Source organism: Gambusia affinis, linkage group LG04 (genome assembly GCF_019740435.1).
Source record: "Gambusia affinis linkage group LG04, SWU_Gaff_1.0, whole genome shotgun sequence".
In the NCBI taxonomy this organism is placed as follows: Eukaryota; Metazoa; Chordata; class Actinopteri; order Cyprinodontiformes; family Poeciliidae; genus Gambusia; species Gambusia affinis.
The window spans coordinates 19,434,440-19,504,408 of NC_057871.1; the positions used below are offsets into that span (position 1 = coordinate 19,434,440).

Here is a 69,969-nt window from a genome sequence, read left to right on the forward strand (position 1 = left end):
ACTCAGCCGCAGGCGCTGTCGGCTCCACTGCGCCTGATTGCACCTACACACTCCTTTGCTACTTTCATGGGGGTTTTTTTCGCCTCTCATTCTGCTGCTGCTTTGTTCTCCGTGCTCTTATCTGTCAATGTGAATCATAGCCGTGTTCAAAGAAAGTGACAGAATTGCTTGTATGAGGTGCTTGCACTCTGCTTCTCTGAATTTTTGCCCATAGCTGTATGTAATTATGCTCATGTGAACAAAGTTAAAAATGGTTTACAGCTGCAGCACCGATTAGGATCTCAGAGCAGAAGTCACGTTTATTCAAATGTTTCATTATCGGATCATTAAAGGATAAAGAATAAATAAATCATAACTGATAACGCGATGAGACATTCCTCAAAATGATCATGACTTTTATGACCTTTAGAGATGAGGTCACGCTGAAACTGGAACTGACCAGTGACTTCAGTCCATTTCCTTTAATCGACTTCTGTTTTTCTGTTTCCCCCGGTGCTTATCTTCCCTGACAGGAGAATCATCACATCTGACCGAGGTTTCAATGGGAGGAGTCTGGAACCAGCTGACCACTGTATGACTGCTGCCCTAACCTTTGACTCCCGCAGGGAGGGGAAGGATGCCGAAAGCGCCGGCCAAAGTTGCATCAGACATATACTTTCAGGAAAAAAAGAAAAAAAAAGAAAGAAAAAAACGTTGCCTCGCAAAAATATTTACGCTGCTTGAGCTTTTCAACTTTTTGCCACATTACAACCACAAACTTTAGTGTATTTTATTAAGATATTCTGTGGCATACCAACAGTCCATGTATGCGGAGCAGAAAGGAGAAGTGACTTTTGCAGGTGTTGTTTATCTGAATTAAGACCCGATGACTCCGTGCTTTACATCTTCTGCAGACAATGAAGTTACACGTCTTCTATCTACGGTATGTTTCCACCAGTTTCTACATCTACAGGCAGATTTTTGCCAATTGTTCTTTTCAAAATGGCTCGGGCTCAAAGCCACACTCCCAGAGCAGCCACAAATTCTCAATTGGATTTAGGTCTCTACTTTGACTAGGCCGTCCTAACGCTTATACGGTGCTCAAATTCGGGCCCAAGGAAGGACAAATATCTTGCGGTAAACATTTGAAGTTTTGGATCTACAACCCTGTTCCTAAAATCAGATTTGTTTAATTGATTATTTGATTGTAGTGGGTAAAATATTAAGAATCAAATAGATTTTTTTTCTGACCTGCTAGTGCTTTGAAAGATGTTGTCTGCATAAAGAAATATGTTAGAAATTTTGACACGTGGCAAAAAGTTTGGACACCCCTGATGTGAGCACCCCTCAAGTGTTCACTATTGGTTTATCCCCTGATTGGTTTATCCCACATCATTTATTACATGATATGTTGAAGTGTGAGGTTGGAATAGGACCAAAAGTGGAAAAAGTTAGAGTTACAGTATGAGGTTGAATATTGTTACTGAATCCAGGATATTAGATGAATCAATAGTTATTGTGTCACCCTACTGTAAAGAGGGAGTGTAAAAAATGTAAGGGCTGCATGACACCTAATAATGACAAGGTAGCCTTAAGATGGACTCTGGAGCGTCACAAATCCAATTTTACACATAAAAATTAAAGAGCTATTACTCAGCCTGTGACAAAATGACATGTGAAGCTCTGGAGGTGTTGAACGAAATCTGATACAAGCCCAATGCCACAGCGATGTCATCACGTTACCTAACAACGTTTATCTGGAATTTTAGAATTGCTTCGTAAGAAACGTAGAGGATCGGGTATTTCTTTCATTTTCTCCCATATAAGAAAATAAAAGATTCACATTTTCAGCTTCTGTTGTTCAGCATTGTGACTCATGCCGGCTCTGAGAATTTCTATGAATCTGCATTTGATGGCTGTACATACAGATAACAACGAATCCTTTTACACCTGTGATTGTGAGAAAGGGTTAAATACTTTGTCAAACATAAAGATTTAAAAAATTAAAGTGCAAAGGTTGGAAAACGTTTATGTTTATTTCTTGACCAAGCTTATGCATATCAGTTTCTGAGACATGAGCCTGAAAAAGACTTGCAGCAGCAAATGTAATAAAATGAAATGACCAAGAGGTGTTGAATATATTTGCTCTATAGATTTGGATGGTTTTTCTTTGTTATACGTCTTTTTCCTTCTACTTTGCAAATTTTCGCTACTGCTTGTAACTTTATTACATCAAATCCAAGCAAAAATAAACTGACGTTTGAAGCTGGGAATGTAAAAGAGTTAATGAATTATGTCTGCTTTTGCAAGGCACTGTTTGCCGTGTAGTTGTGCTTTGTTATCAGATACCTTAAAAATATAGCTTAAGGTTACAGAACTTCTCTGAAAAACCGGCGGTGTTACTTAAGGGAATTTTGCAATGATTGTCACACAACAAGACACTTCCGACATAAATAAACAAAGCAGAGATGAGAACAGGTTCATTTTGAGAGTGTAGTTATGTCATATGTGGGTCCAAAACCTAAGTTATTACCATCTGTCTGAAACGGCAATATGAGCTCCTTCAAGTTTTGAGAATAAAGTTGGAGCAAGAAATGCAGTCAAATCTATACAGCCTGGAAAATTTGACATGAACGCTGGAAAAATTGGAAAGTTAAAGGAGTGTGGGTGTGTAGCCCTCTGGGCACTGAATCAGAGGTCATTACCATACAGGCAAGACAAAATGTCTTTCTATCAAACAGGTGTTCAGTTCAGGGAACATGTCTTCCGTCACAAATACCTAAGCAGATGTGTCATGAGTTCACTAATCCAGGAATGCCTCAAGCTACAATAAAGAAAAACATAAATTTATAAGACACAACCAGATTTCCTCTTTGTTTTTATTTTATTTTATTAAAAACAAGGTAGCCAAAACTCAACAAAACAGGGGCTTTTTAAATAACCCTAACCCTACTCTGTCATGTACCAAGTCGTTGCCAGATACTTTTGGGCATGTTTGACAGTTACCCATCTTCTCCTTGCCCTCTGGCTGGAAGAGAGCAGAATTACATTCTCCTACTCCTCCCACAGCGATGTCAGGAGCTGGAAGCGGGCCAGGATGGGATTGACTTCCTGCTCCAGGCAGGGAGGAACTGGTGCTCAGGATACCCAAATATGGAGCGGTCCGTATCAGTTTGGATCGCATGACTCAGCGCCAGACTATATATCCATGGGCTAGAGGAAAACTGGTTGCTTGAGAACAGCTGATCACTTAATGATACATCAGGCTCCATCGCTGACTTTTATTTTTTTTATTTTAAATTTTTGATACTTTCGAAATCACTTTTCTTTAAAAGAAAATACATAAATGTGGATTTAACTTAAGAGTCGTCTGTTTACCTGCACCGAGTTTCCCCTTGTCTTGTTTATGGCCTTTGATTACTGGCAACAACGTCAATGTCAATCTCTCGACGGTAGGCGGGACCTCTAACGCAGCAGCCAATCAGCGGGCTCCTCTGGAGACGCGCTTTAAAAGCAGAGGAGCGCCTCGGCCGCTGCCAGTAATAAGGAAACTGAGGACAAGTTAGGACTTACAGAGAGAAGAAGAGGAATGAAAACATCTGAATAAATCTCTGGACTCCGCTTTGAATCCATCTAAAGGTACAAACCGACGACTTGGTACAGTACAGTTCCCATGTTTTGGAAGTTTTGCTGTTTTTCGTAGCATTAGTAAATACAGCGGGACTTTGCGCTGGAGATTGGCACATTTGGGACACAGCAGCATCGTTTGCAGCGCACTCTTGTATTTGACTGTCGTTTTTAAAAAAAGAAAAAACACACAATATGTCCACAATAATGGAACAGCCTTTTTATGACGACTCGTTTCTCTCTGCTTATGGCCATCCAGGCGCTGCCCTGCCAGACTACAAGCTGCTAAAGCAGAATATGAACTTGAACTTCTCCGATTCATATCGGAACTCGAGCTTCAAGACACAGCACCTGCGCGCAGACAGTGATTTCTACCCGGCGGGCACCGCGGACGTGGGCTCGCTGAAGCTCGCTTCGCCTGAACTCGAGCGGCTCATCATCCAGAGCAGCAACGGGGTCATCACTACGCCGACCCCCGCACAGTACCTCTACAACCGCGGCATCACAGAGGACCAGGAGGTGTTCGCAGAAGGCTTCGTCAAAGCCCTGGACGATCTGCACAAGATGAACCAGATGGCGCCTCCAAACGTCTCCATCGGCACTGGTGGGCTCGCGTGTCCGGCTCCGGGCGCCGTGTTCGCCCACTCTATGCAGACGGAACCGCTGGAGTACACGACCCTAAGCAGCTGCACCACGAATCCCAGCCTGACCTCCACGGCCAGCTACCCGTCCACAACCATCAGCTACCTGCCGCACCACCAGTACCACCAGCATCCCCAGGCTGTGGCGCACGGGTCGCACCACTTCCAGCACTCTCTGGCGGGAGCTGGCGTCCACTCGCAGCGCTTCGGGGGCTTGAAAGAGGAGCCCCAGACGGTCCCCGACATGCAGAGCAGCGACAACAGCTCCCCGCCTATGTCCCCCATCGACCTGGAGAACCAGGAGCGGATCAAGGCGGAGCGCAAGCGGCTGAGGAACCGACTGGCAGCTTCCAAGTGTCGGAGGCGCAAACTGGAGCGCATCGCCCGGTTGGAGGACAAGGTGAAGGTGTTGAAAACGGACAACGCCGGACTGTCGAACACGGCCTCCCTGCTGCGGGAGCAGGTGGCCCAGCTCAAACAGAAAGTCATGACTCATGTGAGCAGTGGCTGCCAGCTCATGTTAGCGCCGAAAGTGAAGTCTTACTGAAGAAATTATGCACTTTTTAATGAACACTGGACAAAAACTGCACTGAAAAACAAAAGACTTTATACGCTGAGTGGATGAGAACTGAAACGTATGTGGCTTTAAAAAGGCCAGAAAAGAAATCCTACAATCAGCCTACAAGAAACACTTAGGGGCATTTTTGAACGCGTTTTTAAAAGTGTCGTCTTGGCTTTCCCTGTTTACATTTTTTTTTGTTCGCCCTTTGTGACGCTTTTTAAGTGTATAAGTTATTTGTATTTCTGTTTTTTTTTGTTGTTTTTTTTTTTACCTGTACGATAATATTTAAGTAAAAGAAAGCATGTAATTAAAATACCATGCTGCTTATAAATGTCTGTTCTTTGAAAAACACGGTCGTATTTCTCGTAAATATAACCACATTGTTGTCACCGATCAAAAGTTTACGCCAGAAGTTGCCAAAACGTCCCAGCGTAGGACTTTTTCCCTCCTCCCCTCCTTATTGACGTACGTGCGTAAACCCATATATGGCAAATGTTGCGTGCGGACGTCATATCGCGACAAGGTTTCCGGGAACTCCCTCCTACATTGCCAGTCAGAGGCTGCGCTCTCCCCTTCACACCACAGCGAGAGAGAGGTTTGTCAATGAGTTTATTCTAGTGAAGGGAGTTTCCCCCCATTCTGCTTTTGGTTTCCCAAAACAAGCCTTGTGATCAACAGCTCAGGAAAGAGAAAAAAGTTCCATGAAAACATGTCGTAATGACGTTCAAGTTAAAAAGTAGTCGGAAAGAAAAGCTGGCGGAAAGACTTGGTATGAAAAACGTCAAATTTGAAGGATATTAATGCCTTTAAAGTGGGCCCCAGCATAGTTATTTAGGAACATGAAAAATTCATGCAACAGATAAACACCCAACAAAAGAATCTAGAATTTTTTTCACTTAATTATTGTAAAATTTTACAACTTAATTAGTTAAGACATGAGTAAAATAAATGAATGAAATGACAACAATCTTTACAAGAGCAACAATATCTTCACACCTTCTCCAATGATTAGACTCAACAGATTTAAAAAAAACCCTAAAGTACTAATGGTGCACGACTGAAATGGTTAAATGTTTACAGCTTTTCCTTTTAAATAAAATCCGGCATGAATATTTTACACATTTTTTTTGGAATGTCAAATTTTCAGTCATTTACAGAAGTGATTATACAAGGAGATGTTTACTAATTTGGAGTACTTTTAGACTTTAATATTATGGTTTCAGTCAAAATGACTAACATTTAGAGTAACATTTCTACTGAATTTTAAATTAAATATAGACTTTCCTAACAGGAACTGGAGCCATTTGGCAACAGCTGATTGTTGTGCTGAGTCAACCACCACAATAACTCCAATATTAACCAAGACTTGGCAGCTTTGTGACGTACTGTGATCTTCTGCCAGGCAAAGCTGTTCAACTGCCTCAGGTCCAAGAACAGAAGAAAAAGAAAAGAAAAGAAAACCCCTCATAGATTAGAGTCTCAAAGTCGGATTTAGAGTTTTGCTGCCACCTAGAGGTCATTAATGAATTGAGATTCAAAAAAATGATTTGCACAGAGCAGACAACTGTTTTCCCACAGTTTTAATAGAGATGGTAGCAAATGATAAGGAAAAATATCACTTTTTTGAAAAAAAAAACGAAAAAAAAACAAAAGGGAGCAAAACTAAACTAGAGTTTCAGTGCGTGAGACTAAGAGGTTATCCCATCAACTGTAGCCTAAAGGATGATATTTGGAGAGGAAGTTGACAAGTTTGTTCTAATGGGTGAGATCTGTTGTAGTATTTCACAGGGAAACCTCCAATCCAAAAAAAAAAAAAAAAAAACAAGTGCTGTACTGATGAACAGTCTGCTGGACAGAAGAGCTTGGGATTTACTGCTTGGAGAAGAAGGCTTTGCTCTTCTCCACGTCAGGGATGATTGTGTCGCTCCCAGGCTTCCAGCCGGCGGGACAAACTGTGCAGAGATAGAAAAGGGATAAAGTTTACTTCAAGTGTCAGAGGTGGTTGATAAACTATGTTATCAAAAGGACAAAGTACACGTGTGTGAATGTCCAAGAGGATAAACCAATAAAGATGTGAAGGCAGATAGCTACTTCAGTTTCATTACGTTCTTTTTGATAAATATGTGCAGTACATGTTCAGACGCAGTAGATGTTTGTAAAACTTCAGTGTATTATTTGTTCGCTGCTCTTTACAGTTTCAGAGGAGAATGTGAAAATGATTGGGTAGCAAGTATTTAACTGTTGTGTAAAATAACTCCAACAAACCCCTGCATGTATCGCAAAGTGGGTCACAACTTTTGCATCATTATAAAAACATAAATTACATCAGCGAAAACATTTAAACTGGGCAGAATCAGTACTTAAAAAAAAAAAATGCTTCTTCAATAAACTAGTTCCCCTTTCTTGAATTTTGTCTTACTTTTCGTACATTACCAAAATAAACACATGCTCCAATTTGCACCTTAAAAAGCCAAGCCATTTTTAAATTTGTATTTTTTAAGATAATTGGCATTATTTTAAATAATAATAAAATTTAAATTTGGCTTTACAACTACCAAGATCCCCACCATGCTGTTGGGTAAAGAGCTGCGATCTTGCTGGCTGAATGAAAGATGCTACCATCCTCCCCTCACTCAAATTAAATACAACTTCATGCTATAAGAAAACATTTCCAGTCAGAAAACTGAAGAATTGCCACCATTCACTCCCATGAACGCAGCTCCTCTCTGAACAGCAGGTCTGCATCCTCGTTGTTACCTGAGCTCATGGCTTAATCAGCTGACCAGCCAAATCTGCTTGTTGCCCAATATAAGGAAAAGATGCAACTATGATACTGTTGCTGAATTATATATTTAGGATTATATTTAGAACCCAAATTTTTCTGACCATTTCTCGTCATCGTCACGGTTGTTTCCCCAATCATCATCTTAGAAAATACCAGCAACTAGAAATCTATATATAGTGTGGATCATATTAGTAGGAGCAATATCTCAAACATTGATATTGCAATGTCACACTATTCCACCAGTGTTACTGTTTAAAGGACAGCAAAAATAGTCAAAAAATATGGACACAGTTATAATATAATTTCAGATCCAAGATTACCCAAAGCTCATATTTAACCCACTTAATGACTTTGGTTAAATATAGCCTGGTCTGCTTCTATGTAACCCAAGTTCAACAGCTTTTCTCAGAACATATTCAGTAGACTGACCACAAGTTTCCTGTGTTTAAAACCACATTGTGGTAAATAAGAACTTGAAGCTGGGCATGGTCAAGGCAACAAGATTAATTTCATGTTAGTTTTAAACTCAAATGCAACAGGCAGGTTTGAGGAACAGAATTAATTTGAGGTTTTACTGCTCTGCCTCATGGGCTTTGTGGTTTGGTTGCTTTGCAACATGAAGACACTGCACCAGATTATTGCACAGAATATGTGATTCCAGTAGTAAAGCACGAATTTACAGATCTAAAGTTAATTTGACAATCTTGCATGGGAGATCTTCATGCATCTCTCCACATAGACACCTTTTGAGAAAGAAAATAGTGGTTTTCAAAGCGCAGCATTTAGCTTGTGTGTATAATAATTTGAATGAGGAAACTGGATCAACTTACCCTCTCCATGTTTGTCAGTGTGCTGGAAGGCTTGCACCAGACGCAGGGTCTCATCCACAGAGCGACCCACAGGCAAGTCGTTGATGGTGATCTGCCTCAAGGTTCCCTTACCGTCAATCACAAATAAACCCCTGAGAGAACGAAATGACACCCCGGGATCAGCAAAAATATATTAAACGTCATGTTCCATCTTTTAGACAAATGTTCTTTTTTTTTTTAACCACCTAAGAGAAGAAAAAATATATACATCTAAAACTTTAATCTAAGGGGTCGAACTGACCTGTACGCAATGCCTTCATCCTCCTTCAACACGCCGTAGTCTCTGGAAATGGATTTTGTGAGGTCTGCAACAAGGGGGATCTTCATGGCACCCAGCCCTCCTTCTTTCCTTGGTGTGTTGATCCTGAAGAGGTGCAGAAAAAAACAAAAAAAACCCAACATTTATACATATATATATAATGCGCATATTCTGAAGAAAATGATCCCTGGCAACACTTAATGACTGTCACATTAAGTTTTGTTTCAGAAAGCACAAAGTAGCCGTTTGATATAGCAGCAACAAGTCAGGAGGCAACATTTCTATAAGTTGACTTTAGGCGAAAAAGCAACTCAGCAGCTGATGTAAGAAACACAAGAGTTGAAATAGTTTCAATTATTTTTGTGGAGGAGGGAGGCATTATTAATATAAACAGAAGATAAGGCAAGTTGTGCAACACCTCCTTTCCTTCTAGAAGGAGTGAGACGAATTGAAGGCCGTTATTAAGACACTTATCAGCAGCTGCAGAAAGGCAGCAGGACAGCAGATAGAGTAGGGTGGGTTCTTCTTAGGCCAGAGTTCCCTTCATATGGAACAGATATTACATAAACTTTAATACCTGGACAGCCTGGTGAAACTCTCTCTTTAATTTAATTTGTGACTGAAAACAACAAGAAGCTTGGATTCCTGACACTCCAATTTGATTTTAGAAGTTTTTAAACATCGTCTTTTGTTGAGTTGGGGAACAAAATAGCTATGTACAAGTAATTTACATCCAAGAACCTCTTACCATGCCAAGTGGGTGAAATGAGAGTCAATGGAGCAGCCGATGACTTCACAGTTAATACTGCGGAAGTCCCCTGCTCTGTCGCTGAAGGCAATAATCTCAGTTGGGCACACAAAGGTAAAGTCCAAAGGGTAGAAGAAGATGACCACGTACTTCCCTGGGGGACACAGAAAAATGTTTAAACTCTGGTTCTCATTAGATACATACAGTGCACACGCTGTTATTTTTTCCTCCAGGGATAAAACGGGTCTGGGGGGGGGAAAAGAAGAAGAAAAAAAAGACACCTTTGTAGTCAGACAGCTTGATTTCCTTGAACTGGCCATCGACCACAGCTGTGGCCTTGAACTCTGGCGCAGGCTTTCCAATCTGAGCGTTTCCAGAAGACATGATTGTGAATAACTGAGGGAGACAAATACTTAAAGCATTAAAAACACCAGAATGAACATCTAAACTGAGAAGGAAACTAGACAGTTGGGTAATATATGGTTGGGGAAAAAAAAACACATGCATGTAACACATGGCATTTGAAATGTAACTCTTTTTGGTTTAAAAGCAACGTATTAACATTAGTCCCCTTTCAAACACCTGCTGGAGGTCACATGCAAGTCACGGTCTGCCAGTAGGGAACAATGGCCTTTTATGCTTATGTAACCATGATTAGCACAAGCTAAGACGGGGGATACCTAATGCAGGATAAATTATTTTGAGGTGCAGCTGAAACAATAAGCCATTTGGCTGCAGCGTTAACGTAACATTTAACACGTTTCAAATTATTTAATAATTATCCGCTAATATAGGGATTATGCAAAATGCGCACTTCCAACATTTTTTTCTTATTTGGTAAACTGGAGAATGCAGGCGTTAAATGCAAAGGAATTGCTGTTGCTTTCATTTAGAAATATACTAAAATCCCTTTCTGCGTCACTTTGGTGTTTTAGTAAAACATCAATGCAGTGGATTTCACCTTTTTATTTGATGTTGCAGAAAACCTCGCATTTAAATTAGTTTCAACAATGAAGTCGATACACGAGCACAGACCCGACCAGTGTGAGCAGGAAGCTGCGCTTCAGGAACAAAGAAAGAGCCAGAAACTCTTGGAGGAGGAGGAGGGAGCAGTAAACCCGGACAGCCTGCTTGAATGCTTGTGGCTTAGCTTATTCTTAGCTCCGTCTACTGCGCTCATACTCCTGCGCTCCTCTTTCCTTAGAGGACAAACATTTTTCCTGAAACTATGCAGACACTCCTAAAATAACATTCAACTAAAGATGCAAACTTTATATTCCGCGCTCACCTTAGTTTCGCAGAGCTGTGGAAAACTTGGCTACGGAGATCTACGGCTTGCTGAAGGCAAGAGGACCCAAGGAGAGAGATTCTGCGCAAAAAGTACTCCAGGACAGCTGTGACCTCCGGAAGTACAGATGTAGCGCTTTAAATATAAAAGCATGGAGTTTGAGACCCAGGTTACACTTCTTTTTGACTTTTGACGTTTCCACGACTCGAAGATAATTTAACTTCGAAATAATAAGTTGTGGCGACATGTTTAGGAAACACTTTTTATCTTTTGCAAATATAAGTGAAGTTGAAATCCAAAAGTGTCGATGAAAAAGAGAAAAATGATCTCCCTAAATTAAGTCTAACAATAAATAAATGTAAAAATATGTTTAATAATAAACAAAAGGGCTAATGATAATTTTGCTCTGGCTGGGAAGTAAATGGGATTTTTGTCTGGTACCCACTAGGCTGGAAAAATGTAATAGTTTTTTCAGCTTTTTAGGTTATTATATTTAAAAAGGTAAAATGTACATCAAATGTACAACAAGTAAGTAAATGTGCCCAAAAACAAATAAATAGATAGATAGATAGATAGATAGATAGATAGATAGATAGATAGATAGATAGATAGATAGATAGATAGATAGATAGATAGATAGATAGATAGATAGATAGATAGATAGATGGATGGATGGATGGATGGATGGATGGATGGATGGATGGATGGATGGATGGATGGATGGATAGATAGATAGATAGATAGATAGATAGATAGATAGATAGATAGATAGATAGATAGATAGATAGATAGATAGATAGATAGATAGATAGATAGATAGATAGATAGCGACGTTTATTTTGAAAAGAACAGTTCCAGCGGCTTACCATGCTACTTCCGGTTAGCTCATAGAGTGATGTGCAGAGCGGTTTCTTGAATGTCCAAGGTAATTTTGTTGCTGCTGATGGTTTAATTTATTGGCTGAAATTACAGATGTGTATAATTTGTAGTTCATTCGTGCTTCACTTGAATGAGGAGCTGCGCTAATAACATGCGGGTAATCTTAGGATTACAAATGTAAACAAAAGACTAGAGAGGTAGCTCAAGTTAGCTTTTACTTAAAAAATACAAACGAAATTTTTACTTCGTCGTATGTTTTTGTGTAATCAGTTCAAATTAGAGCAACAAAATTAGAAAATAAGTCAATATTGTTACAAACGATAACTGCCAGTAAGACGTTTTTGAATGGTCAGATTTCACACGGTATGTTAGTTGTGTCGCTTTGTTTACGTTGGTTATTTCTTATCAAAGAAAAATATGACGAAATGTTGATTTATTGTTAACATAAATCATTTCTGCTATTTATTTATTTTATTTGATATGATTTCTAAGGACTCTACAAGAAGACGACAACTCCTCTCAAATAAACCGCCGGCTTTATTCGGTGTAAATGGACTCTCAAGGTAAGTTTACCAGTAATAAAATTGCTGTGTATCCTATAGTCCACTTTTAAGTAACTAAGAAGAGCTAAATATAAGTGAATTATTGTCCCACTGTATACAATATGTCACATCCCTAAAGCAAGTTTGTTAAATTGAGACAGCATAAAAATCCTTTTAAAAAAACGCAGTCTTTTCTAAACAAAATGTCCAAAAACTATTGAGCAGTCAAATGGTAATAGTAGTTTTAAATAACAAACCATTATATTAATGACATATGCAAAATCCTACGTATAAAGCCAGAAAATTTAAAAGCATGACACTAAAAAAATAAACATTTAAATATGATTACAGTTCTGTTTTTGATATAGACACAGTTTTGTCTGTTTTGAACATACTGATGGCTATCATATTATATGTTGATCACTGTTTGTTTTGTCATACTTGTTGTTCTCTCCATATTTCCCTTTTCGCTCCGCGTTCACAATCTTTCTTTGACTTCAATGTGTCTGCAGCTAACTCGGGACCCGTAGTGTGTGAGGTGTGCGGGGCCTACTTTGAGACACGACGGGGCCTCTCGAGCCACGCTCGCCTCCATCTGCGCCAGCTCGGCGTGACCGTGTCAGAAAACAGTGGGGCTCCCATAGAGCTGCTCTACCAGCTCATTCAGGAGAAAGACAAAGACCTCAAACCAGATGTTGCCCCATCTGTGTCTCCACCGTTACCTAAGAAAACATCCCAGCAGGAGCCAAAGACACCTGTACCTCCGGAGGACGCTCATGCTTCCTCCAAGACAGCGGCGAAGGTCATGACCACTCAGGGATCTCCGGCCAAGCTTAAAGAGGCAGGAGCGTCTTTTTTCCCGTCCTCTCCCTCTTCTTCTAGGCCGACTGAAGGCAGCAGCTCGTCACTGTCAGACCAAAAAACAATCACCAAGCCACTGTGGGCTCCGCTGGAAACTGATGCTCCGCTTACATTAGGTGGGTTGAAGCTGAAACAGAGTGAAACACAGAGCTGCGGTGGAAAAGTTAGTTTTTTCTAATCATATTTGTTGTATTTAGTATTTTATTAAAGATATTTGATAAAAAAAAAATAGTTTTGTAACAATTCTATCCTTTTTTTTTTTTCTCGTTTATTATTTTTGACAGCTTCAGAAACTAACAATGAGATCCACGTCTGCCAGCTCTGCGGCTGCTGGTACGAGACGCGCAAGGGCCTCTCTAGTCACGCTCGTGCCCATCTCCGACAGATCGGCATCCCCGACGCCGACATACAGGGCGGCCCCATCGAGTATCTGTACCAGATCATGAAGGAGCAGGACTTTGAGCCGATCAGCAGCCTGCGACGGGACGAGCTTAAATCAAGCAGCCCTTCCAAGTCCTCCTCGTCCTCAAAGCGTCCCTCTGATTTCACCTCTCCGCCCACATCTCCTGTCAGCAAGCGGCCTAAGATGCCTGAAACCTGCACTTGTGTCCTCTGCGGGGAGAAGTTTGAGAACCGCAAGGGCCTGGGCAGCCACGCTCGCTCCCATCTCAAACACATGGGAGTGAACGACTTGGTGGGGAAGAGCTCCGCCATCGAAGCCGTGCAGGAGCTGGTGAGCAGCGGCGTGTTGGAGCCAATGCATCTTCCGAAAACGTCCAACACTGCCGGCTCTTCCACGGCGCTGTCCTCGGCGCCTCCGTCTCCGGCTGCCAGCCTGTCCAGGACCTCCTTCACGCCCACGGGTCTCTCTCCGAGCCCTTCCACCAGCTCCCACTCCCCTCAGCCGTCGCTCAACAGGGCGCCGAAAGCGAAGAAGGGATTTCGACTGGCCGTGGATCCGCTTCTTAAGAAACCAAAGCCAGAGCCGGTGGAGATGGAGATTTCTTTAGAGCCAAAGCCAGCAGCCAACGACAGCAGCTCTGTGACGCAAAAGGCTCCTACAGCGGCCAGTTCCTCAAAACCTCCGGAGTCAGGTAAATCACAAAATTCCTGTTGTATTTTTGATTGAAATAATCTCACTTATAGCCCTGTTTGCCCAGCTTATTTGTGAGGAGACTTAGATAGGGTGCACCAGTAAATCAGCCCCATTTTCCTTAATTTTGGATTAATACTTGAAAAATGTGTCTTATCCTTCGATCTCATCTCCCTCCGAAAATCAGCCTTTGTCCCCTTTTGCTCTGCTTTGAAAGAGGACTGAGTGACAGACCGCATCTGTTCACAGTAGCAAATCAAATCAAAATCAAATCAAATTTTATTTGTATAGCATATTTCAGCAACAAGGCATTTCAAAGTGCTTTACATCAAATCAAACACAAAAACACAATGCAACATAGAATCAACAATCAAAACAGAACATCAAGTCAGATTCCATCATTAAATTTGCAATTGATTACGTTTCAAATACAACTCTAAACAAGTGGGTTTTTAGTTGAGATTTAAAGGAAGTCAGTGTTTCAGCTGTTTTACAGTTTTCTGGAAGTTTGTTCCAGATTTGTGGCGCATAGAAGCTGAATGCTGTTTCTCCTCGTTTGGTTCTGGTTCTGGGGATGCAGAGCAGAACCAGAACCAGAAGACCTGAGAGTTCTGGAGGGTTGATACAACAGCAGCAAATCTTTAATGTACAGAGTCTTTGTTGCTGTATTTAGCAGCTTTTCAAACCCCAAAAAATTGGTAGCGGCATAAGTTGGAATCAGCAGGTCTGGCTTTTTAAAGATTGTGATTGACCAGAAAACAGCAATCGGGGCATCCCATGTTATAAGTCATGGATTTCACAAATAAGAATCGTTTTTCAAAGACCGTAAAAAAACCGAAAGTTGTCTGGTTAAAAACTAACAGGGCGTATTGGCAGAGATCATCAAGATGGTCAGAGTAGATGGGAATGGATGGACGGAAGAAAATCTGTTAGAGATCCATCCAGTCTGACTGAACTTGATGTGCATTATCATGAAGAATAGACGAAGATTTCACAACATCACAGCTGGCAGACATACCCGCAAAATACAACACAAGCAAAAAGAATACCACATTTTCAGATTTTTATATTCCCTTCCACAACTGTGCCCTTCTTTGTGTTGGCCTGCCACATAAAATCCTGTTAAAATACACCGTTTTTGTAAGCTCACAAAATGTGAAAAAACAAAACAAAAACTAAGCCTTGTGAATACCTAGCTATGAGCTGACTCTGCTCCACAGACCTGCCGTCTCCACCGACGGTCCTCTGCGACTTCTGCGGGCAGCTGTTCGACACACGGAAAGCGCTGTCGTGCCACGTCCGCGCTCACCTCCGGCAGCTCGGCCTCACCTGGTCAATCCGAACTTCGCCAATCGACCTTCTAAAAGAGGTCATGCTGCGGCGTGAGGAAAAGAAAGAGCCGGTGCAGAGCGGGTCTTCGGCAGCGGGCAAAGCGGCGTGGAGTCCTCCGGGCTTCAAAAAGCCCCCTAAGGAGAAGCCTCCGCCCCGGGAAGGAGCTTCCAGCTCTGCAGCAACGCCCATTGACTACTCTATGAAAGACAAAACGCCATATGGGAAATCTGCAGTCTCAAACATTGGTGAGTCACTTTTCCGAACACGTTTTTTCCGTCCGCCTAACTTTCCATGTAGTAATGACTTGTCTGTGACTCTGCTGGAGAACTGCATCTGTTCTTACGTCATTTTCATGTTCTCCAAGTAACTGAATTTCTGTGTACGGTGCTGTAACTCATCATCAAAGTGAAGAGCAAAAGAAACTTGAAATATTTGATCTTATGTGTTTTGAGCAAAATACACTCGAGACGTATGTTGGATAAGACGTATTCAACATGCTGTTAAATATTTGTAACCAAAGCACGTTTTTTTGTTGTTGTTGTTTTTTTTTAAATAAAACAAAACCTGACCCATGTGTTGCTGCTTGTGTCAGATGCCACCTGTGAGCTCTGTGGGTTCGACTTTGAGAACCGCAAGGCGCTGGCCAGTCACTGCCGGGCTCACCTGCGACAGCTGGGTCTCTACGAGTGGAAGGCGGACGGAGCGACGTCGCCGATAGAAACCCTGAGCGAACTGATCCGAAGAGACCCGAACAAGGTGGCAGAAATAACCAGGCGCTATCGCTATGGAGACCTTTACATCAAGAAGGTGAGCTCTGTGATTAATGCATTCATTCTTTTAGACATGTCGGGTAATGAAGTGGGTGGTTCTATACATTAGCTATAAAAATTTTTTCTTTTTTTTCTTTTTTAAGCTTTTTTTTGTTGCACTTTAATGTTTGAGATCTTAAAATACGCTTTTACATTTGACAAAGATAATTTGAGTTGGTACAAAATGCAGTTTTGAAACGATTACGTTTATTTTTTATTAATTTATTAAAACAAATTAAACCTAAAGTTAAATTTTCTGCCTGTCTGGCAACAGGAAGGGATTTTTCTCCCCTGATAGTTCGGTAGAGTCGGTTTGATTGGAGACCAAAATATCAACATTTGTTACATTTTCAGCTGCTGCAGTTTGCTTTCACACCGACTGTGTAAAATGGACCAAACCAGTTGAAAAACCTGTTCCCCTCCTCGCCTGTGGTGGCGCTGCACCAAGAACCACTGAAGACACGAGCACAACTTCCTGCTTCACGAAACTGGAATGCCGTCAGATTTTAGAGATTGCATTATTTCTCATTTGTCTTCAGAAAAAGATCATTAGCCACTACCCCCGCTATCGCTAGACTCTCACCTTGGTTTTGGTTGTATTTACCCAGAATGCCCTGCGCTGTAGTCTGCTTCCTGCTTGTGTAGCGGTGTCTCTGGTCTGCTTGGCAATCACATATGGATTCGAACTGCGCCAGAGTTCACTTTAACTGAACCGAACACAGAGGTTTGTAGTCGGATTAGAGTTCACTTTTCTGGGCCGCAGCAGAGTTTGATTGCAGATTCACATCTCCCCAATCTGACCGGACTTTGTAGACAAAGTTCATTTAACACGGACTAAACAAGACTGGTGTGAATGCACCTTGAAAGATTTTAAAACGCAATACCTCACCCTCTGATTTAAAAAAAAAATGTAGAGATGATCAGAAACCAACCAGGTTTTAAGTTTTTATTGGGCCACTATCTTCCTTTTGTGTCTCTTCTTTTAGTCTCAGAGATCTTCTTCTTTGGCTTCGACATCCATGAATTCTGACGCTTCGCCGAGCAGCGGCCACAACTTGTCTCTGCACCACCCTGAGCACAAAGCAAGCAGGAAGGATCACAGCATCCGAACAGCGAGGGGTGAGAAAGGCCAGGTCCAGAAAGAGCTGAATGCCGTTTTTTTTTTTATTTATTTATTTATTTATTTATTTTATTTATTTTTTTTTTTTATTATTATATTTTTGCTCCTGTAATTCCTCCTGGTTTCAGGGGTCCATGCCCCCAAACACGGAGTCTCCTCGGGGGATGAAAATCGCCACTCTCACTCCCGGCAGCCGTCTCGGACCGGCAGCATCCCTGCTCTGCTGCCGAAGCCGCCTCTGACTCCACTGGTCAAACTGGTGGGTAAAATCTACTCCCTCAAATGCAGGTGAGTAAGAAAAGGTTGTTCTTTAAAAAAAAAAAAATGAGGGAAATATGGTTCACTCCCGCTTGCCCTGCTGTCCAGGTTTTGCGATGAAGTGTTTCACGGGCCTCTGTCTGTTCAAGAGAAGTGGATCACACACCTGCAGAAACACATCCTGTCTCTGGGCTACAAGGGCAAAGAGGCTCCTTCTTCTCCTTCTTCTCCTTCTTCTCCACCTGCCCCACCTGCCCCAGCACTCGTCTATCCGGTGGCTGTATGAACTGACAAATGTTCCCCAGACTCCACAAAGGAACAATGTCTTTATGTCAATTTAAAAAAAAAAAACAATAACAAAAAGAAAACTTGTTCCCCTTCTTGTACATGGGAGGGCAGACATGAGCCGTGAGAGAGAGGCGGCTCATGTAACCCACTCAGTGAACATCCACTCTTCACACACACGGTTCTTTTCACAGAGCTTCCTCCTCCTGCTCAGAAAATTAGTCTTTTTTTTTTTTTTTTTTTTTTTTTTTGAGCAAATCACATTTCCTATTTTGTATGCATTCTACTTTCTGATCTAAATAACATTTATACTGAGTACTAAAAAACCCAGATTCTTATGCATTTAAAATGAATTGATTTTAAATCAATATATGTATGAATTTAATTTTCTGTAAATTTTTTTCCTCTTTTTTTTTTAAGAGGAGGTAGCAGGATGTCATTGCAGAATATTCCCAATTTGTTTTCTTTACAAAAACAACAACAGTACATCTCTTGGATCAATTATGTTTTCTGTTGAATATCTTCTTTTAAGATTTTTCTGCTTTTTCAATTTAAAATGTATGTTAAAGAAATTGAATTATGTCACATATTTATATTTTTTCAATGTTTTTGATAATTTCTAAGCAACATACAGTAAAAGCTCAGCGTAACGTTAACCGTTTTGATAAGAGGCTTCGCTAGCAGCTCGCTAGCAGTCCTTTTCTACCGAGATTTAAAAAAACGAACAGGTTGTTCAAGCTGCACATATCCTTTTCTCTTGAGTCTATTTTATGTGTAAATAAAATCCGTCATGTTTACTTTCTTTTTTGGACTTTATTATGTGATATTAGAAAATGACAGGCCTTTTCATGCACTGTATTGAGGAAAACCTCACTTATTAAGTCAGGAAAAGGCTACATTAGCAGCGGTGTAATTTCTTTTTACAAACTTTTACCTTTACTGTACTTTTTTTTTTAATCCTTGAAGATTTGTCATCCCTGTGGTTCCTAGAACTCTGAGTTTTATAACTTGTTTTTGAGAACTGCTTCACATCTGCTGCTTGGAGCCGACTAACATCTGGCAGGTGTGAGCAGGTATTCCTGCCTGGGATGGTTTTCCACGACTTCCATGCATTTCTTGGTTTTGCCTCAGAAATATTATGCTTATCTCACATGAAGAAGTGAAGGAACTATGCGTCCTTTTGTGACTTTGGAGGAACTAGCTCATGTTTTTGCTCCAGCACTTTTCGACCCAAATAACTCCTGTTGCTCCTTGCAATCAAACGAAATTAGAAAGCAAAGAATAAACATGGTAAAAATGTTTACTAAATGTGGAAACCCATATTATCAACTACTTTAAACCAATACTAGAAAGTGATAATAATCAAATGTGCTGGAGAGAAAGATGTTAATTAAGTACCAACACTGAGAAATGGCTGAATGAACCTTCACCTCTGAGTTGGTTCGATCCAGCTCAACCCGTAACTCCAAGGTCTGGTTTCGATTTTAAAATCCTCTTTGTTACAATGTGATCTCTTTATTTAGTCAGCTCATGACAGGAAAGGGTAACTTGAACAAAATCTAAATCAGTTCTTGGTAAAACAACATTCAGTGCTATAACTCTCACCTTATAAATCAGAAAAAAATCACAAGGACCTTTAATCAGTTGAATGATGTTAATCTGTTCTTTTTATTTATTTATTTTGATATTAATAGTTTCTACAATACTTTTCAAAATTTCAACCACATGTTTAACCCTGGGTACCGCTCATTGCTAACATGAGGACATCTATTTTTTTACTCAATTTGTCCCGATTGTGTGTGGTGGAAGCAAAATGTAACCCAACCTTGTTTTTTTCCCTTTTCCATTGATTTAAAACTTTTTAATTACATGTAAACTTTAATTATGGGCAGGTTTAGAAAAGCAGCAATTTTCATGATGAAGAGCACCTGATTGACTTCAGATGTTTTCTTGTCTCATCTATTGTCACGAGGCGTCTAACAGAAGTAGGTGTTGTGTTATAGTTGAGCTCTAGGAAAACTAGAAATCATGTTTTATGAAAATTTCTCCAATTTAAGTTTGCACAAGTAACTTATTCTTTTTCAGATACTTACTGTTACATTTATTTTAAAACATTAAACAAAATCATCATTAACTTTTTGAAGAAAATTCTGCATTATCTATTTTTTTTTTATTGATAATGTACTTTGGAATGAAATTGTACTTAATTGAGCTGGGATCTTTTGGGTTTATTTAAGGTTTTGTTTCAGTGTCTGATGCACTTTTTTTAATCTTTTTTTTTTTTTTTGCAGCAGCAGCAGCAGGCCAAACATTTATTGAAATGAAAATCTCCAAAAATCAAGAGTTAAAGTGTATTGAAAACAGGATAAATTTCTATAGGATTGGTGATATAATGGGTAGGTCAGAGTGAAATCGAAAACACAATTTAAACTCTTGTTTAAAAATGGAAAAGTATATTCATATAGATGGGATGTGTCTGATGTATTTGAGCAAAGTAGCAGCAGAAGGCGCATTTGACGATTCCAGTAACTTATGCTTCATGCGTCCTTCCTCTGTCTCTGGTCAGGGTTCTTTCTGTTTCTTCTTCACAGTGAAAGTCTCTCAGGCCTCATGCTCTGTGATTTACTGCCAGCAGCAGTCCGCCTCCAGCTACTGATGGATTATTCTGATGGGTGCTGCTCTAATGGGGTGCCAACTTAGAGGCGTTTATGGTGTTCTGCAGACTTTCCAGCACGACAGAACCAAACTGAGTTACTGCACACAGCCGTCAATGTCTAATCATTCAACGACAGGCACAGGGGACTAAAAGCAGCAATTTCAAAACACTTTTTGAACCGAGATCTCGAATTAGAAGGTCATCTGTCTTTCAGGGCCACTGGGTTTGAAGCACTTGGCAAACAGCTTGAGGTTTTATAGCTCAGGTTTAGGATGGATTTATTTTCCCCAAGAGAGCTGGAGAGTCTGGCACAATCTGGCCGTTACACCTGCTATAATGCTTCGGTTGAAGGGAAATTAATGTGAACTAATAATAATAATGAGATTTTAAAGACTCAACAAAAGAGCCATTATGCAAATTACCTCATTTTTAGAGCTAAATGTGTATTAATTTGTATCCATAGATTGTTTAAAATTACAAGAGCATATTTAACTATACATGGCAATAGTTTGATTTACAGTTTTTAAATGACCACATTTTAACATTTTTTTTTTTTTTTTAGTTTTCTAAATTGGCAAACTAGATTTATTAACTCTGCATAAGAATTGTTGAAATTTATTTCAAAAGAGGAGCATTATTTGTTGGCAAAAATGTGAAATGACATTCTTGAACCATAGAAGAAACTGCTTTTCACAGTTAAATGACGATCCATTTAATAATTCAGTTCAGGTTGAGGCTGACTTCAATTGCTGGAAATTTCTGTTTTATGTCACACCATGATAAGAGGTGACTAATGATATGTTCCCCTTCCTGTCCAATGCACAGAAAGTTTTGCTTTATAGTTCTGAATCTTTTTGAAAGAAGTCATCTACCTCTCAGGCAACAAGACTTTCTCTCCGTCTCCTTCTTTGTCTGTGACTCATGACCCTGAAAAGGAATCGGTCCAGGATTTTCAGGATGATTTATAACTTGTTTTGGTCCCTGGCCGAAAATAGGGTTTTATCACACAAGTTGTGGCGTTACAATAATTCTCAGAGAGGAGGGATTCCTCAAGACAACTCTGAAACTGAATCTGAAAATTACTTTCTGTGTTTCTTGTTTTTTGTTGTTGTTTACATTTTTGCTGGGTGATATTTCAGCTTTAAAATAGCCAGTCTTGAACTAGGACACTGGGAAATATTTTAGTATGCTAAAGCTAAAGAACAGTTTGCTGCAAATTTATGTTGTGTTCTCACTGTTTGTATTTTTGCACATAATTGAAACGTACTGTATTTTTGTCTTTGCATTTGCAAAGCTCTCCTTAAGATTTTCTCTTCTTTGCCTGCTCTGAGGTTATTACTCGCTCATCAGTGTGCAGGTGGCAGCACAGAGTTTCAGATTCATGGTTCATTGACACTAGACATCAGGGAGAACGAGCACAGGGAGCTGACCTGCTGCTGGTGTCATCATCACCTGGCTACATGACCCCAGAGAACTAATGCATCAAAGTCACAACAAGTCGTGAATCAGCAAAGAGAACCTGAGGCATCGCTGCAGTGAGAGGAAATGCATGATTAGCTGCCAAGACACTTTCTGACAATACTACCGCTATGTGTTGTCATGGATCAATTTTATGAGGACAAAAAATGAAAACAATGTGAAAACAAGTCACAAACTGATTCAGGACAGAAGGCATTATAGGAAAAACATAGCCTTCATTTTATGGAAGACGGTGAACTCTTGATACAAGAGAAACTCGGGTTTTGTTTTTTCTTTAGATGGCAGCTTATCAATTAATCATTAGTCGATAGATAAGATAAATCGCTCATTAATATCGCTAACTAACACGAAACAAGCAATTTCTTAAATTCGCTGTGAGAAGCGGACATTAACCCTCTTACCACTCCAAAGGTTTCTACAGAGAAAATACGTTTGTTTTTCATGGATTATACTGGCTTATGGGAAAGGTCAATACTGTGCTAACATTTTAATTTCATGAAGTTTATGAAGAATAAAATATTTGATTTACGAGTTAATACAACATGAAGTAAAGGAGGAAGAGGTTTTCTTCTGTGTCCTCCAGGTATTTACAGTTGTAATTCAGTTTCTTTGATTATATTATAACTTTTATTACAGAACAAACTGCTCCATTTCTTAGATGGAGAGGTTTTAGTCTGAACTGCCTGGTCTTTATTCTCTGGGGTCTCACTCGTGTTGCACAGAGAGCAGGTGAAACATGATGTCTCTGATCAGGATACACAGCTATCCCGTGTCTTCACTCAGACAAGATGGGTAAATAAAACTACAGGAGAAATAAAATGCCTTCAAGTCTTTTAAAGTAAGATGGGAAAAATAAGATGAATCAATGCAACTGAGTAGAACTTTGAAATGGAGTGTTTTGCACATCCTCTTGCTTGGTCTGTACCATTTGAGCTGTTATCAATATTACACTCTCGCCTGCACACATTTCTAGTATCAGGAGGAACACGCTCCGCCCCTGCTCTCAGAGCCGCGTTCATTTTTTTATAGTACAGATTCAAAAGATTCAAAGATTTCTGAAGTATACTTTAGAGATTTTGACAAGATTTCTTCTATTTGCATCTATGACGTTAATCTCCACTTGCGTCGCATCACCAAAGTGCTGGATTGAGATCCAGTGTTTGTGGAGGGCATTGGATAAAAAGAAACTTATTCCCATGTTGAAGAAACCAGTTTGTGACGGTCATAGTCAGGAGATGAAGTTGGACAGCAAAGTACTCAGGTAGGCTGGGGGGTTTAAGCAATGCTGATGACCAAAGTCATCTTCACATTGTGTGCAGCAGATTCCTGAATGCATTTGACTGATTAATAAACAATTGAACGACTGTACCTAGAAAAGATTGGTGAATGTATTAAGCTTGAAAGCAGAGAAAGTAGATGGATGGATGAAAAAGCAGAAAGGCAGAAATGCCTTTTAAAACTCCCAAAACATTTACATGATAGGCAATGGGTCCATGAGGACACTAGTTACAGGGTTTTAAATCGTCCCCCCATGGTGATCTCCTAACACTTATCCAAGACTCATCACAAAAACAGCAGTTTTAACAGAGATATCTAGACATGTTTCCTCAAGGCTACTTCCTTTGTGTCCTCTGGGGGACTTAGAGACCGCTACAATACAGCTGGAAGTTACATGGCACTCAGTGAGATTTTGGTCACATAGAAAGACTAAGGATGTCATTCAGAAAGTATCCATCCAGATTTTCACCCTGCAGAGAAAATCTTGTCTTTTCATGGCACTGGTGGCCATTATTTCAGACTAACCCGAAAAGAAAGAGGCTGAGAGAAGAGGGGGAAAAGCATGCAACAAAGGAACCAAGGGTGGGAGTTGACCTCGGGACAGTTGCATCAAGGTGTACAGCCTTTGTGTACGGGGTGCCCACGACTGCGTCATGAGACGCCCCGCACTGATTTATTTTGAAACAGTGACTCAACTCTGAGCTAATTCTGTGCAGCTGAGCACCTCCCCCTAACACTAAGGGTGAGTCCGGCCACCCTGCAGAGAAAATCTTGTCTTTCAAACACTTCAATGCCTACTTGCGACTCCAATTTGCTAACGCCTCAGGATCTGGGAGAAGCCCCGGTGAAATCTGTCTCCTCTAATTGGAGACATAAAAAAGCAACAGGATCTTTGACAAAGTGCAACCCAAGGACCACACTCATAGGTGATGCATTTGTCTTATCAGAAATGTAAAGAACCACCTCAGTTTGTTCATTTAAAAGACACAACCTCTGACCTCTGCATTGTTACACAACCATGTTAACCAAGGTAATCCATCGTTATGGAAAGCCTAAAGGTGGTGGCCCTCAGGAACCACTGCTCTGCATGTTTTACACCTTTTCCTTCCAATCAAAGACCTGACTTCAATAAGTGAGTGATTAACAGGCTTCTGCAGCACTTGATGGCATGCAGAGGAAGTCATGAAGTCATTTGAATCAGGTGCTCTGGAACAGAGACACAAATAAAGCGAGGCAGTGGTATCTGAGGACTAGAGTCGAGAAACACTGAAAGGAGTGGGCGTGACTCTTCTGGCCCCTCACCCTCAGAACATTTCTGATTCTGAATTGGCGAACTCCTTCAGGGGCCAAACAGCAATGATAAGGGAATTTCACATGACTCTCCCACACATACGTAAGCAGAGGAGCTTTTGAGGAGACTCCATTTCCTTATGGGTCATGCTTTCTTCTCCTGCTTAGCAATATCTCCCTTTGAGGGGAACACCACCTCATGCCTCCTGGCGACAGTGATGGTCAAAACACTGCGTCCTCACCCAGTGGCACTTGATAGTTTCCTCAAACCACTTTGAAGCCATCCAGATGTGCTACTCCTAAACTTCAGCAGATTCATTCCACACCTGAGTTTTTGCATCTGCAGCTATCAGACCACCTACAACTATTTGGTTTGCCAGATCACAGCTCAGACTCAGAGGTTAAGGCTTAGAGGTCAATCATGGGCGAGACAAAGCGGGGATGATCCTGGAACATGAAGAAGGTCAGAAACTTAGAGGGAAACAACGAGAGTAAGATATGAACACTGGAATACCGACATGAAGCTTTAAATAACCTGTCAGGGAGGCAGAGATGGATGGGAGCAGACAGCAGGTGAAGCTGGTAGGCAATCAGCGTAGAAACAGGTGGATGAAGTAGTTGAGCAGAAGGAGAGTCTGGAAGAGAGCAGATGAGGTGGGAACATGAGCACAGCATGAAACAAGTGAATCATCACATAGATTGACAAGTTATAAATTATGTCATAATGCTATTCCCTCATCAAAAATACACCCGGAGTGTTGAGTTAATTCTTTCGTACATGTTTGAGAAATCCTCTAATCTCCATGGCAACCATTCAGCCGCGCAAAACACCTGGATGGACTTTGCCTTGCCTTTGAGGATGAAGCTCCTTCTCGGAGCCTCTGAGCGTCCGCCTCACAGAGCTCCCCTCACCGACGCCTTCCCCACTCAGCTCTTTCAGACTAGCCAGCAGCAGTTAGCAAACACCTGGTGGAACTGCTCATCAGCTGAGTTCATTATAGGAGCTACTTCTCAGTGAAACGCTGGTAAAAACGTTGTTTAAAGGGTCAATAAAGGCGCCATGTTGTGATGACTTCCTGAAGGCAAAGTTTTAGAAACATCAGGAGTTTTTAAAGACACGCAAGACCAATTTCAAACTAAATAGTAAAATTTCTTTTAAGTATTATTTGAATAATTTTATAACAACTAAAGGTAACATACTTTGCTATAAAATGTCATTAAATGCCTGGAAAACACATAATACTGCCCATTTAACCAATTGACAGTTCAGCTCATTCTGTCATGAAGACCAAGTGGATCATTGAAATGACATCCAGTGTAAATCATCTCTACTAAAGATGTCTGATCATAAAAAGTCCCTTGGTTTTAAACTGGCAACCTATGGTTTCCAATCAAGTACAGTTGTCCAGAAGGGGCAATAAAGGAAACATACAGGGCCCCTTTGTCAGTCAATATTTGTTGAATTCATAGCTTGGAGGCTCTCTGCTGCTTTTTCATCCATCCATTTTCTAAAATGGATGGATGAAAAAGCAACATTTTTTCATCCATCCATTTGGATGAAAAAATCCATCCATTTTCTAAAATGGATGGATGGATCCCACTAGGGATACCCTAAATAAGGGTGGCTCTAATGGGGTCGGGAGGGTTGCTGGTGTTTATCTCCAGCTAACGTTCCGGGCGAGAGGCGGGGTTCACCCTGGACAGGTCGCCGGTCTGTTGCAGGGCAACACAGAGACATACAGGACAAACAATCATGCACTCACACCTAGGGAGAATTTAGAGAGACCAAGTAACCTGACAGTCATGTGTTTGGACTGTTGGAGGAAGCCGGAGAACCCGGAGAGAACCCACGCATGCACAGGGAGAACATGCAAACTCCGTGCAAAAAGATCCTGGGCCAGGAATCAAACCCAGAACCTTCTTGCTGCAAGGCAACAGCTCTACCAACTGTGCCACTGTGCAGCCTGCTGCTTTTTCAAACAACTCCAAACCTCTACAGCTAGATTGGGTTTCTTGGTCACTTAGACAGGCGGTATTGATCGTTCTGTTTTTCTTAAAGAGAAAATAATGCTTTTGGCTTCAACAGAGCTGAAAGAGTTCAGATATGTGGCAGTGGTGAGTCAGCGGTTAAGGCTTTGTGTTACTGATCAGAGGGGTGAGGGTTCAAGACTACCATGGAGAAAACACCTAAAGCCATATTTCTGAGACTCATCCTGACTGTATTTTATATAATGAGCTACAAACATCCAAAAATGGTGAGGTTGGGGTGAAAAAAAAGGTTTGTATGTGTTACTGGAATATTTGAGGAATTTACTAAGGATATAGCAGTTTATTGTACTGAGAAACAGGATTATATTTTAATAATTCAGAATACTCCAGTACACATGTTTTTAGTTGTTCACAATGCTGGATCACTTATATCTGCCAACAATGTTGATATAACTGCGTTATAGAAATCCTTCCATTTTTGTTTTCACTGTTGTCCAAAAACAACAGACTGGGCTGCAAATTTTAAGAATTTTCATCATAAGAATCCAAAAATAAGAGTGTGTTAATGCCAATTATATTTTATCTGTGCTGGTCAGAGCTCAGAAACATATGTGCACAGTTACATTTTTGGTTGCCTTATTATAATTTAAAATCACAATAATAGCAGCTACTATTGCTACTTTGATCAGCTGCCGTTACCCAGTGTAGCCTTGGGCTGCGTATCTGCTCTGAGTTTAAAGCATAAACTTTTTACCAACATGTTAGATGCCAGTGAAATTATTTGGCCCCGCAGAATATCTCTTCTCTGTCAAGGTCTGGCCAGGGTTTCTGTTGAGAAGCAATAAAATACGTTGTGGCGTTATATTGGATGTCTGGTGGAGACGCAGAGCAGCTTGCCAGTCTTTCACATTATTCCCAGATATTGAAGGATAATGCCTTACATGCAGTTATATCTGACAGCAGCAAATTAAAGTATAATCCGGTTGTGCTTAGATGGCTTCTTTCTAAAAAAAAAAAAAAAAAAAAAAAGTGTCACATTTGCAAGCCTTTAAATTCAACAATTAGGCATTATTATTATTTTGTTATGATTCTCTTACATTTTTATGATGCATTGATTTATTTTTTCTCTAGGATTGAAGGATTAACAAACCCCCACAAAACTCTGAATAATTTCTAAACAAGAATTTAGTGCATCGGTCTGAAATTAATACGACTTTTCATTATTTACATATTGAGGTGGGGGAGTTAATTTAAACTGGTTTTTTTTTCTGCCACAACCCCAGTTTTTTTAAGCATAGTCCATATATTTTTTATAGATTTGAGATTGGGGCTTGCCCAAAAGCTTTTAACCCACTTTATCAAAATTCATTTAAAATGTGAGGAGGCAGCATTTAGTTTTAGTTTTAGTGCTGCTTTAGTGCAACAAACTCCCTGACAACTTTAGAATAGCAGAAACTGCTTTGTATTTTGTACCAAAATTATAAACATGTTTCCTAAAGTTAATTTCTATCATGTCTTAAATACTTATTTGTTTTATCATTTCTTTATTTTTATGTGACACTTAAATTTTTGTGTATCTCATCTTATTATTATTATGCTATTTACGTATTTTCATTTATTTTCAACATGTTGAGTTGCCTGCATGAATTGGCCAAGGCAAATGCATTTGCCTTGCCTTGTATTTATCCTTTAAAAATAGTTTGGAATCATAATCAAGTTGAAGCAGCCCACTCCATCCAGGTTTTACTCATTAGACCTAAATGGAAATTTCCCATGAAAGGAAATTAGTTTAAATTTTCCAGAAAGATCCAGACCCAAACTGGAAGATGCTGGCAATGTTTTAACACTGACCTCATTCAAGCTGGTTTTACAATTGAATGGTCTGAGAGCCCTCTAAAGTCCAAACCGTGAAGCTCGACTGAAATTTGCCACTGCCCACATAAACAAGCCGCAGTTTCTTCTTTAAAAATGGTTTTATGTCTATAAGGAACAAAGATTCAGTAGTTTAACCAGAGCGACTAGCAGTATTGGAAAGTCAAGGACTAAAATGCAACATAAACTGAGTAGACTGGTGATTTTAGTTTCATAAAAAGGATAAGTGTCACTGTCAGTGGAGCTGATTGATTGAACGAGATGGCAGGAATGATGAATGAAGATGGTGAGCTCCTGGTTCACCTGCCCAGAAAACATTGACATCTTTGTGTTCCAACTAAACAATGAATCCAAAACACTTCGTAACCAAGCCAGGCTAACATTAACCTTCTGGGAAAACCACAACCTCACTGACTTTGTTTAAACGGGAGCTCAGTTCCAAGAAACATTAGATTTTAGATCAGCTTCACTATTTCTGAAAACATGGTCAAATATCCCGAGTTGGGAGTGAGAGTGGGTTGAATATCCAACCAGGTCCTTGCTGCCGATGCCAACAAGGGGCATCGGCAGCAAGGACCTGGTTTATTATTTAAATTTATCATATTTTGCCTTTTTGTCTTCAAAAGAAAATACATAATAATCCCATTTTGTGTACGTAATTTTTGTACCTAAGAAAAGCTCGGCGTGTGTTTTGTTTCATCAGTTCTCAAAAGGGTAAATAAATGCAAAGTACAAAAATGAAATCACATTCATGCTGATAATGAATGATCAAATGCTTGAGTGACTGATCGGAACTTTCGCAGCAATAGTTTGTTTTGTCTTTTTGTACCTCTTGCAAAACAAGCTCTGCGCCATGTTGACATGCTTTGCAGACCAAAACAGATAAGTGTTTGCATCACAGAGGCGATATCTGCAGAAACACAGCTTCTCACAGGTTGCATCACAGCAGAAGAGAGACACGATCCCACCAGCATGGTAAGATCTGCAGGACGTCTACCCTGAGCGCCGCGTGTGCTGAATAAGCAGCATCTTAAAAGACGGCACAAGCCTCTTTAATGGGATGTTCAGCCTCCTGCCTACTAGGAAATAATCCAGGAGCATGAACACCAGAACTGCTGCAGTAGGATTTTCTTTGTATTTGTTTAAACTTACTTGTTTGCACTTTTGAGCTCATGATTTGCTGTATTATGAACTACTACATTAGTTTAAAAGTGGTGCAAAGAAACAAGCACATACGTTTATTCATTCATTATTATAATTTTATAACATTTGATTGAATTGCAATATATTAAAATGACTTCTACAGTGAAATCTGTTTCTATCTGAATGCATAACTTTATTTCAAGAGAAAAGACTGAGTGTTTTATAGTTCATTGATCATCAATCTTAACTTGTCTCATTTGGTTTCCCACATTAAATGTCCATTTCCTTAACTCCAGTGTTTCCAAATCCAGCTTATCCACATCTGACGCATAGATGCCTAACTTAATCATTAGTTTTATAACCACACAATGTGGATGGTCCCAAGGAGAGTATTGCATGATAGAAGAATGAGCTGAGAAATCTTGGAAGTTCAAAGAAAATTTTAAGAGTTGCTGAATGTCCAGCCACTACCAAGCGTTCAGTCGGGGCCGTCCTCCCTCATCCACACAGTATAACCTTACATGAACCATTTTTAACTTTGCAGGATTGAGTGTCAGGTCATTTAGCTCTGCTCCTTTACAGAGAAGGTCACAAGTCAAAGAGATTTCACTGATTAATGGAAGCTTTTACATATAATTCATCCAAATGAACTAATTGTCTATCAAAGAAAGTACAGATTAGGACATCTTAATGACCCAGATAGAACAGAGATCCAAAGGACAAAGATCAAATATAGGTTCAGCGTAAAGTAGAGCAGAAAGTTTATAGCAATGACCTAAAAGCACTGAGAGACTGCCTGAAAAACACAACAATGCAGAAGAACCGGAGGAATAGATACATGCACATGGATTGTTTTGCAAACCCGCAAATGTGTTTAAGTTTTTGTTTAGTTTAATCATTTGAATCCAGAAACTTGTTTTGCATGTGGAGCAGGTCAGATGTCTGCTTCACTCAGCCCAGGGTTTGATGCGGTTACCGCCAAATCTCTTGAAGTTTGTGCAGATCATTAGTCCAGTAATTTTACAGACGTTTTCTTCATTCACTCTGCATGGCTAAGGCTCCCAATCTTAGAAAAAAAAAATCTATTGTTGTAGTGGGGGCAAAAGAGAAATCTCAGTGGAAATTAAAGGACTTTCTGGTGTGGCTAAGTGATGAAGCTAACCTGAATCAAATTCCACCAGGGTTTGTAAACTTATGAACACAACTGAATGGAAAACTTTCAAGTTTGCAGACTTTACATCCATCTTTGGGAGGTGCTTCTCCTGGAAAGTCCAACTTTTAAGTTCAAACGAAACTCATAACAAGTTTTACCCTCACAGGTCCACTGATTATCTGGGTGATGATGTTCTGTATTTATGAGAGGAAAAATTCTGAGACTGACTCATCAAAATCATACAAGTTCGTTCCAGGAAATGGAAATACATCCAGAACAGCTGGGCTTTGTGACTGATGAAAGTACCACAATGTTTCCATTTTTTGTGCGAGTCAGCACAGGACAGAAATATTAGCCAACCAGGTGTCCAGAATTAGTGGATCAATAATTAAACAGAACAAGTGGTTCATACATGTGGAAGTCACGTTAAGGTAAAGGTTCTGTCTGAAGCTTTCTTGGAAACAACTTTCTAAGAATATCTCAGTAATTTGAAAATCATTATTAATTAACTAAACTAGAGTTGCATTAAATCTAAGTTTAAACCCAGACCAAGGTCACAATAGTGTACGCATCATCATGATATCAGCTTTATTTCTATTAAAAGGAACATTTCACCAGCCACTTATGTGTTTCTAATAATCTGGAGAGGAGCAGTGAAAATGTAGATTAGTCTTGTTACCAAACACTGACCTACTCTTCACTTTACCATGTAAACACATGACTCCACTTCTGCAAAATGATGCTGAGCAGAGCAGCGCAATCTCCAAATATGGAACCAAAACAAAATTTGACTGGGAAGCAAGCAGAATCCTACAAAGCTCCCTGCTCAGGGATATTTCTGTGCTGTTTACAGCGGTGTTTGGGTGAGCAGGTGAATATAGCCGTCTGCCTCTTTTGAGCTCCTCTGAGTTTGACTCGTGCCGATTATAGCAGACCGTTCATTCGTCCCATTCTTAGCCTGAACTCTGAGGAGGTTACTAACATGGAAAACATGTTTCAATTGGAAATTACATCAAAATATCAAAAGGTATTCTGCAACTCCTTTTTGGCATCCAGTGATGAGTTTTTAACAGGCAGTCCCTTTAAAATTTGACTTATTTGACAGGCTTTATTTAAAACAGCAAGCTCATGTTTAAGCTTGTGTATAAGTGACAACCATCTACAGATTTGACTAAATTTACTCGTAAAAATGTGTAAAAAGCTTTGGAATAAAATTAACTTTAAATGAAAATTTAGAAAAAAGGCTTTTTTGATAACATTTTTGTTGGGATACTAACAAGCTCTCTGGATGAGGGTCTCAGTTTTGGAGTTTTCTCTGTGTGACTTCATCTTGCATTTTTAAGGCAGCATTGAGACTCCTTCCTCCTTTTCTGAACTCTTTTATCCACCAGAGGTATGCAAAGTCATACATGCATAACCTCATAACCTGTGCTCGCAGGAATTATTTTTACTGACTGTTTCTAGAGTTTGCACAGATTTTGACAAAAGGTTTTAAATGTTGTTGCATGAAATCTGCATCAAAATGAACTTCAATTGAAGGAGTCTCATCTTCTTTTATTCTTTCAAGGAGTTTTTTTTTGTTTTGTTTTTTAAAGATTTAGCAGAAACACAGTCTGAATGTCTTCAGTTTTGAAGACGACCAAGCTGAGTCCTTTCTTCCTGTTGTCAAAAGGCAGAACAACGAAGAATCCAAATACACTGCACACCTGTGAGTATGTCAAAACAGTTATTTCTTGACATGGTGGGTTTTTCCTTAATTTTTCTAGTGTGATGTTTTGCTGCTGCCAGGTCATACCTCATAATAAAAAGGATGGTCAACATGACCAAAACAAACAACAGAGGTGACAATAAGGCGGCCATTCTTCATCCCTTTGCATCACGGAGTCTCTCCTGTCTGTATCTCTGTGTGGAGTCTGTAACTGTGACGCTTCAAATCTCTCATGAGCTGTTTTTAGAAGATCCTAGACGTCAGCCAAACCCAGCCGCTCCCCTGGCGAACACACAGCAGTTCAGTGTCCTCACCACCGCCGTCACATTGCACAGAGCTGGGAAGTGTAACTTCTTGCGATGAGGACTGCATCTCCACACTGACTGTCTAGTGTGCTGCACCTGGCTGTGAAACTGACCATAAATTCATTCGGCAGTCGTTTGAGGACAGGCTTCCCCTCCCAAAACGGGTTGTCTAAAAATATTAATGTGTAACGGTTTATGAAAAATGACCCACCCAGAGCGGTTCAAGCCAGACCCGACAGAGAAGGGAGGAAACACAGTATGTTAAAACTGCAAAGTACATGTCTCATGTGAACACTGAGAACAGAATAAAAAGTGCTGCCAATCACTTCGGTGACCTGCCAGATAAAATTGAACAATTTAACAGCAAAAAGATGTTGGAGTTTCAAAATTCACCCCCGTCCTCCCAACCGTCGGTGTAGTGACTGGTTTATCATGATCTCATCCATCTTCCTTTTCTTCCCTCCACACTTCTTCTGGGGTCAAATCATTCGCGTTCAAGCACCCCAGAAGCCTGCGAGGAGCCAAATTTCCAAGATAAAACTACTAGGAGGATTCCGACGTCCACAGATCTGCTGCTGGCTCCGAGTTTGAAATGTCCACGATGTGATTAGAAAGGAAGGACTGAATATTCCAGGAGAAAAACAAGGAGGGAAAATCGTACATTCCAGTCCTGCTGCGCCTACTTCACACTTTCACGTCATTTTAATAGGAGCTTAGTTATTGTCAAGGCCTGATATCTGAGGTCAGATCCATCCCTGCCCTGTCTCAACTGTTCCTGTCATAACATGCAGCTGAACAGAGGCGCGTGGCCCGAGAGCCCACACAGCAGCAGACAAAGACAGATATCAATCCCAGTTTTCAACTTATGTACAACCAGAGTTTCTACATGAAAATGTTCATTTTCAGAATGTTTCATTTAAGATTTTCTTTTTTTTTTTTTTTCCCCACATACGTCCACAACTCTTTTGCTCGATGTTGATAAAAACTTTACTGCACTGAGACAACCTTCTTCCAGCTGAAGTTTTCCTGTTCCAGCTCTGAAGAAACAGGAACTCACACTGGTTTAGTATCATCAGCATCAACGAGAAGAGTAAATCAGTTTTTGACTGACTGTGGGCTGGCATGAGCATCGGCTGACAGCTGCCTCAAAGCAACATTCCTTAACTACATGGGAAAAAAAAAATTTCTTTGTAACTTTAAGAAAATGACTTTGATTTCTTACACTCAATTTTACTAGTTTTGGTCAAGCTATGATTCTGATTCGATTTTCAAATTGAAGTGATTTCTTTTAAAGTTGGTTTAAAGAAAAAATGTTTCAGTGCAACAACTTCCTGTGAATTTACAAAAACAGACTAGCATTCAGTTTAATCGTACAGATGACATGAAATGGAAGTCTTTGCGTCTTTTCAAAGTTTACTTTAAAATACAATCACATTTGCTTCTTGCCAAATGCAGCCAAATAACACGCAATCATGTTTATGTAAAAATAAACATCTTGTCTCGCTGACAGGTCAGAAGAATCCTCCCTGGGTCCAGCTACACGATCCGTTATGTGTTTTCACATATTGATTAGGGAACATTCACAGGTCAGCTTTTTTTAACCATTAAGTTTAATTTTAGTTTATTTTTTGACAGAATCTGAATTAAGTCCAAAATAATCCATACTGATCTGGGACACCTGCTCACAGTACATGTGAAATGTGAGGAATGTCTCGTCTCATCCAGAACTTGAAGTGAGACACTTTATTTTCTCCAGATGTTTAAAGATTGACATCTTGATGACCTTAACTTTAGAAAACGTGCTCTTTGTAAAGTGTTTGGAAACCTATACGAATAACTGACTTTTTAAATAAAATTTTCCTCCCGTTTGACTCAGTGCAGAATTACGTTACAAGCTTTAACCGCCCTGTTACTCTGTTCTACTACATGGAGACAGTTCATAGTGAGCACAGCAGCACAGACATCTGCTTTACGTTTAGTGTGAGGAAGCTCCTAGAAGAGAACACAATTTACATAGAGCAGGTGAACATCTGAGATTTCTTCTTCCTGTTTTTCTTTGCTGATATTCCAAATTGAATTCATACAGTGAATCAGTGTGCAACACAAGGGCAATAAAACAATTCAAGACTGTGTGATTCATACAAATGTTGGGGAAACTGTGATTCCCAGGAGTCCATTGTGATCAGTAGGTTTGTGAGGATTTGAGTTTTCTCTGCTGTGTTTATTTTGGTTTTTGTGCCAGTTGAGTCTCCATGTTGTCCCGTCTACCCCTTGATTGATCCCAGCTGTGTCTTGTTTCCTTGATTACTTCCCTGTGTATTTAATCCCACCTGTGTCTCTTGTCCTTTCTAGGGTCCTTGTCTAACATCTTGTCTATCCAGTTGTCAAAAGTCATTGTCACTAGCAGTATCTCCCAGTTGCTACCAGTTCAGAGCTCCTTGCCTTCTGCTGCCTGGATTTTGTTCATTGTTCATCATTAAACCATAATTTTTTTGTACTACCTGGGTCCAATGCATCTATCTCAGTATTCCATAGTGATGGTGAGATGAAGCCTCATGAGGCATTGTACCACTTGAGCCAATTGGTTCGAGAAAGGGTTCATTTCTTGAGGCTTCATGTGCACACGAAACCACCTACTGGCCAGGTGTACAATCACAGCCCGCTGTATCTTAACACATGTGATGCATTGAATTTTTGTCTATTATGGGTCTTGGGAATGACTTCACAAAAGGTGTACATATGTGTACAATAAAATATTGTTTGAACAATAAAATATTGTTTGAATGTATTCTCTGTGTGTAATTATTCCCAAAATAGTAGTGTCATGTGATATGGCATATTCTGTAATAATGTTTTTCTGTGACTCTAGAAAAATGGCATGAGCTTAATCAGGCAGAGGACAGTGAAAGTGCTTGTGGAAGTAGGGAGGGGGTAGTGAATAGGCTAATGCTTGTGTAACTTGGATGATTTCATTCATTTTTATTAAGAAACAACAATTTCTCCACAGTTTTAGGTTTTAGGTCAAATGATTTCTCTTTTTTGACACTACTTCTCCAGCCTTTGAAAAGACACGCTCACATGGCACAGATAATGCCGGGGTGCATAAATAAATAAGTGCAAGTTTGTACAGATTGGGGTACAGTGACCGATGATTATAGTATAGTATATAGTATAGTAATGAAATACCTTGGCTGGGTGAAGCTCCAGTTTCCTCCCTATTCTCATGTAAGGCACGGTAGTGTCTTAGCATGGATGAGGTGTTATTATTGTACCCCAACTCCTTGGTGCACAATAAACACCTCACCTTTACAGAAAATAAGAAACAGTGAAAAATACAGTTCCTCATAAGCAAACCTAATGCATCTGCAAATGTTCAGTTCACCTTACCTCTCGCTGGCTCCATCCTACTCCTATCCTGTCTTCGCGCTCCTAAATCTCCTATCTATCTATCTCTCTCCTAAACTCTCCAAACACCAAACTAACTGTCTCAAACTAAATAACCATTATCCAAACTCTGCTATCCAAACTATCAAAACTCAATCCACTCTCTCAACTGACCGCAACTCGCCTACAACAACCCGCATTTTGAATGGAGCCTGTGGGGTTTATAAAGCTGTCAAACCGCGCGACAAAATCTGAGCCATTTCCCGAAGCAGTCACGTGGTACAGCCGGGCAGCGAGGCCTCGGACGTCATCGTTTTCGGCTCCTCCCCTAAATGAAGCAAGCCTCGATACGCGCTTTACGGAAACGCCCCCTCCATTACTCGACACACGCCTCGAAGCCTCGGCTCATCACGTAACATCACTAGTATTCCACAACCGTAAAACATGACAAAGTCTTCGGGTTTCAGATTTTGCACGTATTTGTATTTTGATCATTAAGGTTTTACACTGTTATTTGTCACTAAAGTCTTGCTATGTCAATTTATTCCATTGTTTTAAGTCTCCTAGTATTTTCATTTTACCTTCACTCCGTTCTTTGCTTAAATATTCCTTAAACTTGCCCATGCTCCTATTGACGTCTTGCATGCATTTGGTTCTTCCTCAACCTCTTGCTGTGACAATTCCTGGTCAATAGCAGCAGATGATGTTAGAAGTCTTAAAGCAGAACCTATCTTTTATTCTAAATACACAGTGGAGAAAAGATTAACACATTAAAATTAATATTAGGTTCAGCATGAACAATCCACAAAAAGAAAATATTTATTTTGGAGGGTGAGAACAAGAAAAATATTATACAAGCAGAAATGGATTGAAACTTTATTATCAAATAGTTATTTCTTTTGTGCATTTTTGAATTTTTATTTTTATTTACTGATATTTAATTTATAATCTCTTTTAACTTCTATTATTTCTGTACTTTTAATCAATTGTATAGTTGAAATGTAATAAGACTGACTGTACACATAAAGACAACCTCTTACTCCCCCACCCCCCCAAAAAATTAAGAAACTGGCACATTTTTGCTTTTGCTTAAGGAGGTGTGTGCACCTCCAGTCCTCGAGAGTCACTGTCCTGCAATTTTTGATAGCATTGCTGCTCCAGGACGCTTGAATCAAATGAATGGTTAACGACCAGCCATTTGCAAAACTTGCTGACATACAAAGTAGGTAATTCAGCCTATTGATTCAGGTGCATTGCAGCAGGGTTGCATCCAAACTTTGCAGGGCAGTGGCAGGACTGGAGTTACAGACCTCTACTCTAAATGATGCTTGTATAGTTTGATAGAAGAGCCTTTTCAAAAGGTTTAAAAATATACGCATTGTAGGGAATTGTATAAGTTCCTCTTTTAAGTAACCTTAAGAAGTTAGCATTATGTTCTATTCCTTAAAATGGCTTCTGGTTTTGGAAACTTCTATTGGTTCCCAAACCCTGAGGTTTCTGCTACATACAGACAGTGAAGGTGAGATTCTGTTGTGATATTTTGAGCTCCGACTGTGGAGACGCTGTGGAAACAGCGATTAGCCCTTGATCCTCCTGGAAGCCCAAACAAGTTTGGTGAGGGACAGACAACTGCCTGACCGCTGTCATTCCTCCTCACAGCTGTCACCATTTGATCATTCGGTTTCAAGAGACCACAACAAAAAAGAGAGTCCTCTGGAAACTTGCTCTTCTTGGAATACTCGGCATCATGATAAATTAAGCCATTTTAAGTTCTCTTAGTCACAATCTTTGTTTGCATTGGTACAGTGTCCCTTAAAAGTATTCACCCCTTTGGAAGTTTTACCATTTTTCTATCAATATTTATTTTGTAAATAAATATTGATAGAAAAAGGAGTTATTTTTTTTCTTTTGACAAAACAATAATACAAAAAACTCTTTGCTGTTAAATTGAAAACTGATTTCTAAGAATTAATGGCAATTAGACAGAAATATTAAATATGAAATAAACTGCGTGAGCAGGTGACTGACATAATTGAACTGAGGTCCAGTCAGTTGGTGCTGGTAACCTCATGGTGACTGGAATGGAGATCACCTGAGTGCAGCGATTGTGTCTCAAGTAACTCAAGTATAAAGACACCTGAGTCTGGAAGGTCCAGTTACTGGACAAAAGAACTTTTTTGAAGATTAAGAACAATTTGTCGACGTGCTTCGATAGGATTCATAAGTTCAAATCATTCTTCCCAGGGAAAGATATTAATTAGATCCTTTAATTTAACGTCTAAATTAATGAAGCATATTCTTTCACCTCCTGATTAATGTGAGATCGCACGACATATGGGTCAACCTATTAATAGTAGGTATTGATCTTTACCAGGCATCGGATCTCAGAGCCGATTTGACAAATTGTCCGGCAGACAGAGTTGGAAAGGTCATGCTGGAAGTGAAACCATCATTTAAATCATCAGCTGTATCATATCTAAGTTGAGGCAGGCATTTTGCTGTGTCATCAGGTAGAACATGCGGCTGGGTACAAGTTGTGCTGATTAAAGTCAGGACGGTCACTTTGTAGGTCAGGAGAAAGTGAATTATCAGTTTCCTGGCCAACACCGTCTCCTGCAGCGTCACTGCGCAGCCTGCTCTCAGTCTGTCACACACAGCACACTCATCCCTGCGTAACTTCTGAGCTGGAAGACAAATGCAGGGAAAGTCAGAGCACATACCTACTCACCATTTGACTAAACCTTCTGGAACAATTACCTCAAGAAATATACACAAAGAAAATACAGTACCGAAGACATATTTAACTTCTGGATTTTAAGGTCTGAAAATGGCCTTTATGTTAGTGCCTCAGTGTTAACACTTCACAACTGATGAACGAATAGCATTAAAACACCAATCAATACAGCTGCTAGTGAGCACCATAAATTAAATAAACTAATGACAGATGACTTCACATAGAAAGATCTTATATTTACTTATATTGTCTGCGTTTATTGTTACAAAAATCTTTTTGCTTTTTATTAAATATGTTTATTACTTTTTCTCTACCTTTTCATTCATCCCTTGTTGCCAAATATGCTCTTGTTACAATTTGCTAAATACCTTTAAATTTTAAAGCACGTTTTTTCTCTGGAGAGGAGTTCGGGTGAAAATTGAACTGAATTCAGCGAACCTTTTTGATATGAGATGACTCACGGCCTTGCAGAAGTGGTCATCTCCTTGGACTTTTCCACATTTTGTCATGTTGCAACAACCAATCTTAGTGTATTTTATTAAGATTTGTAGTTATAGACCAACACAAAGAAGGACATGAATGTGCTTCAACTTTAAAAAATTGGTGTGCAGTTGTTCTGAGCCGATTTTCAATCTGATACTCCTTAATGGAATTCTACAGTCGTGTAACCAACAAGTAGAGTTAACCTGTGTGTGTGATTTAAATTCCTTATGAATGCAGCTGTTCTGTGTGAAAAACGATTAGCGAACAACCAGCATCAGGAAGACCAAAGACCACAGCAGACAAATCAGAGAGCAAGTTGTGAAGGTGTGGGCCAAGAACAATTTCCTGAGCTTTGGCAAACAGAGAACTGTTCATCTTCAAACTACCAGGCCGAAGAAGAAGAGCAGACATTAACATCGCCGAAAGAAAACAATAGCAACCTTCAGTTTGCCACAGTCCATATGGGAGACACAACCAATATGTGGAAGAAGGTGATCGGGTTAGATGAGGGAAAAATTTTGTGTTGTGGTCATATAAAATGCTAAAAGTGAAGACTGCACATCCCCTTAGCGCACCGTCCCCTTATATGAAACATGGAGGTGTCAGCATCATGCTACTGAGTTGCTTCTCTTCAGCAGAGACAGGGAAGCTGGTCTGAGCTGACAGGACGGAGTTAAACACATGGAAATATCAAAAAGCAGTCTCCAATTGATATGACACTGGGACGAAGGTTCACCTACCCAGTGGGTCAACAACCAAAACATGCACACCAGCGCTTCAATGGGAAGGTTTGAATCAAACCATATCCGTGTGATACATTGACTCACAGTCCAGATTTCAATCCAGTTGAAAATACAGTTCACAGAAACTCTCCATCCAACCTGACAGAGCTCGAGCTATTTTTCAGAGATGAAATGGAAAAAATGTTCCTTTTGACGTGTAAATCTGGTGGAGACTTTCCATGAAAATCTTGGCAAAAAAGTCGTTTTAAGTATTGGCTGGCGAATGCAAATGCTTGAAACACTTTTCAGATTTAGATTTATAAAAAAGCTAATTTAAATCATGCATCGTTTTTGACACTTCTGGTTTGCAACATGAAATCAGAATAAAAGGAATTGAAGTGTGTGGTTGTAATGTGACAAAATGTACAAAAGTTCAAGTAGCATGAATATCTTTGGAATGCGCCGCATTTTCCGCACGTTAAAACCAAGATGAGCGCTGGCGTTCAAAGCCACTGAGTTCCAAATAAAGTAAATATTGTTGAAAAATATTTTCTTCCTGCAGTTCTGCTTCATATTTTCCATGGCCCACTGATGATAGATGCAAGCTACAGTGTGTTGATGCATGAACTTTTATTTGGCAAAAGAGGAGACCAAAGTTGAAACACATTTGTGCACGGCCTGAAACTATCTAGCACTTTGACTGATGGGAACTAAAAATATGGGATCTGTTTCAAAAGTGTTGAAACAGACTCAGTTAATGGCTTTGTCACCTGAGGATAGAATTGATATATCTTTTTTATGAAAAGGGCTCTTTTTTTTTTCTAAGCCCCTCGAGTGTTTTTGTTTTTCATTCTGTGTTTTCACTGTCGGTGAAAGAATGACAGTGAAAGGTCTGTTCAAGGTGAATTGTCAAATCAAGTTAGAGCCATGATAAATGGCTGCTTTAAAAAAACAAACAAGATCATTAAATAGGTTTTTTATCTGCATAAAGAAAACATGCAGATAATGGGAAAAAAACGTCTTTCCCATTTTTTCGTTGCTTGGGAAAGCCGAAAGAATTACTTTTACTTTTATTTCCCCAAAATGTTTAGCTATATGTTGGGAAGTAACTGTACATCTGAGAGTGATTTATGATTACACTGTCAGATAAATCTTCACGATAGTAATTATAACCTTTTGTCAAAAACTATTATAGAGTAGACTTGATGGCAAGCAGGACTTTGGCAGCAAATATGATAAATGCTGGCTTAATGGAATAAAAGGGACGAACTCAGGGAACATGAGGTAACAACATGATGGGCGACGCGTCAGAGGTGTGTATCCTGGGAGGGTGATTAGGGAATTAAAATCAAATGAGACTGATTAATTGGGTAAAAGTTGTGATCAAGAAATAACTGACTGAGGCTGGTTGTGGAGAAATTTTATCAATGACAATACTTAGAGCTCGTTTTTCATGTTAAAACTCTTAAAAGTGCGCGACTACGTGAGTGCATGTTTTACGTGGGTCGCTGCATCACGATTTCCCATCAGCTCCATTTCTCCTGACTTGATTAGCAAGCTGTAGCACCTAAATCTTGCTCTCCTGCAGACCCACTTTAATTCCCACTTCCCCAGTTTTATTCACACTGACATTAATCATTTGTCAGATACAAGGACCCCGTTTTATTACCATATGCGTCGGTGGAGCCACAGCCCACGTGAGAGGACAGCGCTGCAGCCAAAGAGCAGATCATCTCGAAATTTTTAATATGATTGTCTGATCTTATACCATCAGCCGACCCCTGTGCTGCATATCAAAATGTCTCACTTCCCTTTACATGAAATGGCCAAACTGCATTGTGAAAATTACAGCAGCTATTATCAATTATTAGGCATTTAAATAATTTGAAACTGAAAATGAGCACTAGTTTAACAACAAGCAGATCCAACTCTACTCGGAGAACAATGGCTAATTTCACGGTGTTGGAGGATTAGTGATCTCATCTGAATTATTTTTTAAATAGAATTAGGTCTGTTTTTGCAATATAACAAATGAGAGCTTGAGAAAAGACATAAAAGCGAAGCAATTTTATTTTGTCTGAGGACAACAGCGTAACATTTTGTCACTTTGTAACATTTGCATGAAACTTCCTTGATGTATTTTTCTTTCACTAGCATCATTTCGATCTACTGATTTACTTTTTAAAAAAGCTTTGTCAGTGTTGAGAATAGGGAAAAAATATTTTGATATTTTGTACATGTTTTTATTCTCTTCTGACAATCCAAGTAGATCAACTTGTTCTGTGTAGAATTTAGAAAAAAAGTTTGATCCTGAAGCAATTATGTGAAGACTAACATCCATCCATTCATTATCCAACACACTTATTTTTGCAGGGCCACCAGGAGACTGGTGCCTATCTGCAGTAGTCAGAGCAAACCCTGGACAAGTCGCCAGGCCGTCGCAGTGAGGCTGAACACCACAGAATAAATATTATATTCCTAAATATTTGAAAATAGATTGAGTCAAGCTCTAAACATGGGTTGGACTTTTCAAGATCAAGGGAAATTGTATTGACATTGTGCACAACAAAACGGTTTCTGTGTCAGCCAAAAACACCCCAACAAAGCAAAAAAATACAACAAAAAAACTACAAAAATATTTTACCTAATATCTTAAGTATAAATTTTGAGTATTCATAGGATTTTATGCTTTGTGAAAAAGAGTCAGTATAGGACAGCTTTGATTAATTAAAATTCTGCAAAAAACAAAAGTTTCAGGTTAAGGTCCAGCAGAAAACAAACTAAGAGGGACAGTAAAGTCATTTACCAAACCTACAATGAATGTTTTGCAATTTGCAGGAGAAGCTCCCAGTCAGAATCACAGCAGTGGTGCTATTAGGATTTTTGGTTGTTTAGCTGCCTTAAAGATGAGTCTCGCTGTCTGACCTTAAATTTAAAATTTAATTAGAAACCTGGTTGCAGATGGAAAGAGGAAACATGTTAAAGAGACAGTGCAGGTTTGATAGAAATAAAAATGCTCCGGTTCAATTTTAAAACAAGCATTATTTGCAAAAACATTTCATATATTTTGCAAATGCTGGTTATAAATGTGTCTTCAGAGCTACAACATGACTCCTCTGAGTTTGCTGGATGCTGGGGTTGAAGTGGATCTAATTAACTCCCGACAGACTGTAGCTTTTCCTGGTTTATCTTGCTGAAATTGACAGGAAAAGTTACTATGACAAACTTCAGAGAGCTTTCTGCTACACATGGCCACATCAACTTATCTTCACTCACCTTTTTATAGCTCAGTAGAAGTGCTGACACGTATACAGGTTTCACTGCAATAAAGTCTCTAAAGACCCATAATACAGTGATATTTGATTCTGCAGAGAAACCTTTTTCATACTTCTTATTTAGCATCTGAAAATCCTCTTTTTGCTGCAAACACAAAGAAAAGACAATACGTGTAGATGATCAGAATGTTAATTATTAATGCATTTTGTTGTGTTTCCCTGCAGACATTTAATTTCAGATTATTTTCAGCTTGTCTATGGATGAAAGCAGCAGGCACTGTTGACACACTCTCCCTCTATAAACACTGGATGTCCACGGACATCTTGCTTGTGGTTGTTTCTGGGTAACCAGTCTGGCCGGATTTATATTCTGAAAATTGAACCATGGTCCAAATTTATCTGAAGCACAGACGTTTGAACTCAGTCTTGGCAGATCACTTTTCAACCACATTTTAGACATCAATGGCCATCTTTATATGCACGGAGTTTCACCTTTCACAATTTTAAACACATTTATTGAGACAGAAAGTTATAAAACACATTTAAGCCAGAGCCCTGACTTTAATCAGATGGAGACTCTGGGAGAGAGCTAAAGTTTAGCATGTTGCCAAGGACAAATAGTTTTGGCTTTAGTTGTCATAAATTATCATTTATGTTGAAATCTGTGTACAGTGAGGAAATTTTGCAAAAATAATTAAACTTTCTTTCCATTGTAAGTGTAGATTTCTGTGTGCAGTTTGTAGCTGTGAGTAAAGAGGATTTGCAAGAAAACAAAAGCAGAATTAAAAAAAAAAAAAAAAAGCAGCAGTAGAGCCGTTTGCTGAGGGTGACGGAGATTTTCTCTATGGTGGAAGATTAAAGAAATCCCCTTTGGGCACTGTTCAACTTCTTACAACAAGGTGTTGAGTGATCAGTTGCAGAACACACAGAATATCTTTGTGAGACAATCTGGGACATGAGTAGAAGAAGAGAAGAATCAGCAGAGTCATATTTAAGAAAAGTCTACAAAGCCAAGAAAAAAAATTAAGCCTTTCAAACAACTCTTGTATTTAAAAGCTAAAATGAGAACGAGGCTTTTTTTTTAATGACTTTCTAGCAACAGTTTGAACTTGTGTTTTTTCACACCTAGTCACATCAAGGTTATTCTGCTTTGTTCTGCAGCTGCTATTGTCAGCTGCTGAAGTGCAACTGCATGTTTATCTTTTGTTCTTACTTTTAGTTTATCCTTTAATGACAAGTCAAATAAACAACACATCCAGCATTTCACGCCTATATTTACACTGTTGTGTGGCTTTGCATCAAAAGTGCTCCTGAGTAGCTCTGATCCAAGTTCATGTTGAGCCTAGCCTTTAAGTCTGTGTCCCATCATGCCCTGTTTAACTGAAAACATGAGTCCTTTTCAATGTTTTAATGCTACAGACAGGTCAGTCGGCTTCAGGAGGATGTGGCAGTTTTCACCATTTGTTTTGGCACAATCAGAAATCCATCCTGTGCAAAAGCCACAGACATACAGTAACCAAACATTAGGAATTATCTTTGAGTTTCAGCCAGGCAACAGCTTTTAAACTGTTTGCACTAGAAAGAGAGAGTGCGTTTCATCGGTTGAACTTTCCAGCAGTATGTTTGTTCATATGAACACATTCCTCTGTTTTGTTTCTTGGCCGGCAAATGCAGATAGCATGTGGTTTTCCACTCAGTCTTCATAAAATGTCGAGAGGAATGCTCACACAGTGGCTTCCTCCGCCTCACGATGTCACATTGACTGACTGAAACCAATTTAATGGTTGCTACACGGCAACGAGCTTCCTTGTTGCGCTCAAGAGTATCAGAAATCACATATTTAAAGTGCCAACCGCTGTCGGTTTCGAAGACAGTGATGGTTGAAAACGAGTCGTCGGACACAGACAGGCGGGCGGTGTTCTGAAAGTTTTGGTAAAATGGGCCAAAAGAGGAAGCTTCGGAGTTGTGGTGGGAGAGTTTTGAGTCCCCGGCCAAAGCGAAATACTTGTGTGCACATCCAACCAAAAGAAACCGACTAGACTTCCTTACATTAAAAAGAAGCAATATCACACTCTGAAATGTTGCTATCTGGACCCGATCTGCTGCATCTAAGACTGTTTCAAAGGTTATTAGGTGCGTTGTCAAATTTGTGGTGAAATGAAGTTGAAATTGCGTCGAAGAGCCTTCAAACTCATAAACGCCAGATTTGGTTTTGGACCTGCCAGCGGACTGTTGAGCCCAAATGGCATCGTTTCATGGGAGCAGTTCATGTGGAAAGACGAGGGGCGATGGGGTCTCACGTTAGACGGTGGAGGTAAAACACACATGGTGGCCAAACGTTTGGCTGCTGCAGTGGACCGAGTCAGCGTTGACAGGGAAGACGGTCAGGCTCTTTCAGTCCAGAATCAACTCATTGACTGGAACGATGTGGTTGTGGTTTTTTTTGTTTTGTTTTTGTTTTGTTTTTGGGATGTGCGAATCAGAAATGTCAAGTTAAAGGTGATTTGAAAAGTTATCTTAGGCTAGCATCAGGTAATGAAAATAAAATATGCTTGTGGTAAAAATTTTAAAAAACTAGAATATCAGGTTTTTTTTGTAACACTGCATATTGAAAAAACAATCAGGTGTTTTCAGCATTGGACAGCAGCGTCTTTTTAGTGGCTGGCAGACGCACAGTGGACTTCATGATGGTAGTAGACAGCGACTTCTGCATTTATTGACAAAAAAAACTTGCACAAATTTTAGGTCAAAAAAGAAGTTGGTCCCTAGAATGTTTTTTGGAACTGTTTTGTATAAATTATATGTATTCATTATTAATATTTTTATTAGGCAAAATGCAACACTCTGGTTTAAGCGTGTCTTCCAATTGCCACTAATTAGATAATAATTACTGCTGAGTGATCAAAATTCAAGTCATAATTTTGTATTTAATACTTTGTTCTTTTGTTTTATTTGATCTATTAAAGCCAGTAAGTAAAAAAAATTATTTTAAAAACTTTAAATGAGTCCTTTGGTATTTCAGTTGTGCATTCTTTTCTCATCATCTTGGCGTTATTGATGTTTTCTTAGCTGTCACTTTTTCCTCTATTCGGTCGTCTATTCACCAAGCAGAATATGATAACATGCAGGAGTCTCAATCGATGCCAGGTTGCCCGTCTGTGTTGTGGAAATCCAGCCCGTCTTATTTTTTTGCTCCCAACGATTCAAAGCATCTTATCTACAGTCTCCTTGTGCTCTAGAAAATGAGTATATACCCACAGTAACAATCCTTTAAGCCCTGTCCTGGTTTTCTGTTTTGTGGCCCAGTGATGATTTGTCCATTTTATCCTTTGAGAGAAAGGCTGCCGAATATGTCAAAGGATGGACAGGCAGGTGAATTTAATGCCATAAGAAGTATGAATTCATAGAGTAATTACCAAGAGGGCTGATGGCGGAGCAGTGGAGAGAGGCAGAGAAATCGGAGTAGGTGCTATCTACACAGATACTAGAAATCAGGAAATGGATCATTGGAGTCCAGAACCCAGACATTTATGGAGAAATCCAGTTCCTCTCAGAAAAGACAAAGTAGATTAGAATCAGCGCTTCAGGGCACAAGATACACAACTAGATGAGAGCCTGATTACCACTCCTGTGAGCAAAACAAACCTGGCGTCTGTCTCAGGAAGCCATCGCCTCTTTAAGGACCTTCTGATGAGTCTTAATGAGCCGCACCTGTCTGTACCTGTCAGCCACACCCTGGATGGAGAGGAGAATTAGGAGAGACACAGCAAAACAACCTGCACACTGTTCACTGCTCTCCCACATGTTTTGCCCTGGACACTGATCGTTTTAAACAACAACTGATCATTTTAGAAACACTGCTTAAAACTTGTCTTGTCAGAGGTTTTTAGTTCTTACTGGTATTCCCTCATGTGCCTTCAAACACATGAAGACGACTGACATTCCTTTCCTATTTATTAGAGTCTAATCACTGGAGTTGGCCCAAAGTTTGCAGCTACACCAGCTTCAGCTCTGAGTTTTCACACGAGGGTTAGTGCTTATGGGAATTGTCGACAATTCATTCTCGATATGTATTTGTGAGGTCAGACACTGATGTTGGACAAGACCTGCTTTTCAGTTTATGCTCTTGATTAAAAGTGGATTCTATCAGGTGAAGGTCAGGACTCTGCAGAGGGCAGTCGAGTTCTTCTTCACCAAGTTATCTCGGCTTATGAGCAAACAACGTGAAGCAATGTTTTGTTTTCTTGATTGTTTTGTTTCTTCAGATGTTGTTATATCAGTGTTATAGGAAATAATATTTAAAAAAACCTCAACTCTAGAAACAGTTTAAGTTTATTATGTATTGCATTTTGTACTACAATAGTTCCACAACTATTTAATTTATGGACTTTGAAGGAGAAAGCGTCAGGATTGTGCGGGTGAGTGTTTTGTGTTTCAATAGTTATTCTACAGATTACTTTATTCAAACTACAGCTGGTGATCCAGGTCCCAGTAAAATTAGAGCAAACAGGACCAACTGTTTCCAGACTGCAGTAAAAACAGGCATAAATGTCTTCTTGGTTTCATTCAACCAGACACAACATGACAGATTTCCCCAGATGTATTTGCAGAAATCCGTGTCCTTGAGAAACATCTGGATCTCTTTAGAGGATGGATGTTGCTCTCTCAATATTTTAACCAAAAAGGTTTTCACCACCCTGTCAAGTATTTAAAGTGCCCTGTTAGAGTTCTTCTGTTGTTTACAGATTTGGATATTTTAACCTATCTTGTTGAGGTCCTTTATTCAGTCTGTCAAATTGACAATCTGCCTGGCCGCAGACCAAGTGCATCCATTAAGCACTGGATCCTTCTGAACAACTATCAGAGGTTATTTTGAGCGCGGTGTTGTGCATGGAGCAGCAAAAAAAAAGCATAATGGATGGAACCGAACCTCTACAAATCGATCCAAGAACTTAAGAAAGCATCTTCACCTTAAACTGATACCAGCAGCGACTTTTTAACCATTTACTGACCTGAGGATGGCATTCATGTCTGTGGGTGTGCGTTCGTGCCGTGATAAAACAGACCTAATCTTCTTTGAGGTCATTTTAGTGAAGCTTATAAAGTGAGTAACAGGCTGAACTTACTCTGGCTGATGGTGCACTTAATATAAACAGACTGCTGCAGCAGACATGACCCGGTCGTGGGGCCGCGCGCGCAGAGACGCCCACACAGGCTGAGGAGAAGCGCGCTATAAAAACACCAGACGGCGTTTCAGCGTCAGTGAGAATGCTCCGTTCATCTCCAGCTCATGGTCAGTCAGCCGAACCGAGCCTGCAGAGGAAAAACACACACACAAAATGCGCCCCGAAGGACTTCGATTCCTTGCTTAATTTGCCCCAGCAGCGGTGGATTTTATTGAGGGAAAATATGACTTCTGAAACTTTTGAAAATACATTTTTCAATAGCTTTTAGATCGCGGGGACCGCTCCAGAGAGACGTAGAGAAAGATTCAGGTGCTCTGGAAATACTTTCTGGTCTTGTTGGTGAGTTAATTTCTGATTTTTAGCTGTCGGTGAAATTAAATGATAAACTTTTTGGGTTAAACTAAAAAAAATGACTTCTGTTAAAAGACAAGAAATGCGATTAGCATAATCAATTTAACATTTTAGCTGGGTTTTATATTTGCATATTTTCATTGTGTAAAGTGCGACAGCTGTGAACACCCGCTTCTTTGGTCGATTTATGTCACATTATGTTGGAATATCAGATTGATACTAATAAATAACAAAATTTGAAAGAGATCGTAGCTGGTTAAGCAGCAGTATAAAGACAATAATAAATAGACAATGAATTGATTGATTTTTTTAAAAACCATAAGTGATGGTGCTTAGGTTGATGAGGCATAAAATAGCGGAGTTTTCTTGTCTGTACAGATTCTAAGAAAGTACTCTAATAATAATAAAAAAGGACATAAGACTTGCATGGTTGAACGTGAGAGCTGGAAATATGAAAGTCATTATTGCTCCCAGAATTACTTTATTGCTCTTCTTGGATTCTTAGAGTCTGAACTCCAGTGCTGAAAAACATTGCTCTCAAAGTGTGTTTCCCTCATTTGGTGTTTTTGAGGTAACATGCGAAGAGAGTTTGGTTAAATTATCCAAAATTACAGCTGACAGCCTCACTGATCACACATGCAGGGTTTTTTCATCTTTATTGGTTTCCGTGCTTACAGTGCTAGAGAAAAACATTTGGCCTGCTCTACATGTCTTCTGTTGAACATTGTTTTCTCTCTTGATAATTAAAATCATCATTAGAAAAGTCGATTTTTGTAATTACTCATGTTCCCTTTGATATCAAAGTGTGCTCGAAGATGTGAAACATTAATTTTGCCTTATTACATCCAATTACTTTTAAAACTGCACATTTTTCTTTTTTTCCTGCAGCCTGCTTTGACAATGGACCCCATACACTACAGAGGCCAGAGATGTTTGCTTTGAGGCATTTTAACTCCTCGCTTCTTCCTCATTGGGGTGATGGCAGTGCATCTGTGGTGGAGGCCATGGTGACGGCCATGGAGCAGCAGCAGGAAAATGTCACTGCTGTGCAGAACCAAACCAGTGGTGTCATCAGTGTGGTGTTGCCTATGTCACTAGGCATCATCTCCAACATGGTGGCTCTTTTCATCCTGGTCAATGCCTACTCTCTGCAGCGCCGGCGCTCCAAAGCTACATTCCTCTTGTTTGCCACTTCTCTGGTGATCACAGACTTCTTTGGCCATGTGATTCCAGGTGCCCTGGTCCTGAGGCTCTACCTCACTGGCGGACAGAGCACCGAGGACTCCTCTGATAGCATGTGCCAATTCCTAGGTGGCAGCATGGTCTTCTTTGGCCTTTGCCCTCTGTTTATGGGCTGCGCCATGGCCGCAGAGCGATGCCTGGGCGTTTCCAAACCGCTGCTGCACTCATCCCTTGTCACCAAAACTCGCACAAAGGTCTGCCTGTCCGTCATCTGGCTGGCAGCTCTGTGTGTGGCCTTGCTGCCCTGCTTCCAGCTAGGCTCATACACCTATCAGGAACCAAAGACCTGGTGCTTCATCAACGTGCTCAACGACACCATGGGGGTGGACGTGGCCTTTGTGGCGCTGTTCTCCGGACTCGGCCTGACCTCGCTGGCTGTGGCTCTCGTGTGCAACACTTTAAGCGGACTGACGCTGGTGCTGGCCCGGATCAGGAGGCAGCCCGGCTCCCATCACTCAGCCCGCTCCCATGACATAGAGATGGTGGTGCAGCTGATTGGTATCATGGTCACCTCATGCATCTGCTGGAGCCCTCTGCTGGTTTGTAACGATAAAATAAATTTTCCAATGAGTTGTTCTGTTTTAGAAGACATACCTCCTGTTACAGCTAGATTAAAGCAAATATTACCTTTCAGAAGAAAAACATCATGCCAAAGGTCAAACGTGGTAATGGTATCATGATCTGAGAATGTTCTGCTACTTAAAGATCTGAATGATTTGCTGTGCCTGATGAAGGTAAAACATGACATGACGTTACGTGACAAAGAAGAGTGGGACAAAAGGACTGGGTGAACTTCTGGAGATTGTTCCAAGAACACTCATGTGTTATCAGTCATATGAGTTGCAATATGAAAAGGTAGCAGAGTCAAGAGACATTGGCAAGGTTGTATTTGTAATTGAAATCATAATTTTGTTCTTCAAACTCTGCTTTCATCGAAGAATCCATTTGTAGCAATTACAGCCTTGCAAACCTTATGCAGTTTAGTTGTCAATTTCTTTAATCATTGCAACAATTTCCAGCTGTGCTAACATGATTTAACAAGACTTTTCAAATGATCAATTAGCCCTTCATCAAGGTAAACTTGGATTAGCTCCCAAAATGTGCCACTGGAACACAGATGGTTGCTGAAAATGGGCCTCTGCACATCTAGTAATAAATACGGATATTTCTAAGTGAACCCAGAACTTTTGACAAAGATCACTGGTACTTACGTTTCTTTAGATTGCAGTTCCTAGTCTTGGAGAGAAGAAAATTTACCAATGCATCAGGAGAACATGTAGAAATGCCTAACAGTTGATGGTACAATTTATTTTCTGTTAAATTCAAGATGGATCCACTGGATCAATCTCCCTGTAATCCATCCATTTGACCCAAAATGAATCATTGTGATTGTGAGCTCAATATGACCTGGTGCTTTGGTCCACACTTTTTTTTTTTCAGTAGCAGAACCTCCTGAATTGAATTGGACCTAAAGCTGTGAGCCAAGTTTTTAAAACCCTGAAGTCAAAATTCCTAATTTTGCTTTTTGTGTACGGGGGCCGATGATATCACGAGAAGCACTGGAATTGAGCTGGCATAAGTAAATAAAACACTTGAAGACACCTCTAAACGAGGAATGTGAGTAAAAAATGTAAATAAATGGAAGAACTCACAAGGTTGTCCAATGCCTGGTGTGATGTCACCAAAGGTGTGCGTGAGCGCAAACTTGTTTTTGAGTTTTTATTTTTTGACCAAATATAAATATGCAACAGAACAGCAAAACAAACAAATATCACCTTTTGTTCTATATGTAACAACCTATATTGAAGTGTTTGACTTTACAGCAAACTCTGGCATTTGGCTTTAAGAAGAAAACAGAAAGACTTTTCACTGAATGGATTCAGCTTTATATTGTACTTTATTATATTTATTTGACTTTGTTAATCAACAGCATGCAATAAAGGGTGTGAATGTATTTTTTTATGAAGGAACATTTGTTTGTTGCTTCAGAGGTCACAAAAGACCAACAACACAAGTGGGTAATTGCCTATTGTTTAGTTTTTATTATTATCTGGATTACAGAACAATGAAGCCCACTAAAAGTACATGCCAGAAGTATCAATATTGGTGCTTCAGCAGTTACTTTTTTCTAAAATAACAGACAAATGAAACTATTATGTCCCGACTCTACTAGGGACAAGTGTGTTGGAGGATGGATGGATGGATGGATGGATGGATGGATGGATGGATGGATGGATGGATGGATGGATGGATGGATGGATGGATGGATGGATGGATGGATGGATGGATGGATGGATGGATGGATGGATGGATGGATGGATGGATGGATGGATGGATGGATGGATGGATGGATGGATGGATGGATGGATCTTGAGTCAAAAGTATTCTTTATCATTGTGAAAGTGACTTCATTGGATGAGCCAGATTATATTCAGAACTTGACCCAAAACTGCAAAATTCTTTCAGAACCTACAAAGTTTGCTTTTGAAACAAGAACAATTTTCTTTTCTATTTTTTAAATTTATTTCATGTTTTTAATGTATAACACATTTTAACCTATAGATTAACAAATAAGGAATTTGTTTCTTGCCACCAGATCTTTGCTCTGATGTCGGTGATCCATTCTTCCAGCAGAACTGTGGGTGAAAACCTGACCAACTACCAAACTCTGATGCACATAGGAGTGAGACTGGCCACATGGAACCAGATCCTGGACCCCTGGGTCTACATCCTGCTGCGCCGCACTGTGCTCCGCAAAATCTACCTCATTGTAAAGTGCCAGGCGGGCCTGAAAGACACCGTGATGGGTCGCTGGGAGAAGAGCTTGTACCCCAGCTTGGACCAGAAGGAAGTTCAGCAAGTCTGAGCAAAGAATGCTTTTATTATGTTAGCAGGTCACTGAACACACAAACCTTTATAAATACAGAAACAGCAGTTGAAGGAAGAAATGTTGTTGCTATGAAGCAGTCCAGCAATGGAGATTTTTTGTTTGTTTCTTTTCAGACTACTCCACTGTGTTTACTAGCATGTTTTTTCTCTGACCTGAAAAAGGTAAGCTAGCTAAGGCTACAATTTTGCACAAAATATCATAAATTCTCTGTTTACTTTGAAGAAGTGAATATTCCTTATTTCTCTATGTAAATAATGAAATGATAAAGAATAATCTGAATTCAGCACTAACCACACTTTGTAGAACATTTGTAAAAGGGGAAGGTTTAATCTATCATAACTTTGACCAGCTTTGAAAGCTCTGACACTTACATCAGTTTAACCATCAGAGGGCGCTATGGAGCAAACCCAGATATAATCGAGTGTTTTGCTAGTACTCTACTGAATGTAATTTATTACAGAATGTCCAATGTTCACATGTAATTTTGACTTTGAGTATTATTTTGTGTGTTTTATACAACAATGTATAAAACAATACGTTTTATATGAGTTAATACTTGAATGTTATTTTCAGTTTACAGAGAACATGTAAAACACTTTAAACTGAATGTAAATAAAACCATGCAATGTGCTTTTAGTTTAAAACTGCTCTTATTTTTACTCTGTCTTGTTTGGAAGAGCTGCAAAAGAGGTAAATGTATTGAAAACCCCCTGTCAGTTTTTTTTTCTTCTTTTTTTTTGAGTGCTATGAGCAACATTTTCCCCTTAAAAAATTCCAACAGAGATGCCTTGCTCAATTTATTATGTTCTTCACTTTCAGTGGATATGTTTTAGCAAAAGAACAATCCACAAAGGTTACAGAGATTGTAACCTAATAAATAAGAAACACATATGAGAATAATGTTTTGACTAAAGCTTGAGTCAGCGTGTAATGGACTACCAGTGTTTTACCTCAGAAGTACAAAAAACATCCAGCTCAGTAGGGAGAAGGTCAAAAATAAGATCTATTTTTAAGATCATGTTGTTTGTTGAGATTTTTATTAGTTAAAACTGAAAAACAAGAGATGGTTAAAAATGGACAACAATGTAGAACTTTAAATGTTCGTTCATATTTGCTTGAATATGAACCAAACACCATCACCTCAGCACTTTATTGAAACTTCTGTGGCTTTAGTATGCATTCATTAAGACATACAAATGAAAAAATGACATTCTTCGCTCTTGATGTCCCAGTGTTCAGGTATAGCTTAAATTGGAAGAAGGTACAGATGCTGCTGGTCTTAAATGAATTGCTATGCCTTTCGACTTGTGCTTAATGACTTTCATTAGAACTACTTTATGTTGAAAGGATGAAGGTCCTTTGAATACAATCAAATATTATCAAAGATTGTGAGAATTTGCTTGTTTTCATCTGATTGGTATTTGTTGCAAGACAAGATACTAAAGAAAGAGCAAGCTGTGCTCCAGAATTTGTAATTATCCAAAGGCCTTTTCTTTTATACGTTTGAGTTAATTCTTTTTATAAACATTTTAGGGTTCAAATTTTTAATTAACTATCTGGTTGTGTATTTAAGCAAAAGTCTGAAAACATCCAACAGTGAGTGCACTTCAACCACCGGACCCCCAGGGGGCGATATAACGTTAGTAGTCTGAATTGCAGCCACTGTATTACGTGAAGAAAAGGCTCGACTTACTCATCCTAACGGCTATGAATTATTTTTTTTTATAAAATCATCAGAAAAACTACGAAAGGAGTGGTGAAGTTAATCTGAAAGGTCTAAAACTGTGCATATGCGCGATTTTAGAGGTAAGCTGTGATAGCATTAATAAAACTCATTGAGTTCGTGCAGGTGCTATAGCTAGCTAAAGGTAAATTGTGCTTAATATTAAGTATTTACACCTGTAAATAATGTATAGCGAATAATAGAGGTGTTATTTATCAATTTATTGAAAAGATATATCCCCTCTTAATGACAATTGGAGGCATTCATGCACAAGTTGATAGTTTGGCTCAACGTTTGCTGCTGCGCACTTGTTAGCCGCTAACACTGGCTGCTACTAGCACCTGTACGCTACGATGTACATGATGTAAGCGATTTCATTTTATGTTGTTGACAGTTTTCTGTGGCAGAATAAACAATTTTTATTTATACTACATGGGACAGGGAGGACAGCATGGCTTCAGAGTGGGACGAACAGCAGGCCTATGAAGAGCTTCTATATTGGGACGAATTGATCCAACAAGGCCACCGTCTTCTGCCTGAGGACTTTGACAGGTAGTGCTGAAAACATGCTCTATTTCTACAGATTTGCACAGAAATACAAAGACTAATGTGTCACTCGGTATCGTGAAAGGATCAGGTCATGATTGTTCTTAAAAACAATATATATGGGGTCGGTTGGAGGTTCTAGCACTAGTTTTATTTTTAAAATGTACTGTTTTTGCTCCTGACAGATTCGAGGAGCTGCGATATTGGTACGATTATCTGTGCTACGAGGAGGAGCTGAGGCAGTACCATGAATACATTGCTGCAGTTCAAAACTTGGAGGGTGAACGACAGCTTAAGGTTGCTGTTTTTTTCCTCTTTCCTTAATAGCACACACGATTTATGAGCTGCTGTGCAAAAGTCTTAATCCCCACATGTGTTGGCCATTTTTTTACTTCCAAAGAGTGAGGCAGTCCTGCTATCATAAAAGTAATTTCAAGGAGTAGATTTCCGCACATCCACGTCTTGTAAAAATGATTTTAGGATGTTGTCTGCTTTTTAAAACCGAACCGAACTAAGGATAACATTTAAGAAGGTCTCGCACTCTTTACAATAGTTTAAACAAAAATGTGTAAATAATAATGGCTTGTCTTTTGCCATTCGTGTTAAGTATTTGCATCCCTTCTTTTTCACATGTCATTTTTAGAGCTTTATAAATATGAAACTTCCTCCTTTTTAGTTATAACTGCAGATGCAATGTTTTTCCCCAAGTAAATTGTATTTATAACTTCTGTTTATTTCCATGCTTTTGTGACTGCATATTACACTTCTTTCAAGCATTCTACATGTAATGTAGAAACTCCACACCCATTTTATGTCAAAACTGAAATAACAATTAATCATAGAATATAGCAAAATCAAATTGATTTTCTGTGATTTGGATGTGGATTTTATGTAAACATTACTTTCTTCTGATTTCAAGTCTTTGTTTTCTTTTACTACAGGCGATTATGGCCCCTCCAAAACAAACTGGCCCTCAGAATCGCCTTGTGATGACGAAGCACTCTGAAGTGTATCCTTCAGCTGAGGAGCTAGAAGCTGTGCAGACGATTATTTCTGATGTGGAGCATGCTTTTAAAATACTATCTGAACAGATTGATGGAGGGAGGTAAGCCAGGTGACCTAATTGGTCTGATGTCTTTTAAACAAATAAACTAAAACATTTAAACTCAGTTGAAGAATCAGAGAATGCTCTTATGAATAGCATGAGTCAAACTTACAATAAAACGTCTCTCTTTTGTTTGTTTTGCAACAACAAAACACAATACCAACTAAAATAAAAGTTGTTTTCTGTTTGTTTTTGTTGGTACCAGAGCCGAAGAGCGAGTTTTACGTGCTCTTATGAGGGTCGGTCTGGTTGCTAAAGGACTCCTCCTGAAAGGAGACAATGAACTGGAACTGGTGCTGCTTTGCTCCAGCTGGCCTACAATCACTTTATTTAATGAAGTCACTGAACAGTTAGCTAAACAGCTAGAGGTACGGAGTCATACTTGTAGTTGCTTAATGGCAGATTAAAAACACTTTTCATAGCTTTAATGTCTCATCTTTTCAGGTAGTTTCAGCTGGAACATATACCGTAAGCTCGCGACCGGAGGAAGCAGCCATTGTTGTGACCAGTAGCAAGGAGTCTGTCCCGACTCTCGTCATCAACCTGACATCACCTCTGGTCCGGGAAGAGCAGCAGACTAACATCGCTGAGGCAGAGGGGAATGGTGCGTATCCGGCTCTCCGGCTGAACCCCAGTTCTCACTGGTCTGTTCTGTGTGATGTCAGTAGGCAGGTACTGTACTCCTCCACTGATCTATAACTGCAGTAGATATTATCCCAAAAGTCCCCTGGGTGTGGCTCAGCAGCGTCGGCACAATTATTTTCTGTCATTCACTCTTGTTTTCTGTTTAACACTGCAGTGGAAATGTTTTAGAAGATCATATTAACTTTCTGAACTTAAAACCTGCCCTCGGCTATTTATTGTGTTAACTAATATGGGTTATTTACCATCTATTACTAGAATATCTGGAGTTAAATTCAGCAGCAGGTCTCAGTTTTTGTATAAACGTGTATGTCTGTGTGGACTTTAAGCAGGGTGAAAGAATTATTATTTATCCTCACGTAAAATGATTTTTATTTAGTGCAAGATTCAAGGAGTAGCCGTCCTCTGAAGAACTGCAGAATGTCTTTTCTTTCTTCTTCTGAGCTGTTCATGTTTGAGATAACTACTGCCTGTTTGTTGACCTGCCACAAAATCATAAGTAGTTTGTAAGGAAATGGAAACGGTCTGCTCACTGTTGTGATTGTGCACAAGAGGTGTAGGTATTTAACCGTAGAGTTTCGATCTATAACCCAAGGCCAATCTGAAATCGGGGCCATAAAATTAATTCAGGCCAGAATTCATTTTATGATGAATGGGCTCAGGCATCTGTGGTGGATTTATTAAGCCTGCAATACATACAGCACAGAGAAAACCAAATGAGAATGATCAGTATAAAGTTGTTAATCTATTTATTATATTATAAATAGAAGAGTACATAGTTTAACCTGTTGAAGAAAAAAAGTAGAAAAGGTGTAACAAACGCAGCACATTGCATGGACTCACAACTCTGCCCGTATCCACTCAAGCAGTGGCAAAGATAGGATCCTTTCAATCACACATCCCAGATGATTTACACTTGACTCATCCTGCAGTTACAACAAGCAACAAGATGGAGCCAGAAGATGTTAAACAAAAGCTAAAATTGGGAAATGTTACACTGCTTACTCAAATGGTGGTCGAAAAGTGAATGCAGTAAAATTGTAATTAAAATAATATGTTTGGTTTACATTGATCTTCTTGTTTCTTCAGTGTTTGTCAATATGAAATTATATTGAGATCTAGTCTACAGTCTATTGCTTGCTGCAGGACCTTTCAATGGCGTATTTTGGACTAGAACTACTGTCGATCTTTGCATAGTTACTGAATGTCTGGGAAAGTGTGAAAAATCAGTTAGATTTGAGCAGTTCTGCTCAAAACGCATAATAATTTGATGATCTGTAGCGCGATGTGATGTTGGAAGGGTCTCTGCCGGAGACAAGACTTCATCCAGCACGTGAAAAACATGAACAAAGTGTTGAATTGGAAAATAAAGCGAGACAAAACGACATACGTTGCGAACATTGAAATGAGGAATTGCGTCTCGGGTTTTTTCTGCCTTTCAACGTGCCACTCTGATTTTTGGGTCACAATATTTTGTCCTAAAATCCCAAAAGCTATCGCAGGTTTTCTGTGACCATGTTGCAGCCACACCCAGTGTTCATCTTTTTCTAGATCAGTGGTGTTGGTACAGCGACTGGCTCAGACTAATGCCAGCGAGCAAACGGCTTATAGGCTCCTGCCTCGTGGTCCTCGCGTTGTTTTATTGTGAGCTACGATTTGAGGAATCTGCTTCCTCTAATGTAGTTAACAACATTCTGCTCACGCTGGTAATATTGGCTCAGTTATGTTGTCCAACCCCCTGCTATAATTACTAGTCAAAGCGCGGATTGCATGCTCTTGATGCTAAACCTGTACATTTAAAACCAGCTGCTGCAAAACTGATCCTGTAGTTTAGCATGGAACTATGTCAATTATGAAGGAGGGTAAAAATGTATTTTAAAATGGTTAAACGGTTTAACAAAGATTTGTCTGGCTAGTTGTTTCTGTAAAAAAGCAGGAAAGGTTATGTGGAAGTCTAAAGTTGCAGAACATTAATTTAAAGGCCGGATTTTTATTATTATTATTTTTTTAGGTGGGTGTGGTGGTGGTGATGGAGAGGCTACATCTAGTTTTAGAACCGTTTTTAATTGGTAGTGAGCTGATGAGTTTTGTGATCAGTTTCAGGGCTCCAGTTTTTGTAAACATACCAAGTTTATACTCTCAACTAGTGATGGAGAAAACTGGAGTCTCTATTTGTGTTCCTGAGAAAAGTTGATCCTTAACTGTCACAAGTGCTTGAACAGTACTTGAACGTGTCGCACTGTGCACGACTGCAGCAGAATTGTATCAGACAAAGATAACCGAGACGTCAGTCAGCTGTGGTTTGTACTGTGTTTATTATTAGTCAGCTGGGGAACAAAATAGAGGAAGAGAAGGGTCTGGAGACAGCAGCAGATGTTCTAATGGCTTCACAATGTAGGACAGAAATTTGTCACCTAACAAGATTTTCCCACACATCAGACCCTGCTTGACATTAGTCTTCATTAGTCGTCTGGTCACTTGAGCTCTAAACTTTTGCAGGCCATTGATTCAAGGTCAAAACCCGAGATTTTCTTTAACATTAAGGATTTTTTTTTTATTGTACAAGGGCTGAAATATATTTATTTTGCATTTAGGAATTAAAAAGAAAAAAAAAATAATATGCTCTACCCAGAACTCCCAAATGATAGATTTAGCTCCACTTGAATTAAATTCTGTTTTAAGAATAATAATAATCCCGTATAGAGCACCTACAGCTGTCCAATTGGTAATAAGAAAAAAACAAACAACAAATCAGCCCTACATTGTATTGTATTGATAATTCAAGCAGAAATGGCTGAGTTTTTCACATATTGATTCTTGGTGTCTTTTTGGGGTATTTTTGCTGCAAGTGCATTCCTTGCTGCAAATGATCCAGCAGTCACTAAAGGAATGCTATGTGATTGCATTTTGGGCAATGAAATGTTTCCTTTCTTATTTTAAAAGGTAATTAAATTATTTATTTGCACTTGTTAATATATTTCCAGTATTGTATATAACGTTTTACGTGACTAAATGAAAAGTCTCCAGAATGTGGCACTTTTTTTTTTTTTTTATCCAGTTAATTGTCAAAAATAATTGATAGATTAATCGATTACTAAAATAATCTTTAGTTGTTTCCACTCTTTCCATTTAGTAGAAGCCACCTTTGGGCAGGGATTGATCAGTTTTGCTGCAGTATGGGACAATCGTGAATTTTTCTCTCTATGCCTGTGATTTTAAACTGACTGCCTTATAGTTTGTGAAGTTTTGTAGGACCGCTGGACATTTGACCAACTGGACACACTGTCTCAGGAAATGGAGGGCAGCAAACCCAAGCCATGAGGCTGATGGAAAGGGGTTCTTATAAATAGTGCAGACACATTCACAACATGTCGAGCAATGTTGTGAATGTCGCCCCAATTCTTTCACTTACAGTAAATCAGAAAGTTTGCACAGATCTTTGGTAGATGATTTTGACTAAGAACAAAGCCTGCCACGTTAGATACTCTGACAGCCCCATTCCCTGCTTCTGCTGGTTTGGGGAAAGCTGCTGCTCCCTGAGCTGCAAGACAGAGGCAACCCCCTTGGTCAAACTGTACCTTTTCTTCTTACCCCACCTCGTCAATAGAAACGCAATCGGTCAACGATCCGCCGGACGTTCTGGACAGGCAGAAATGTCAAACTGCCTTGGCGTCTCTCCGCCACGCCAAGTGGTTCCAGGTTTGCATTCACGTCATTATTTTTAATTGAGCTCTCCTTTATATTTTGTCCAACCTATAGAGAGTGACAGTTTATTAGTTTTTTTTATATTACCTTTAAAACTCCAGACTTTAAATTTAAAGGATGCTCTGCTAATCAATACCAATGACACATGTGGATGCCTCATTGGTATGGATTGGATCTTAAGGCTGAGTTTTAACTGTTTCAACTCTAGCACTGTGCAAAGATCAGTGAAAACCTGACAGGTCGTTTATTAGTTGATGTGGAGACGGCTCAGTAGTTCTTGCTATTCCATGCTTGCCTTGTTTTATGAATTGGTTCATGAAAACTCTGAAAGCACAGAAGCGAGGTCTCTTAGGAGCAGGCAGACGAGCTTTCTGACTCAACTGGTTTTTGTTTTGTGTCCCAGGCTAAAGTCAGCAATCTCAGTTCTGCTGTCATTGTGATCCGAGTAATGAGGGATTTGTGTAAACGGGTTCCCGATTGGTCGCCCCTCTCAGAATGGGTGAGAAATCCGTTTCTACTTTTCCATATTAGGGCGTAGTAAATGGGTTTTAGTCTAGCTCAAAATTATACACACAGGCTCATGGTTTGCAAAGTATTTAATGTTTTCTCTCTTGTTCAAGAGTAGAGTCAATGAAGCAAGGCTAAGGCCTGTTAATGATGTGAATCGTTTAGCTTGTTAGTTTCTCTTTTTGATGTCTTAATACTAAACACAACAGGATTATCAAAAGAACTTTATGAAGGTCTTAAAAGGACTATAATCTGTTTTAATTTTTTCCAAGTATAATTTTGACTTCAAGTAGTGTCTAACTTGAAATGGTGCTGGGTTTTTTTTTTTTTCCACGTAGTCTCTTGAACTGCTGGTAGAGAAAGCCATCAGTACATCTGAGCGGCCAATGGCAATCGGTGAATCCTTCCGCAGAGTTTTAGAGTGCGTCGCCTCTGGAATCCTACTGGAAGGTGAGTTTCTCTTCAATCCATAATGGCATGGAAACCAGCATGAATGTCCAAACTGAAACGTGTCTGTTCAAAGACGGCCCTGGCATAAGGGACCCATGTGAAAAGGAAGATGTTGACGCCACTGCAAATCTGACTGAGCAGCAGCGTGAAGACATTACAAAGAGTGCTCAGGTATGGTGAGAAAAGCATGCAAAGGTTAAAAAACAGAGGTGTTAAGGTTAGTATTTGACATGTCAAGCTTTTTCTCAGTTAAAATGTTTCTAATAGGGCCACTTGCATACTACTCACACCAGTTGTCTTCCACACAAACTGTCTTTCTATTTACTCTGATTTTCAATTCTTTACGTGGATTTTCATCTGGATATAAGTGTAGTGATTTGCTGGGTCATTCAAGCAGTTTTACTTTCACTTGACAGTTTCTTTGACTTTGTTTTTGCCAGTGGAGTCTTGCGCAGTGAGTGTGTAGATGTCATTGTAGTTGAAAAAAATTGTACTTACTTTTTCCTGGTGTTTGGTTATTTTTTCTTTTTTGAAGCTTTATAGGTCTTTTTGACTCCTGCAACGACTCTTGATTATGCTTCTGACGTCTGACAAGAAGCCTCTTGGCCGTGGCTTTTTTTTGTGATAGTTTTTTTTTTTTTTTTTTCCACTTCTGGATTATGGCTGCAATGACCCTCATGTTAATATTTAGAAATATAGCTGTAATAATTACCATTGGTATATTTTGCAACAGTCTTTAGAGTCTTTGCTTTTACTAATCGTGCCTCTCACTGCTCTACTCTGGTGAAATGAAAAGGCTTTTTTTGTGGGTCACCAGTCCTCTATTGGTCCAGACATAGCAGCAGGAACTCTTTTTAAACACTGATAAAATACAACTGGTTTCTTGGCTTTCTATGCTGTTTACATAGAAAGCCATGTGACCAATACTTATTTCCATCAATCCATCCATTTCCTAACACACTTATCTCTAGTGGGGTCGTGAGGGGTGCTGGTGAATACCTCCAGAGGTCAACGGGCGAGAGGAGAGGCCACCCTGGACAGGTCACCAGTCCATTGCAGCAATACTTATTTCATTACAAATAATTTAATTTATGGTGTAATTTAAACATTGATTCTTGCTGACATTTGATTATTCCACACAAATATTGATATAATTACTGAGAAAAACATTGACTTGTTCATTACTTATTTTGCTCGCCACAGTTGCATTAAACTTCTTGACTTGCTTAAGATTTTTTTTCTTTCTTTTTTTTTCTTTTTTTTTTTTTTCTTTTTACTCAGTTTGCCTTGAGGCTGTGGGCTTTTGGACAGATGTACAAGGTGCTGGGGATGGACAACAAACCTTATAAATCCCAAAAATCTTTGAAATACACCCGCAAAGACGGTACAGGACAACAGAGATCTTCTGTGGAGCTGCACTTTGTTCAAAGAGTCGGGGTCTCAACTTGGTTTCTCTGGTTCGATGCAGGTCAGATGACTCCTGCTTCTCAATACTTCCTCCCAGCTAAGAGGCCTTACTCAGCAGTGGAGAAAGATGAGGATGAGTCGGCATCAAAAAGCAAAGAGAAGAAATTTGAGAAAGGCTTTCTAAAGAAACATTGTAAGAACTTTGAGAGTACAATAAATTTGTAAAAAGGCTGTTGTCTGAGTTCATTTGTATATTTTTCACCGTTTTCGTGTTGTTCCTCTCATAGTTGACCCAAACATAAATCCTGTGATGCGTCTTAACCAGTATCAATCTCGCCTGGAGTATCGGCTTATCTCTCAAACCGGTCCAGTCCATGAGCCGGTGTTTACCATGTCTGTGGATGTGAAGGGAAAAACCTACGAGGCGTCGGGACCGTCTAAGCGAGCTGCCAAGCTGAACGTCGCCATCAAGGTGAAGCTAATAAATCTTCTCTACTTAAGTGAAGTCAGTTTATCAGCTCACACCCCTCCCTCAATGTTTGAGGCCTGTTACTGTTGTCAAAGTGGGCTGAGATTAGGCCTGCCAGAAGGAAAACAAACAAATATGCAAGTAGAATTTATTGAACTTATTTTAATTTGTCAAGCGATTAATTGATTTAGTGCTTATTGAGACAGGCTTATCTGAGGTTCCTACAAACACACAAAGCATCAGACTGCAGACTCTACCTAAGCAGATTGCCTGACCAGTAAACCTGCTGGTATCCGGCTGTTCATTTGGTGTGTTTCTTATTCACAGGCCCTGAAAGATCTCGGTCTTCCAACAGGCCTGGAGTCAAAATCAGAGCTGAGTGGCGATACTGAAAGCTCTCAGAAATCTGACTCTGCTGCAGCTTCTACCGCAGACGAGGTAAAGGACTTTATTTGAACTCTCTTTAAAGAATCATACCCAGTGCCTTAAGAGGAGAAAAAAATTTGATTAAATTTTTTCTCTTTAACTGCTAATAGATTGGTCAGGGTCCCCTCTTAACTAAAAACGGGAAGAACCCTGTGATGGAGCTCAACGAGAAGCGCCGCAGCCTGAAGTATGTGGTGCTTAAAGAGACGGGAAGGTCCAGCGCCAAGTCCTTCGTCATGCAGGTGAGTCAGCAGCATCACACTCAACAAACAAATATAGAGGTCAATGTTAGTTCACCTTTATATTTGTTTGCTTTTTAAATGCAACAACATGGTATTAGTATTATTATTTTATTTTTTTTGAGGATTACAAGGTAAATTATATTCCATAAATTAACTAAACCACAGAATGAGAGATCAGTGAAATCAAATACAACCAAGTAGAAAAAAGCCCACCTTCAAAGACAATACAAAATTTTTTTGGGGGGGGGTTTAGTTTTACTCTAAACTTCAGAGGTGCACTGATCGCAGTCTTCTGGCCAATAACTCAATTATTAAAAAGCCTGACCTGCCGATTCCGATTATAACCCAAAATTATTTATTTTTAGAACCAACACTTTAAGGTGTGATACTGCATTTTACTGAAAAAAAACAACATTGAACAGTATCCGTGAAACAAACAAAAAAAAAGATAAATAGTTTTAACTGCAGATGAAGTAAAGCTCTCAAATATAAATAAAAAGTTAGGACAGAGCCTGGCTGGCCTCTCAGTCAGCTGTGGAGGCATTAGCTGTTTTTCAGACCTCTGTGTTGGTACAGGAGTTCAGATGGATAAGATTGGTTTGAAATGTAAGTACCGGCAGATTGCCTATCACCCAAAATTAAGGAAATCAGGGTCGATCGAGTGGTAATCCCCTACGAAACTTTCATTCACTTGTTTTAAGAAGTCAGATATTCAATAAAAGTTTGACCCAAAATTTTATAAAATGAAGACTTTTAACAGAAAGTCTTTAACAGTCTTCTGTCCTGTGTTTCAGGTGGACGTCGATGGGCAGAAGTTTCAAGGGAAAGGCTCCAATAAAAAGGAAGCAAAGGCTCACGCTGCCCTCGCCGCTTTGGAAAAGTTATTCCCAAATGATGACGAGGCTTCAGACAGCAACCGAATGTCTGCAAAGAAGAAGGTTATCTACACTGACATGGTAATTTATTGGAGAAACTCCTTTTGATGATTTTATTGTCCTGTCACTTTACATTAAGCCATCTAAAATATCCTGCTCAACAGCACATCCCAGGATTTGGTACAATCCGTGGTATTCCATCAGATACTGGCTCTCGAAGTTGGGGTCCCAACAGAGGAGGCCAAGCCAGGGGCCGGGGCAGAGGCCGGGGCCAGCCTTTTGGCCCCGGGCCCAGCTATAACACAAGTAAGAGGTTTTACTCTGATTGGATAAAGGATCTGCTACAACAAGGTCAGGGATGAGGAAATCACTAAATGTCTTTTTAAATCATTTTAAAGCTAACTACAGCTATGAGAGCAGCGCTGGGACAGGCTATCGTAAGTATTTTGAAACCCATCATCATGGTCAGTCCAGAACACATGAGCATAATCTACTGGGGATTAAAGGAATCTCACACAGGCAGCGCTCACATCCTTCAGTGTTTTTTACCTAAATGTACTTTGAACAGGTGATCTCGATCAATTTCTTTACTTTGGATAAGATTGCGATGAGCACAAATCAACTTTTTAAGTGCCTCACACCACATATCCATTGGTATTCCTCTAAATCAATTTACTATAAAGATCTTTTAACATTTAATCTAACAAGTTAAAACAGCAGTTTTAAATCAGTTTGAAATGGACAAATTATAATACTTACCATGCTAAAAATATAAATATATCTTCAAGGATAACTCTTAAGAGATTCAAATGTAATAAATATCTTAATATTCCAAACAGTGTTTTGTTTAGAACTTCTTTAAACTTTATTATTTCCTGTTGAGCCAAATTTAATACATTACGCTTTCAAATTTGGATGGTTTTCTTCTCACGCAGCGTCACAGGATTATTCACACTAGGAAGCCCACATGTCTAAAGTCTATGCTTTTCTAACTTCTGCCTTGCAGTCAATAAAAGGTGAGGCCATCTGTCCGACAGACAAAGATTGGTCCTAAGATTGAATCATGGGGCAAGACAGTAATCCCAAACACTGCAGCAAATCTACCACAGAGGCACTGAGAAATAAATCAATATGTTGCAAAGAATGAAAATCTCTATCTCGCCCCGTTTGAGAACTTTAGAGGACTTTGAAAAATGAATTTCTGCAAATCTCAATGAACTGAATACAATCTGTTTAAAGAGTAGTGGGCCAAAATTCACAAGATATTTATTCATTGGGTTGGTTCAACAGAACATGCTTTTAGAACATTAAAAAGGATGGTTACATGTAAATGAGAATTATCTAAAAAGTCTTCAATTTAAACTGGTAGTAACTTACTACTATACTATATTACTATATATACTTTTTTTTACATATTTGTTTAAACTGTAACTATGTCCTGACAGTAATTTATGAAAAAAAATCAAGCTCATCTGGCTCTTTCCAATGGCTGTACTGACATCTGCAGAAATACACCGCTCTTTCATAAGCAATCAATCAGTCCAGAGGAGAATCTTAGCGCTGTTAATCACACTCATATATGCACTGCTCACACCCTCACAGAGCACCAACGGCCTGAATTTGTTGTTTATCTATTTCAGATAAACTTTATGCTAACAATGCTGCCAGCAACACTGGCAAAAACCCCATCGTGGCTGAATCGGACAGCAGCACAGGCTACGGTACGTTTTACCCAGAGAGCAGCTCCACCTACTCCTCCCCACCCGTACCCAGCACCAGCGACACAAAGGGACAAAGCTACCGCTCCATGCCCCCACCTGTTGACCAGCAGAGCCCATATAGCTACGGATATGGAGAGGAAAAGAAGAAAATGCTGACCCAAAGCAGTCCTGTGGTTCAGGGAGGAAACTCCTCCATGTACAGCACAGCCTATCCTAGTTCTGTTACAGCAGGACATTCATATGATTACGGTAACCACTGGTTTCTCTTGAGATGTCTTTAAATATTTTCAGTACTATTGGAGCAGATGATAAATTGATATATTTCTGGTCTGATCTCTCTACGCAGGCTGGGGGAACCAGGTCAACTGGGGGAATCAACAGGGATTTGACACCTACCAGAACTATGGAGGACAAAACCTGGGCCAGTACTCTGGATACACACATTACTGATCCTTTCAAATACCAGTACTGTTTCTTCACCGTTTTTGAAGTCTGTGTCCTCTGCGTTGTTGATAAACCAGAGAACCCTCTTGATTTCATTTTGTTTCATCACTTGTATGTTTTTAGTTGACATTTGGTGAAACAGGTTTCTTTTAACATCATCGCAGCAGTTTGAAACTGTTTTGTTTCCGTTCTTCATCGGGATGTAATTCTGATGTAAGGATTTGTTGGTGTCAATAAAGATGCTCTAACCTTGGTCTAAGATAACAAGTTTCAGATAACTGCTTTTTAAACAAACTGCTTTTGTGGCTATAGATACCTTTAATCAATAGTAAATTGACAGAACATGGGGTAAGGATTGGGTAAGACGTGCGTCAAACCCACAACACCTCTTGACTTTTGGCCTTGCTGCCATCCATTTACTATTGTTCCATCAGTTTTCCATCCATTCAATAAGCCCAATAATCAATTCATCCATCCACTTTCTGAGTCCATCTATCCACCCATCCCCTTCACCATCTGTCCATCCAGTAATATTTCCTCCATCTATTTGTTGTATCCATCCTTCCTTCCTTCATCCATCTGGCCATCTATTCCACCATGTGTTTTAGCATCTCTCCATGAAGCCATTCGTCTGTCCAGTTGTCCATCCATACCCCTTTGCAGCTTGTTTCCAGATTCCATGTTTAGATCTTAACCAAAGTAGAAATATGTTCAATATCCAACAGGAACACACAGTTTTATATTGAATTGGGCTTAAGGGGACTGAACAGAATTTAATTCTGACAAAACCTGACATGAAAACTTCTCTTCAAACGTTTTAAAAGTGTTATGAGGCTTAATTTAGGTTTGGAAAATATATAGTTTTAAAGTGAGCTCATGTCTAACTCCTGGACTTTTACAACTGTGTTTTGTAACATGATCAAAGACACAAAAGACTTTCCAAGACGGACAACTTGACCCATCCGATTATATAACATGCTCCGTTTTCTATAAAAAAAAAATCTGAAAGACAGAAACTTGAGCTGGAAGCAGAGCAGGAAAAAACGTGATTAATGCTGAAGTGGAGTCTAGACACGAGCTATATTAACCACTGACGATCACACGTGGCACCAATCACCGCCTGGTCCTGAGTCAGGCTGTGATCAAGAATCATGCCTGTGCAGCGTGGACTCCTCCCGAAGCCTCTCCTCCAGGAGCGCTGATAAAAAGCAGAGGAAGGGGCAGAGGTGTGAGGACGCAGTCAGCCAGATCCCATCTCCTCACAGTGAGTGTTTTCAATTGGCTTTTTTTTTATCTCGACAAATGTACACCGTTTGAATAGCTTGTAATTAAAAGGAGTTGTCTGTCGCTTTTTAGGCTTTAGTGTTCTTTCAAAGGTGATCTATACATAGTTGAACAAGTTATTGAACAAGTTAAGATAGATTTTTGAGCTATACAAAGCATGGTTATTACATTTTTTTGCACAAAATCCTTCTTAGATATTGACATTTTAGTGCACAATTATACAGCTTGTAGATCTTTGACAAGCAGAAGTAGAGCCTCCTGCACAACCAGCAAGAATGCAACAAGTGGTTTCTAGCTAACTGGTTTCTGGCATTGTATTCTGTTGGAGAGAGAGCTTGTAGGACAATCAGTAATGAAGCAGGTCTGGATGAAAAGCTCGCTAAGCTCTGCCAGGCAGACACAACACATGAGTTTTATACCAAAGATAAAGAATTAACAACAAGGGGAGAGGTAGTCTGGTTCTGACGCAGCTGTAGAAAACAACTTCCAACCTTCTTCGTGAAACCCAAATAGTTCTTTTGGTGAGAGTTCATCAACATTTCATATGACATGACTAGCAGATGTGACCTTATTGTAATTTTTTCATGACAATTCGGAAGGTTTTTGAGATGGCTAATTTTCTAGCATTAATTTAAAAGCAATAATTTATTGCCAGAACATGGCTACATGTTTTTTTTTAAGCACCTGAGAAAAAATTAAGTTATAAAATTACAATTATAAAGTCATAATATTATGAGAGTAAACTCATACGAGAAGTCATTATGAGAATAAAGTCAATAGTTCAAGAATAGTCAGTAATATGATTTCATTCATATGTTGACTTTATTTTGACCTTATAGTTGTGCTGATCACATGGATGCTGAGTTTCAGATGTGGTCTTGGTTCACTTCTGTTTGATTTATCTTCAAGCGATCTGAAACTCTTGATGATTTTTACTTTTAAGATGGCATTTGCTCTTTTAACCCTCCTATCCGCTGTCGTCGGTGTGACCCTCTCCTATCCTGCTGCTTTTCAAGACCTGGGGGGAAATGGCAGTAAGTGTTTGTTTTCACCTTGACTACCGTGAGTTTAAATGACCCTAGAGGACCTCCATTAGGTTCTTGGCTTTTGGAGACTGGGGTGGACTCCCTTCTGCTCCTTATGTCACGACTGTGCAGACAGCTACAGCTCAGGAAATGAGCGTGGTAGCAGAGCGTATGGGCGCTGACTTTATTCTGGCGCTTGGCGACAACTTCTACTTCAAAGGTGTGGAGAGTGTGGATTCCCCACGGTTTCAGGTTTGTTGAGTTTCTCTGATATGAGACCACAGACATCCTTCTAAAAAGCCTTTTTCTGTGAACTCAAAC

At 39.6% G+C, this 69,969-nt stretch overlaps 6 protein-coding genes across 10 annotated transcripts in view; 5 read left to right on the top strand and 1 right to left on the bottom strand.

The window, feature by feature from the left end:
- Nucleotides 1-3,185: 3,185 nt before the first annotated feature.
- LOC122829226 (transcription factor jun-B-like) lies at nt 3,186-5,656 on the top strand. Of its 2 annotated transcripts, XM_044113619.1 has the most exons (2): nt 3,205-3,618; nt 3,866-5,656. In XM_044113619.1, exon 2 carries the CDS (start codon nt 3,904-3,906, stop codon nt 4,792-4,794), a length of 891 nt encoding a protein of 296 aa, XP_043969554.1. In that variant the 5' UTR covers nt 3,205-3,618; nt 3,866-3,903; the 3' UTR covers nt 4,795-5,656. The 2 variants fall into 2 exon arrangements, with proteins under 2 accessions (XP_043969553.1, XP_043969554.1); XM_044113618.1 differs by having other exon boundaries at nt 3,186-5,656.
- Nucleotides 5,657-6,374: 718 nt separating this feature from the next.
- Nucleotides 6,375-10,882, bottom strand: prdx2 (peroxiredoxin 2). Its single transcript, XM_044113620.1, has 6 exons — nt 10,759-10,882; nt 9,752-9,866; nt 9,471-9,624; nt 8,705-8,827; nt 8,425-8,555; nt 6,375-6,761 (listed from the first exon to the last, which is right to left on the bottom strand). The coding sequence occupies exons 2-6, from the start codon at nt 9,852-9,854 to the stop codon at nt 6,679-6,681; spliced, it is 594 nt and encodes a 197-aa protein (XP_043969555.1). The 5' UTR covers nt 9,855-9,866; nt 10,759-10,882; the 3' UTR covers nt 6,375-6,678.
- Nucleotides 10,511-18,739, top strand: LOC122829225 (protein Wiz-like). Of its 3 annotated transcripts, none has more exons than XM_044113615.1 (9): nt 10,511-10,927; nt 12,130-12,200; nt 12,692-13,156; nt 13,325-14,134; nt 15,354-15,710; nt 16,058-16,272; nt 17,261-17,393; nt 17,523-17,682; nt 17,761-18,739. In XM_044113615.1, the coding sequence occupies exons 2-9, from the start codon at nt 12,188-12,190 to the stop codon at nt 17,936-17,938; spliced, it is 2,331 nt and encodes a 776-aa protein (XP_043969550.1). In that variant the 5' UTR covers nt 10,511-10,927; nt 12,130-12,187; the 3' UTR covers nt 17,939-18,739. The 3 variants fall into 3 exon arrangements, with proteins under 3 accessions (XP_043969550.1, XP_043969551.1, XP_043969552.1); XM_044113616.1 differs by lacking the exon at nt 10,511-10,927 and adding an exon at nt 11,600-11,683; XM_044113617.1 differs by lacking the exon at nt 10,511-10,927 and adding an exon at nt 11,708-11,794.
- A 29,791-nt stretch (nt 18,740-48,530) lies between these two features.
- ptger1a (prostaglandin E receptor 1a (subtype EP1)) lies at nt 48,531-53,859 on the top strand. The gene is made up of 3 exons (XM_044113623.1): nt 48,531-48,933; nt 49,834-50,726; nt 52,784-53,859. The coding sequence occupies exons 2-3, from the start codon at nt 49,875-49,877 to the stop codon at nt 53,051-53,053; spliced, it is 1,122 nt and encodes a 373-aa protein (XP_043969558.1). The 5' UTR covers nt 48,531-48,933; nt 49,834-49,874; the 3' UTR covers nt 53,054-53,859.
- Nucleotides 53,860-54,704: 845 nt separating this feature from the next.
- LOC122829228 (interleukin enhancer-binding factor 3-like) lies at nt 54,705-67,603 on the top strand. Its single transcript, XM_044113622.1, has 20 exons — nt 54,705-54,883; nt 55,242-55,352; nt 55,532-55,643; nt 56,288-56,451; nt 56,657-56,819; nt 56,896-57,055; nt 60,701-60,792; nt 61,202-61,297; nt 61,644-61,755; nt 61,829-61,926; nt 63,037-63,139; nt 63,224-63,355; nt 63,450-63,634; nt 63,959-64,069; nt 64,168-64,299; nt 65,094-65,255; nt 65,339-65,480; nt 65,573-65,611; nt 66,815-67,144; nt 67,242-67,603. Exons 2-20 carry the CDS (start codon nt 55,252-55,254, stop codon nt 67,343-67,345), a joined length of 2,538 nt encoding a protein of 845 aa, XP_043969557.1. The 5' UTR covers nt 54,705-54,883; nt 55,242-55,251; the 3' UTR covers nt 67,346-67,603.
- An 869-nt stretch (nt 67,604-68,472) lies between these two features.
- acp5a (acid phosphatase 5a, tartrate resistant) overlaps nt 68,473-69,969 on the top strand; it is a 3,453-nt gene continuing 1,956 nt past the window's right edge. The window contains exons 1-3 of one of the 2 annotated variants that reach the window (XM_044113624.1): nt 68,473-68,603; nt 69,567-69,661; nt 69,706-69,900. In XM_044113624.1, coding sequence (XP_043969559.1) covers nt 69,799-69,900 — 102 coding nt within the window. In that variant the 5' untranslated portion in view covers nt 68,473-68,603; nt 69,567-69,661; nt 69,706-69,798. Of the gene's footprint in view, nt 68,604-69,474; nt 69,662-69,705; nt 69,901-69,969 lie in introns of those variants that run through there. The other variant, XM_044113625.1, reaches the window with a different exon arrangement.

Bases quoted from the DNA above. Each gene is read 5' to 3' on its own strand.
- LOC122829225 (XM_044113615.1), top strand. The intron at 14,135-15,353 runs GTAAATCACAAA...TCTGCTCCACAG, and splicing joins CTCAAAACCTCCGGAGTCAG to ACCTGCCGTCTCCACCGACG. The intron at 17,683-17,760 runs GTGAGTAAGAAA...CCTGCTGTCCAG, and splicing joins ATCTACTCCCTCAAATGCAG to GTTTTGCGATGAAGTGTTTC.
- prdx2 (XM_044113620.1), bottom strand. From the start codon at position 9,854: ATGTCTTCTGGAAACGCTCAGATTGGAAAGCCTGCGCCAGAGTTCAAG. The intron at 8,828-9,470 runs GTAAGAGGTTCT...GCACCTCTTCAG, and splicing joins CATTTCACCCACTTGGCATG to GATCAACACACCAAGGAAAG. The intron at 8,556-8,704 runs GTCAGTTCGACC...TCGTTCTCTCAG, and splicing joins GATGAAGGCATTGCGTACAG to GGGTTTATTTGTGATTGACG.
- ptger1a (XM_044113623.1), top strand. From the start codon at position 49,875: ATGTTTGCTTTGAGGCATTTTAACTCCTCGCTTCTTCCTCATTGGGGT. The intron at 50,727-52,783 runs GTTTGTAACGAT...TCTTGCCACCAG, and splicing joins TCTGCTGGAGCCCTCTGCTG to ATCTTTGCTCTGATGTCGGT.
- LOC122829226 (XM_044113618.1), top strand. From the start codon at position 3,802: ATGTCCACAATAATGGAACAGCCTTTTTATGACGACTCGTTTCTCTCT.
- LOC122829228 (XM_044113622.1), top strand. From the start codon at position 55,252: ATGGCTTCAGAGTGGGACGAACAGCAGGCCTATGAAGAGCTTCTATAT. The intron at 61,298-61,643 runs GTGAGAAATCCG...TTTTCCACGTAG, and splicing joins GGTCGCCCCTCTCAGAATGG to TCTCTTGAACTGCTGGTAGA. The intron at 61,927-63,036 runs GTATGGTGAGAA...CTTTTTACTCAG, and splicing joins ACATTACAAAGAGTGCTCAG to TTTGCCTTGAGGCTGTGGGC.